This window comes from Erythrolamprus reginae, chromosome 4, assembly GCF_031021105.1.
Source record: "Erythrolamprus reginae isolate rEryReg1 chromosome 4, rEryReg1.hap1, whole genome shotgun sequence".
In the NCBI taxonomy this organism is placed as follows: domain Eukaryota; kingdom Metazoa; phylum Chordata; class Lepidosauria; order Squamata; family Dipsadidae; genus Erythrolamprus; species Erythrolamprus reginae.
The window spans coordinates 11649519-11706453 of record NC_091953.1 but is presented as its reverse complement, the minus strand read 5'-3'; the positions used below and the strand labels follow the sequence as shown (position 1 = coordinate 11706453).

Here is a 56935-nt window from a genome sequence, read left to right as displayed (position 1 = left end):
GGTTCGCCTGGTGCACCAGTTGCGGCCCTATCTGGATCGGGACTCACTGCTCACAGTCGCTCATGCCCTCATCACCTTGAGATTCGACTACTATAACGCTCTCTACATGGGGCTACCTTTGAAAAGTGTTCGGAAACTTCAGATCGTGCAGAATGCAGCTGCGAGAGCAATCATGGGCTTCCCAAAGTATGCCCATGTCACATTAACACTCTGCAGTCTGCCTTGGTTGCTGATCAATTTCCGGTCACAATTCAAAGTGTTGGTTTTGACCTATAAAGCCCTTCATGGCATTAGACCAGAATATCTCCGGGACCGCCTTCTGCCTCATGAATCCCAGCGACCGATTAGGTCCCACAGAGTTGGCCTTCTCTGGGTCCCGCCGACTAAACAATGTCATCTGGCGGGTACCGGGGAAGAGCCTTCTCTGTGGCAGCCCTGACTCTCTGGAACCAACTCCCTCCGGAGATTAGAACTGCCCTCACCCTCCTTGCCTTTTGTAAACTTCTTAAAACCCACCTCTGCCGTCAGGCATGGGGGAATTGAGGCACCCCTCCCGGGCCTATACAATTTATGTATGGTATGTTTGTATGAATGTCTGTTTTAATAATGGGGTTTTTAAAAGTTTTTAAAATTTATTAGATTTGTTATGAATTGTTTCATTGTATGCTGTGAGCCGCCCCGAGTCTACGGAGAGGGGCGGCATACAAATCTAATAAATAAATAAATAAATAAATGAATGAATGAATGAATAAATTAATAGATGAATAGATGAATAGATAAATAGATAAATAAACAAACAAATAGATAAATAAATAAATAAATAAATAGACAAATAGACAAATAAATAAATAAATAAATAAATAAATAAATAGATAAATAGATAAATAGATAAATAAATAAATAAATAAATAGCATGTGGATGTGTGCCCTCACATGCACACAATCCTCCCCTGCTCCTCCCCTGCACATGTGCACAGGCCTGACTAAAGCCTAGAATTAGTCCTAGAATGCAGTCCTAGAATTACAACAATTTGTTGAGTGACTGTGTCGAGGATTAGCTCAATCCTAGGTGATATTTCATTGTATTACCATATAAGGTAAACGAAAGATGTAAGCATGAATGCTGAGTCATAGGGAGTAACCTGCACCCTGATTGGGCCAGAGCATTACAAAATGCAAAGCACCTTTACAATGGGTGTGGTTTGGCTTGGTGGTTGTTTTGTTGGTGGTATTGTTGGTGGTTGTTAGTTGGCTGGCTGGAGCAGTTTGAGCATGAGTTAAGTGACTTAAGTTTTGAGTTAGAGCTGTAGTATTGATATGGCGAAACCTGGATTGGTTTAGTATCTACATGTAAGTAGGCTTTACTGCATACAGTTAAAGTAAAGTTTGCTCCTGTAAAATAGAAGACTAAGACAGAAGATATTTTGCTTGCACAGAAGAGTAAAACTGTTTACTACTATTTTTCTACAAAAGTATTTATCTGCACTGGTTCCTAAATTGCCACACTATAAATTCTGGTACTTGTTGTGGTTAGCTCTGGCCCAGCTCCTGCCCCAAGGACTGTGGATGTGGGGGAGACATCCACATGCTGCAGGCCTGTTTTGCCACCGGTGGAATCTGATGATGAAGGCTCCTCTGACCAAGAAGACATGAGTGACAGGGAGGAGGAGAGTGTGGCAGACAGCTCAGAAGGAGATCAATTATCTAGCTCTTCCTTGGATTCAGAACAAGAGTTAATGATACAGCCACGCATGCGGAGAGAGATGCATAGGCAACAACAACTGAGATATAATTATCAAAGAAAATGAGGCCACCTGTGGTTGGGTGGGGCTGGGGTAATTAGTGAGGCTGCTATAAATAGCAGCCTATGGGTTTGGCCATTGTGGAGGATTATCTGATCCTTGTGTTTCGTGTCTGCATTGCTGACTTTGGCCTTTTGTGTGCTGATTTTTCCCCACTTTGAAACTAAACCAGAGCAAAGTGTGTTTCACTTTGTGAAAGAGGAAGGATTGTGAATTGCCTCACAGCTGCAAGCTAAGTATCACAGAACGGATAAGGGACTTATACAAATTACCAGTTTGTTTGGAGACGAGTGCTCTTTGCTATACAAAAAGAGGGCTTGGTTTAAGTGAATTTTCATTATAAAGAACATTGTTTTGAATTTTCAAATGTGTGTGTGTCTGAAATTTGTACCTGTGAATTTTTGGGAGGAGTGTACCAGAGAGCCCGACAGAACAGTACTTAAACAAGTCCTGCTGCATATCTCAGTATATCCGGACAGGCTGTTACACTGGCACTGAAAAAAGTGACTAACAACCAGTTTTTCACACTCATATCTATTCCAGCATCCCAATGGTCACGCGAGCAAATTTGGAATGCTTGGCAACTGACATGTACATATGACTGTTGCAGTATCTGGGAGTCATGTGATCACCTCTTGTGACCTATTGATAACCAAAGTCAATGGGTAAGCCAGATTCGCTTAACCACAATGTTACTAACTTAATGATGGCAGGGGTTCACTTAACAACTGTGACAAGAAAGGCCATAAAATGGGGCAAAACCTACTTAAGTCTTGCTTAACAATGGAGGTTGTGGGCTCAATTTATTTATTTATTATTTATTATTTGGATTTGTATGCCGCCCCTCTCCGAAAACTCGGGGCGGCTCACAACAAGTGAAAAACAATCCAATACATGATCCAATTAATTAAAATATTATAAATATTGCGGTCGTATGTCGAGGACTACCTGAATAATGATTTCCTACCTATTGATTACAAGGGAAATAGAACGACATACGTATTGGTTATGACCTATAAAGCCCTTCATGGCACCGGACCAGATTATCTCAGGGACCGCCTTCTGCTGCACGAATCCCAGCGACCAGTTAGGTCCCACAGAGTGGGCCTTCTCCGGGTCCCGTCAACTAAACAATGTCGCTTGGCGGGACCCAGGGGAAGAGCCTTCTCTGTGGCGGCCCCGGCCCTCTGGAACTAACTGCCCCCAGAGATCAGAATTGCCCCCACCCTCCTTGCCTTTCGTAAGCTGCTTAAAACCCACCTCTGCTGCCAGGCATGGGGGAATTGAGATACTCTTTCCCTCTAGGCCTTTACAATTTTATGCATGGTATGTCTGTATATATGTATGTTTTTTAAAAAAAATAATAATGGGTTTTTAACTGTTTTTAGTATTGGATTATTGTTATATGCTGTTTCATGTTGCTGTTAGCCGCCCCGAGTCTCTGGAGAGGGGCGGCATACAAATCCAATAAGTCAGTAAGTCAGTAAGTCAGTAAGTCAGTAAGTCAGTAAGTCAGTAAGTCAGTAAGTAAGTAAGTAAGTAAGTAAGTAAGTAAGTAAGTAAGTAAGTAAGTAAGTAAGTAAGTGGGGAAAAAAATTCCAGGATGAAGAAGTGAAAGAAATCAGTGAGATGAAATACGCTGCAGCATTAAGGGCCTTGCTAAAATATATAACACAACCACATTTCAGTTTCCGCAGATATTTTATGATTTATGGTTCATTTTAGTTATGCTTTTATGTTTCATTCCTTTGTGTTAGCCATTTCGAGAATTGATTCAGGTGGAAGTGGAGAATGTCAATAACAATAATAATGGTATAGACACTGATGTCTTATTTATAAGAAATAATGCCAACAGGGGAAATATTCATTGAGGGGGTGGGGGGTGGGAGATCCATCCAAAGGTATAGGCTCTTATAGAATTGTAAATGTCTTTATTAAAAAAAACCCAAGAGCATGCTCAATTTCATGTGGTCACAATGGAATGATGGAATAAGATTTAGGCATACAAAAGTACAAAGAATTCAGTTGGATTCCATGCGATGGGGCACGTTTTATCATTCACATTCCTCCATTTATAATTTGGTGATTATTTCTTAAAGCAGGAGAAAGTTTGCTCTTCTGTATTTCTATCTCCCTCGTTGGAAGTGTTCTGATGAAACAACGTGGGAATCCACAGTGACATTAGAATTCGTTTATATTCCTTCCGGAAATTTTGGTTCAGAAGCCCGTAAATTATTGCATTAAGGCAACTGTTGAAATAAGCCATGAAGTAGCTGACGACAAACAACCACTCGGGGATTTTGGGTGCTACTTCCGAAGGATTAATGGCCACAGCCAAGCCTATTAAGTTCAACGGCGCCCAGCAAAAGGCAAAGATCACAAAGACAACGAACATGGTGAGAAAGTTTCGGATGTCGCTTGGTTTTATCTTCAGCTTCAACTCGGACTTGACTTTCCTCCTTACTCGTATCACCAGAATCCAGATCCTCAAATAGCAGAAGCTCACAATGGCGATCGGAAGGATGAAGTGGATGACGACAACGGCGATGGTGTAACAGGAGCTGGTTGTTTGTGTGAAGGTGCACGAGTAGATCCTTTGATCGTACTTGAGAGAGCCCACGAAAAAGTTTGGCACGATTGCAACCACAGTGAGAACCCAGACGAGGCAGAGGTAGAACATCGTGTTCCACCAACTGTACACTTTGTTGTATACAAAACTGTGGCAAATGTAGCAGTATCTGTTGATTGCAATGGCGGTGATGTTGAAGATGGAACCGATCACGCTCAACCCCATCACAAAGCCGCTTGCTTTACAGTGTGTCTCTCCCAATGACCAGCCGTTGTGAAAAAGGGCAGCGAGGATTAAAGGATAAGGGTACAAGGCCACCACTAGGTCTGCCAGGGCCAAGCTAACCACAAACACATTGCCTGAAAAAGAAGAGAGAGAGAGAGAGAGAAAGAAAGGAACAAAGTCAAGACTTTGGATAGTCAAAACGAGAAACTCTTTCAGATGTGAAAGACAAATTTCAAGACTATGTGCATACAGTGGTACCTCTACCTAAGAACGCCTCTACTTACAAATTTTCTAAATAAGAACTGGGTATTCAAGATTTTTTTGCCTCTTCTCAAGAACCATTTTCCACTTACAAACCTGAGCCTCCGAAACTGTAACTGGAAAGGCAGGGAGAAGCCTCCATGCGGCCTCTCTAGGAATCTCCTGGGATGAAACAGGGCCAGAAAAGGCAGGGAGAAGCCTCCGTGGGGCCTCTTTAGGAATCTCCTGGGAGGAAACAGGGCTGGAAAAGGCAGGGAGAAGCCTCCATGGGGCCTCTTTAGGAATCTCCTGGGAGGAAACAGGGCCGGAAAAGGCAGGGAGAAGCCTCTGTGGGGTCTCTCTAGAAATCTCCTGGGAGGAAACAAGGCTGGAAAAGGCGGTGGAGAAGCCTCCATGGGGCCTCTCTAGGAATCTCCTGGGAGGAAACAGGGCCTCCACCCTACCTGTGCTTTCCCCAATCACATGCTTTACAGTATTTGCTTTTACATTGATTCCTATGGGAAAAATCACTTCTTCTTACAAACCTTTCTACTTAAGAACCTGGTCCCGGAATGAATTAACTTCGTAAGTAGAGGTTCCAATGTAATTCAATTTTATGGGAAAAACATCATTCCAAATTGGGTAACAGTTTTGGATTGGTGTGTGTGTGTGTGTGTCTGTGTGTATGTATGTATGTATGTATGTATGTATGTATGTATGTATGTATGTATGTGTGGTCTAGAGGTTAAAGCTGCTGTCTTGCAAGGCTGACCCCACAGGTTCAAATCCCCAAAAGGGTATGGCTATCTGAATTAATTTAAGTTAAGTTAATTTAATTAATCAACTTCTATGCTGCCCAATCCTCTAGGACTTGGGGTGGCTTACAACAATAAAAAACCCCAATACAATAATACAATAAAAAGAAGTCGAACAATGACAATAATTAAAACTCCATAACCCCAACAACCCATTAAAAAAACCCAAATCAATCTAATACATACCAAACAAACATGAATTCGAGCACCTCTGGTATTAAGTATATGGCCCCCAGGCCTGTCTAGCAAGCCAGGTTTTAACAGCTTTTCAAAATGCCAGTAGAGTGGGAGCAGTGCGAACATTGGTGGTGGTGGGAGTTAGTTCCATAGAGCCGGGGCAGCAAAAGAAAAGGCCCTCCCCCGCAGTCCTGCCAACCTACATTGTTTATCTGACGGGACCTGGAAGAGGCCAATTCTGTGTCGATAGAGCAAAAGAGAATCTATGCCAATCTCCTTTCATTTTCATTATGAGCAAAAATATGTCACACATATAGAATATAGTTTATCTGCATTGGTTGCCGATCAATTTCCGGTCACAATTCAAAGTGTTGGTTAAAACCTATAAAGCCCTTCATGGCATCGGACCAGAATATCTCCGGAACTGCCTTCTGCCGCACGAATCCCAGCGACCGGTTAGGTCCCACAGAGTTAGCCTTCTCCTGGTCCCGTCGACTAAACAATGTCGTTTGGCGGGAGCCAGGAGAAGAGCCTTCTCTGTGGCGGCCCTGACCCTCTGGAACCAGCTCCCCCCGGAGATCAGAACTGCCCCCACCCTCCTTGCCTTTTGTAAAGTTTTTAAGACCCATCTCTGCCGTCAGGCATGGGGGAATTGAGACATCTCCCCCGGGCCTATACAGTTTATACATGGTATGTTTGTGTGTATGCTTGCTTTTAATAATGGGGTTTTTAGTGTTTTTTTTAATTATTAGATTTGTTCTTACATTGTCTTTGTTATTGTTGTGAGCCGCCCCGAGTCTATGGAGAGGGGCAGCATACAAATATAATAATAATAATAATAATAATAATAATAACAACAACAACAACAACAACAACAACAACAGCAATAATAATTATTTGCCTTGTATATGGCCCCTGGAGGGACCGATAGGCAAAAAGGAAGCTGTGTGCTTTCTCCCATATTTGGGTATACGACAAAAAAACTCACACAAACATATGGGTCTTCTCTGGTACAAAGCTGAGTGGAGGAGATCCTGTGGTCTAGAGGTTAAAGCTGCTGCCTTACAAGGCATACCCCACAGCTTTAAACCCTGGTAAGGATATGGCTAACTGAAGAAAGCAAAAGAGCTCGAAATAGATCTATACTAGCCTCCATTCCTTTTATAAGATTTCTCTCTCTCTCTCTCTCTCTCTCTCTCTCTCTCTCTCACACACACACACACACACACACACTTTTTGCAAGTGTTTGCAAAGTCCGCATATTGCTCCCAACAATCGGGGTCCTCATTTTACCCACCTCAAAAGGATGGAAGGCTGAGTCAACCTTGAGCTTGGTGAGACTCGAACTGTCAAATTGCAGTCAGCCAGCAGTCAGGAGAAGCAGCCTGTAATACTGCACTCCAACCACTGCACCACTGAAGCTCTTATGTTATTTTGCACCAGGTCAGAGAGGAGACTAAACTAATCTTATTAGGCCCAGCCCAGGGAACCTGCTCAGTTTTAAAGTTAAATTGTAAAAATGTTATTTGGCATGAAAGAGAGGTTTTCTCTGCCATATCTAACACAGGCTCTGGATTACTAGTCTCTTGGTGTGTGTGTGTGTGTTAGAATGTCTGTTGGCTTATTTGCAAGGCTGCAGGACTATTTTTATCTTAATCGTTTCAAAAAGAATTTTATAGCTGTCCCTATTGTAACCACAACCTGGACAGCTCAAAAAACAATAAAAATTCCACCCACGACAATCAAATAAAAGCTCAATAAAAGCCCAATAAAAAAATTCATGGCACCCTGTGGCAGCACTCTCATGCGCCCACATACCAATCTTGCTCAACCTATCCGAAGAAACTCTGCTTGTATTGAGTAACTCTGAGATTGTTGACCACAGCCTTCCCCAGTGTGATGCCCTTACTTGTGCTGGATTGTGGTTGTGGTTTGAACTGTTCTGGAGGTTTGGGTTAGCCCTCTGTAATGATGACACTTCCCTATCCATAAATCCTTCCAATTTCCGGTCACAATTCAAAGTGTTGGTTATGACCTATAAAGCCCTTCATGGCATCGGACCAGAATATCTCCGGGACCGCCTTCTGCCGCACGAATCCCAGCGACCGGTTAGGTCCCACAGAGTTGGCCTTCTCCGGGTCCCGTCGACTAAACAATGTCATTTGGCGGGACCCAGGAGAAGAGCCTTCTCTGTGGTGGCCCCGACCCCCTGGAACCAGCTCCCCCTGGAGATCAGAACTGCCCCCACCCTCCTTGCCTTTCGTAAAGTTCTTAAGACCCATCTCTGCCGTCAGGCAGGGGGGAATCAAGACATCTTCCCCGGGCCTATACAGTTTATACATGGTATGTTTGTGTGTATGCTTGCTTTTAATAATTTATTTATTTATTTATTTATTATTTAGATTTGTATGCCGCCCCTCTCCGAAGACTCGGAGCTTTTAATAATGGGGTTTTTAGTGTTTTTAAAATTATTAGATTTGTTCTTACATTGTCTTTGTTGTTGTTGTGAGCCGCCCCGAGTCTACGGAGAGGGGCGGCATACAAATCAAATAAATAAATAAATAAATAAATGAATGAATGAATAAATAAATTTCCTGCAGACCAGAAAATGCTCTTTTTCTTCATTCTTCCCCTTCTCTTCATAGAGAAATATAACATTATGGCCTCCACACATAAAGTTACTCAGTTACCATCTCCCTAGCAAGTCTTTCCATTCTGTGTTATTAATACAGATTAAAATGACTTTTGGCTGCCATCTTGTGTTCATTGAAAGAGTAGAATAGAATATAATTCTTTATTGGCCAAGTGTGATTGGAAACACAAGGAATTTGTTTTTGGTGCACCTGCTCTCAGTGTACATAAAAAAACATACATTTGTCAAGAATCATGAGATACAACACTTAGTAATTGTCATGGGGTCAAATACGCAATGAAGGTAAACAGGTTATAATGTACCTACAAGATCTCTTATGATTATATAGAAACATAGATACATAGAAGTCTGACGGCAGAAAAAGACCTCATGGTCCATCTAGTCTGCCCTTATGCTATTTTCTGTATTTTATCTTAGGATGGATAGATATTTATCCCAGGCATGTTTAAATTTAGTTACTGTGGATTTATCTACCACGTCTGCTGGAAGTTTGTTCCAAGGATCTACTACTCTTTCAGTAAAATAATATTTTCTCATGTTGCTTTTGATCTTTCCCCCAACTAACTTCAGATTGTGCCCTCTTGTTCTTGTGTTCACTTTCCTATTAAAAACACTTCCCTCCTGCACCTTATTTAACCCTTTAACATATTTAAATGTTTCGATCCTTCTGTCCTCCAGACTATACAGATTGAGTTCATTAAGTCTTTCCTGATACGTTTTATGCTTAAGACCTTCCACCATTCTTGTAGCCCGTCTTTGGACCCGTTCGATTTTGTCAATATCTTTTTGTAGGTGAGGTCTCCAGAACTGAACAGTCTTCCAAATGTGGTCTCATTATATCACTTTATTGTTTGTATGTACACTGAGAGCTCATTCACAGGAGACAAATTCCTTATGTGTTCAATCACATTTGGCCAGTATTTTTCTTTTTCAAAGACATTATTTGATTCTGACTTCGGGGTTCATATTCTTAAGAGTTTCAGTCTGTGAGTCTGCCAACAAAAGTAATATGGTATAGGGTAGTGGTTCTCAACCTAGGAGTCACGACCTCTTTGGGGGTCAAATGACTATTTCACGGGGGTCACCTAAGACCATGGGGAAAGACAAATTTCCCATGGTATTAGGAACTAAAGCTTCTATTCTGGTACCTTGAAACATATTTTTACAACCTGATCAATCAGGCGTTTACAGTGGGGATGTCCCTCTAACCTTCCTGCTAATCAACTTAAAGCTCTGTTGGGAGAATTGGCGCTAGACTTATGGTTGGAGGCCACCACAACATGACAAACTGTATTAAGGGGTCGTGGCCAGTGTTCCCTCTAATTTTTGGGGTGGGTGGGCGGAAAAGTATAGTGTCTGAGCGGCAGTCCCTTTGGGACTGGGCGGCACAGAAATAATAAACAAACAAACAAACAAATAAAAAACCCACCCTGTTTTGCCTCAGAGAATTTCAAAATAAAATACTGTACTGTGTGTCTATAACAGTGAGCTCATAATAGGGCAACTCTATCAATATCAAAATGCTACTTAAATAGTTGAGCTAGTTTCAAACTAGATTTTGATTTTCTTTCTCTCTTCCTTACTCCCATTCTTTTTCTTTCTCTTTTCCTTCCTCTCTTTTTTCTTTCTGTTTCTCTCTCTTCCTCTCTTCCTCTCTCTCTCCTTCCCTCTCACTCTTTCCCTCTCGGCTTCTGGGCAGGTTTGGAAAACTCTGAGTTGATGATGATTTTAAGTGAGCGATTGCTCACTGCTCAGCTTAGAGGGAACTATGGTCGTGGCATTAGAAAGGTTGAGAACCACTGGTATAGGGTCTCTGCTTAGATTAGAAGATCACCAAGGTCCTTTCTAACTCTGTCATTATGTACAACATGCTTGTTCTCATCATGCTACAGTATGAATTTAGAATTTGATTGATCAGATGGGATTACATTCAGTTCATTTCAAAAAAATTAAACTTAGCTAACATATGAGATTGAATTTATAAGGAGAAGCAAATGTATTTAATTGTTTTTAAAAAATCTGACTTCGGAACGAAACATAGCAAAAACTCCAGAGAATATGTATATGTGTCTTCACTTGCAACCCTTTGCTTCAAAGAATGATGTGGTCTTTCCTAGATTGGTCCTTTCAGTCATGAAATATGTCAAATGTGGTACTTTCCAGGTGTGATAATTTTATCTCTCATTGTTTCTGGTAAAACAATAAAGCTGGCCTGGATTTATGGGAAATGTATTTCAACACATCTGGAGAGCATTAGGCTGGGAAATGATAATGGACAATGAAGATAAGATAACTTCTTTCTTTTTTATTATTTTTGCTCTTATGAATCAGTCTAGTCTTGATTCCTGGCAAGTGCTGGGAGTAATCCCTGCACTTGTTTTAGCAATGTTGACAAAAGTGGTTTGTCACTGCATCACTAAGACAGACAGAATGAATGAATGGTCCAAGGTTATACTGCTGACTTCCTGCCTAAAACAGGACTAGGATTTACAGTCTCCCAGTTTCTAGCTTGGTGCCTTAACTACTACACCAAACTGGATCTCAAGACTGAGAATGTAATTTTCAGCACCATAGACAGCTCCAGGACGGGCAGCTAGTGGCAATGTGAATTTAGTACATTACTGTACTATATGTGGCAATGCTTTAAAAACATAGAATAGAATAGAACAGAATTCTTTATTGGCCAAGTATAATTGGAAACACAACCAATTTGTCTTTGGTGCATATGCTCGCAGTGTACATTAAAAATACATTAATCAAGAAGCCTAAGATGCAAACACTTAGTGATAGTCATAGGATACTAAATAAGCAAACAAATCATAGTACTATGAAACTAAATTAAAAATATAAATCATAAAGATACAAGCAACAAGGTTACAGACATAAGTGGGAGAAGATAAGTAATAGGAAGAATGAGAAGAAGAATAGTAATACAGTCTTAGTAAGTAGTTTGAGAGGGTTGTGGGAATTAGTCGCTTATCAGAATGATGACATTTGGGGAAAAACTGTCCTTGTGTCTAGTTGTTCTGATGTGCAGTGCCATATAATGTCATTATATATATATATAGTTGTTTTCTAAAATATATATATAGTGTTGTTTTCTAAAAAAGAGAGAGATAATTTCTAAATAGCTATGTTTGTGACAATTGTTCTGATTGATATTATCTCTTTTCAATAGCGAAATCAATTTATGTTTCACTGTGATCCTTTTTTCTAAACACTGCAAATACTTATTTTTCATAGCTGTGGTTGCAATCCTCTTTGGCTAAAGCAAGCTATTAATTACTGTCTTTCACCCTTACCAAATTCAGCATCCTGTTCCTGGAAATTATCTTTTTCTGCATGCATTATTTAGGATGTACATCCACCTTCATCTCTTGTTTCAAATTTATCCATCTCCCATTCCCTTGTTTCAAATTTATCTATCCCCCCATTTTTTTTAAGAAAAGCATCTGTACAAAATTGCAACAATTTAACCTTCCCAGCTCAAATACAACAAGTAAATGCTGAGAAAGTAGGTGGCACATCTTTGGGGGATTTTGGTACTTTTATTTGCATTTTTTACAGCTGACTTTCAGACAGCTTAGGATCACAAAATCCTAGATTCATACGAGGTAACTTAGACCTACAGGTCCAACAACCTCCCAGTCTACGTAGGAAACCAAATTACCTTCCTTTCATATGTTCAGATTTTATTTTGGCAAAAAATCACATCCATTCACAAAATTGCATGTAGAGAAATTGGAAAGGGGTAACCAATCCTTTTAGGAGTTAGACTAAAGACATTGGCAATTCAAAGGGAAGAATGATGATTATGTAACTGGCTTTGGATTCTCTGATTGGTCAGTTGGAAGGAGAATACTGATTAGTGTTCCCAATACAGTGTTCCCTCGGTTTTCGCGGGGGATGTGTTCTGAGACCGCCCGCAAAAGTCGAATTTCCGCAAAGTAGAGATGCGGAAGTAAATACACCATTTTTGGCTATGGACAGTATCACAAGCCTTCCCTTAACACTTTAAACCCCTAAATTACCATTTCCCATTCTCTTAACAACCATTTACTCACCATTATTACTGGTACTCACCATTGAATAAGACACTTAGTGATCCTGATATTTATAAACATAATTACCGTATTTTCCGGCGTATAAGACGACTTTTTAACCCCTGAAAATCTTTTCCAAAGTGGGGGGTCGTCTTATAGGCCGGATACTGCGCCCATTCCACAGCCGCGGGCGGGAGGAGGCCGGGAGCGGGATTGAGGGGGGGGGGAGCGGACCCGCGCTCACTTTCGGCTCCGGGGAAAGGAAAAAGCGCTGCTGTTGCTGCTGTCGCTGCCGCCTGAGGCGGCGGCACTCGAATCTGGCGTGGTGGAAAATCTGGAGGCAGGCAAAGATTTTCCACCACGCCAGATTCGAGTGCCGCCGCCTCAGGCGGCAGCGACAGCAGCAACAGCAGCGCGTTGATGAAGCCGGCGAGGGAGCTCCGGAATCGGTTGGCGCTCGCCCGACGCCTTGTTTTTTTATTTCCCCCTTTGGTTTCTCTTCACAGGCGGGAGTTCGGGAGGCAAGGGAGCGCTCGAGGAGACAGCGTCTTGCGGCATCGCTCAGCAACTTCTTTTTCCTTTCGGCGCCATAGCCATCCGCAGTCCCCGGAGCCGAAAGTGAGCGCGGGTCCGCTCCGCCCGCCCGGTTTGCAAGCGGCGGAGATCCCGGGCTGCTTGGCCGAGCGGGGCTTCCATTCAGGACGGGGGCAGGAGGGAGGGAGGGAAGGGAAACGCAGCCCTTTGCCTCAACCCGCGGGCTCCGGGGACTGCGGGTGGCTATGGCGCCGAAAGGAAAAAGAAGTTGCTGAGCGTCCCTTCGTCATAAACCCAACGGGAGGCGATGCCGCAAGACGCTGTCTCCTCGAGCGCTCCCTTGCCTCCCGAACTCCCGCCTCTGAAGAGAAACCAAAGGGGGAAAATAAAAAAACAAGGCGTCGGGCGAGCGCCAACCGATTCCGGAGCTCCCTCGCCAGCTTCATCGAAGCGCTGCTATTGCTGGACGACGCCACTCCCGCCGCCGGCTTTGCTGGGGTGGAGCGCCACTCCCGGCGGCAGGAACTGCGGGGGGTAGCCGGCGTAACGAGCCCTTGCCACAGCTATCCGCTGCTTCTTTGTTCTCCGCCTTGCCTCCGCTACTCCCGCCGCCGCCTTTGCCTCTTGCCCGGCGGGGAGAGCAAAGGCGGCGGCGGGAATAGCGGAGGCGAGGCGGAGAAGAAAGAAGCGGCGGATAGCTGCAGCAAGAGCTTGTTAGCCGGGGCGTACGCCGGCTACCCCCCGCAGTTCCTGCCGCCGGGAAGCAGCCCCTTTACATTAGTGGTGGCTGCAACGGCACTGGCGATGCGGCCGCTAGCCGCTCCGAGCGGTGTGGGAACGCCCACCCCTCTCACAGTCCGGTCCCGGGCTGACAGTAAAGGGGCTGCTTCCCATCCTCCTGCCAGCTTGCTCAGAAGGAAACCTTCTGAGAAGGAGGATGGGAAGCAGCCCCTTTACTGTCAGCCCGGGACCGGACTGTGAGAGGGGTGGGCGTTCCCACAGCGCTCGGAGCGGCTAGCGGCCGGATCGCCAGCGCCGCTGTAGCCACCGTTGTGGGAGGAGCCTCAGAAAGAAAATAAGAGAGAACAAGAGAGAGAGAGAACAAGAGAGAGGGAGAGAGGTGATTCTTGAAGCATATGGTAAAAAGCACCCAAATAATAAGAAACACCCCCCCCAGCCCACACCTGTGTTTGAAAAGAATAAAAGAGAAAAAAAAACCCAGCCCTCAACTGGTTTTGGAAATGGTTCGAGTGTGTATACACACACACACACACACACACGTAAGGGGGGGAGAGAGACAGGGATGGAAAAAGAGGAGAAGTGAGAGGGAGAAGGAATGAGGGAAAAAGGGAGGAAGAGAGAGAAATGAGAAACATGAGAGAGAAAAGGGGGAAAGACAGGAGAATAACCCAGAAATGAGACAGTGGTATAAATTTGAGGAGGGATGATTGATTATTGACTGTATTTATAAGGGGATGTTACATGGGATTGTATATATGAGGGGGTTATTTATGTGTGTGTGTGTGTGTATGTATGTGTGTATGTATGTATTTATTTATTTATTAGATTTGTGTAATTTTGGTTGGTGGTGTGCCCCAGGATTTTGTAAATGTAAAAAATGTGCTGCGGCTCAAAAAAGGTTGAAAATCACTGCTCTAGCAGGTGGTAAATCAGCACTCCTTTTAACTGACAAGGGAGCCATTTCCCAGACTTTGATCATTTCCCCAGGTATTTTTGTACCTACTTGACCAACATTATTAGTGGTTGCAAAATTGAATGTTAAACTGGATGCATTTATTTCTGCCTGTTTGTATTTGTTCTTATGTTTAACCATTGAAAATGTACTTTTCCTCCAAAAAGAATCATCTTTCCATATTTCTTAGGCAACATTTTAAAATAACTTTAAAAGCTGAGGTCATATTATTCACCCTGCTCTGTATCATAGCACACTGCACAGTACTGAAAATTGGCAGGGTCACTAATTAAACCCGACAAGTTAAAATCTGTTTAAGTGACATTGCAAGAGGATAAAGACAGAAAGTGCGGAAAGAGGAAAAAATGGATGGGCTGTTTGGATTGCCATATCATGATATCACATACAGATTCTCATTCCATAATAGATTCTCACATAGGTGTCAGCATGCTGCATGTTAGACTGAAAGATACCTGCAGAATAGATGGTAGGAGAAAGAAAAATAGCCAGGTTCACCTTTTTGTGTTGACAAATTATGATGAGTTATAATAATAAACTTAATTGTGGTGAGGAGAAATATGAGAGGCAGACAAGACAGATAGACAGAGACATATGGAGAGATAGACAGAAGAGTGCTCCCACTTGGCTCTCTCTCTCTAAATAATTCATTCATAATTTTAACAATAAGATCTTCATCATTAGTAATTAAAATATTGTGTTATCATGTTCAGAAATGATTTTTTTCTCAATGCAAGTACATCATAGACCTAGACTCAGTCAGGTCTATGATGTACAGAAGAGGGGTAGTCTTATACGGCGAGTATATCTCAAATTCTATATTTTAACTGGAAAAGTTAGGGGGTCGTCTTATACGCCCAGTCGTCTTATACGCCGGAAAATACGGTATTTATTAACAATTATTATTTTTTTGTTATTTATTTGCAAAAATTATTATTAGTTTGGCGATGACGTATGACGTCATCGGGCGGGAAAAACCTTGGTATAGAAAAAAACCCGCGAAGTATTTTTAAATTAATTTTTTAAAAAAAAACGTGGTATAGGCTATTCGCGAAGTTTGAACCCGCGAAAATCAAGGGAACACTGTACATTTTCTGAGTAACAAAGTTGGCCCAAGTGTTTATGAGTCTCGTTCAGTCTGTTTTATGACGAACAGAAATGCTGGTTGTGTGGAAGTGTACTTGCTAGATTTCTTGGTGGAACCATGTTCTTACAGTAGTACTCTGATTATAGTTTCCTAAACGTGGTAACAGTCTGTATGTAATATGATATCTGCCAAACTTATTAGATGTCTACAGTTGACTCCTAGAATCCCATTTTGCTTTTTAAATGCTCTTTCTATAACATTCTTTCTAATTCTGACATCTTTCTTACTCTCCCTTCAGCAGAGAACTGAGTATAATCAAGATCCCACAAAGTGTTAGTCCCTCTTTATAAAGCCTTGGTAATATTACACCTGAAATCAGTGATGGGCTCCTATGGGTATGGACAGGTATGCAGAACTGATAGAAAGATTTTGGTTAGGTACACAAAACCATTAGTATTTTTTTCTTTTTTCCCTTTTGGTCTCTGGCTATGTTTTTCCTATCGCAGTAAATGAGGTTGAATGTGTATAATTTTACAAGAGCTGTGTGTGGTTGCCTATGTGTGTGTACATACACTTTATATAGTAGTTTCGGCTGTGGCGAGGGGGGCGTTTGCCCAGGTTCACCTGGTGCACCAGTTGCGGCCCTATTTGGACCGGGAGTCACTGCTCACAGTCACTCATGCCCTCATCACCTTGAGGCTCGACTACTGTAATGCTCTCTACATGGGGCTACCTTTGAAAAGTGTTCGGAAACTTCAGGTCGTGCAGAATGGAGCTGCGAGAGCAATCATGAGCTTTCCCAAATATGCCCATGTTACACCAACACTCCGCAGTCTGCACTGGTTGCCGATCAGTTTCCGGTCACAATTCAAAGTGTTGGTTATGACCTATAAAGCCCTTCATGGCACCGGACCAGACTATCTCAGGGACCGCCTTCTGCTGCACGAATCCCAGCGACCAGTTAGGTCCCACAGAGTGGATCTTCTCCGGGTCCCGTCAACTAAACAATGTCACTTGGTGGGACCCGGGGGAAGAGCCTTCTCTGTGGTGGCCCCGACCCTCTGGAACCAACTCCCTCCAGAAATTAGAATTTCTCCCACCCTCCTTGCCTTTCGTAAGCTTCTTAAAATCCACCTCTGCCGCCAGGCATGGGGGAATTGAGATACTCTTTCCCCCTAGGCCTTTATAATTTTATGCATGGTATGTCTGTATGTAGGGGCTTTTAACTGTTTATATTGGATTGTCATATGCTGTTTACTACTGTTGTTAGCCGCCCAGAGTCTACGGAGAGGGGCGGCATACAAATCCAATCCAATTAAATCAAATCAATTAATGTATATTTTTGTGTGCCTTTGTGTAATATGTATGTACACATATGGCATATATACATAGAATTAAAGAGTATATTTTGGATGTTCAATAATAGTAAGGGAAATTGTACCTCTTTGAGGCAAGAAGAGGCCAGGCACTGTAACCCTAACCCAAACCCTTGACATGAGTGGCCACCTTTAAGCCAGTTACATGACCTTTAAACCATCCCCAGTCACATGACCATCAAGCCACTCCCACCTGGTCACATGACCAGCAAACCACACCCACAAATAAGCCATGTCCACAGTGTGGTAGTAAAGTTTTTTTGCAGCCCTTCACTGCTTGGAATATAGCATCCAATATAAAAAAGATGTTGAGACTCTGGAAAGAGTGCAGAGAAAAGCAATAAACATGCTTAGGGAACTGGAGGCTAAAACATATGAACAATGGTGAAAAGGAATGGGTGACACGCTAGCAGTGTTCCAATATCTGAGGGGCTGCCACAAAGAAGTGGGGGGTAATCTATTTTTCAAAGCACCAGAAGGAAAGACAAGAAACAATGGATGGAGATTAATCAAGGAGAGAAGCAACCTAGAACTAAAGAAAAATTTCCTGACAGCTAGAACAATAAAGCAGCTTGCCTTCAGAGGTTGTGACAGCTCCATCACTGGAGGCTTTTAAAAAGAGACTGGAGAGCCATTTATCTGAAATGGTACAGGGTCTCCTTGTTCTGTCTGGGTCACTCCAGAAGCCAAGACCAACCCAAAAAGAGAAGCCAGACACACCGGTAAAAGGCAAAGGCAGTTTATAAAATTCAAGAAAAACACAGGTAACAGAAAATGTCCTTACAAACAGGAAAACGCTGTATCTTCAAATATATCCACGAAGGCAAAAGTCCATGCAGCAATACAGGATTCTTGCTGCCAAGACGAGGCTGTAGACAGCAGACCTACACCTCTCACAGGTCTTCCAAAGCTGCTGGGCCACAAGCCAGGAACAGAGACATCGAGAACAAAGCAGGACACTGTAACTCCAACTGATAACACTCCACATGGCTTCAAGGGCTTGCCTGCCTTTTAAACCCTGCTAAGGAGGACCACACCCAAGCCCAGCTGTTCCTAATTCAGTGCTGATAATACTTCTTTAATTGCTCCTTTCTTTGATCTGAACGTCTCTGTTGCAAGTCAATGACGGCTTGTGCTTCATCACCTAATGACTCCAAGCTACTGGCTGGGGAGAGGGCCCCCCCCGGGTCTCTCATGCTGTGCTCCTTCATCCCATTCCTGACTTTCCTCTCCCCCGTCCGACTGTTCAGCCCCCTCCTCTTCACTGTCATCCTCCTCCGGGCATGGAGCCAGCAGAGACACAGACGGTCCCTGAGCAGCCTCAGGCTGAACCACAACACTCCTATTTGAGCAAGGGGTTGCACTAGAAGACCTCCAAGGTCCCTTCCAACTCTGTCATTCTAATTGTAAGTTCTCTGAGCTCTTTGCTTGCTGAAAAAAAATAAAATACATTACGGATTACATAAAACCAAATGATGCATATAATTTTGGGAGGCTCTCATTTGGTAATCTAGTTCAGTATTTTCCAACCTTGACAAATTTCAGATGGATGGATTTCAGCTCACAGAATTACCCAGCCAATATAGCCTCTGCTTAATATTCCGCAGATTTGAAACTCACTCATCTGTAACTTGCCAAAATTGGGAAGCAATGATCTGGTTCCTAAAAGAGATAGACTACACATCGTTGGATGGATGGTTTCTGCAATGCTATGGCTTCTCGACTGCATATTTACTTACTTTCTTCTGCTTTGCTTCTCCTCGTTCTGGCTTATGGTACTGGCTGGTGCTCCATCCCAATGAGGTTTCCTAGCCTCTGATATAGTTTCTGAATGGCCAGATGGGTCCATAGCATGGATCCCCAAACTTTTTACACAGGGGGCCAGTTCACTGTCCCTCGGACTGTTGGAGGGCCGGACTATTAAAAAAAACTATGAACAGATTCCTATGCACACTGCACATACCTTATTTCTTTGTCTCTCTCTCTCGCTCTCTTTTTCTCTCTCTCTTGCTTTCTTTCTCTCGCTCTCTCTGTCTCTTTCTCTCTTTCTTTCTTTCTTTCTTTCTCTTGCTCTCTGTCTCTTTCTCACTCTCTCTCTTGCTATCTCTCTTCCTCCTTCCCTCCCTCACTTCCCTCCCTCCTTCCTTCCTCTCCACTTCTCTTTCCCTCACTCTTTTTCCATTCTCTTTCCCTTTTCTTTCTTTCTCTCCAGTTCTCTCTCTCTCTTTTCCCTCTTTCCCTCTCCCTCTTCTCTCCCCGTGGAGGACTCGCCCGACAAGCCTTCACCCTCCGACCCCAGACTCCCATTCAATCCCCATTCAGAAAACGGGAGCTAGCAACTCAAAGAGGAGGAGGAGGCGGATGTGTGCGTGTATGTGTGTGTGTTGTGCCCAGCTCGGCTTTCAGCAAGCCTTACTTTACCTCGGGTGAGATGAGATTGAGGGGGATGTTCTCACTGCTTTTCCAGTGCGGCCTTGGAAAAGACCCACGGGCCAGATAAATGGCCTCAGTGGGCCGCATGTGGCCCGCGGGCCGTAGTTTGGGGACCGCTGGTCCATAGCAACCAAAATGAAGCTTTGAAAGGTTTTGAAACTCTAGACCTTTCTTTCACTGCTAAATACAGGAGGCATATATTCAACCAATGTGTGCTTGAAGGGTCAAGCCTCTCTATAAGCCATTGGTGGTCTTCAACATTTTGATCCTATTACAAAGAGAAATTGGAGTCTGCTAGAAACATAGAAACATAGATAGAAGACTGACGGCAGAAAAAGACCTCATGGTCCATCTAGTCTGCCCTTATACTATTTCCTGTATTTTATCTTACAATGGATATGTGTTTATCCCAGGCATGTTTAAATTCAGTTACTGTGGATTTACCAACCACGTCTGCTGGAAGTTTGTTCCAAGCATCTACTACTATTTCAGTAAAATAATGTTTTCTCATGTTGCCTTTGATCTTTCCTCCAGCTAACTTCAGATTGTGTCCCCTTGTTCTTGTGTTCACTTTCCTATTAAAAACACTTCCCTCCTGAACCTTATTTAACCCTCTAACATATTTAAATGTTTTGATCATGTCCCCCCTTTTCCTTCTATCCTCCAGACTATACAGATTGAGTTCATTAAGTCTTTCCTGATACGTTTTATGCTTAAGACCTTCCACCATTCTTGTAGCCTGTCTTTGGACCCGTTCAGTTTTGTCAATATCTTTTTGTAGGTGAGGTCTCCAGAACTGAACACAGTACTCCAAATGTGGTCTCACCAGCGCTCTATATAAGGGGATCGCAATCTCCCTCTTCCTGCTTGTTATACCTCTAGCTATGCAGCCAAGCATCCTACTTGCTTTTCCTACCACCCGACCACACTGCTCACCCATTTTGAGACTGTCAGAAATCACTAACCCTAAATCCTTCTCTTCTGAAGTTTTTGCTAGATTCGTCAACTTTATCACAATGCACGAAGGTTTTTGTAGACAGCAAGCAAACAGAAGGGTGAATAGAATGGTGGACTAGCCTTCACCTAAAGATTGGATGGATTTCTTGAGTGAAGAAGTCTTGCAGAGTGATGGAATTATAGATTCCTACATTCTAAATTGGGGTCACCAACCTTGGCAACTTTAAGACTTGTGGACTTCAACTCTCAGAGTTCCCCAGCAAAAGTCTGACAGTTGAAGTTCACAAGTCTTAAAGTTGCCAAGGTTGGAGAACTCTGTTCTAGATTCCAAATTTCCTTTGTTTCTTCATCACAGACAGCACAATCGTTTTCTCATGACATGCATAGGATCTGATAATCCTTTATCTTATAATATTTTATGTTTATACCATTTCATTTCTTATATGCTGCTCCATTTCTGGAGCTTCACAGAGGCTTTTATCTGGACCGGGACTCACTGCTCACAGTCACTCATGCCCTCATCACCTCAAGGTTCGACTACTGTAATGCTCTCTACATGGGGCTACCTTTGAAAAGTTTTCGGAAACTTCAGATTGTGCAGAATGCAGCTGCAAGAGCAATCATGGGCTTCCCAAGGTATGCCCATATTACACCAACACTCCGCAGTCTGCATTGGTTGCCGATCAATTTCCGGTCACAATTCAAAGTGTTGGTTATGACCTATAAAGCCCTTCATGGCATCGGACCAGAATATCTCCGGGACTGCCTCCTGCCGCACGAATCCCAGCGACCAGTTAGGTCCCACAGAGTTGGCCTTCTCCGGGTCCCGTCGACTAAACAGTGTCGTTTGGCGGGACTCAGGAGAAGAGCCTTCTCTGTGGCGGCCCCGACCCTCTGGAACCAACTCCCCCCTGATATCAGAGTTGTCCCCACCCTCCTTGCCTTTCGCAAGCTCCTTAAAACCCACCTCTGTCGTCAGGCATGGGGGAATTGAAATTTTCCCTTCCCCCTAGGCTTATAGAATTTATACATGGTATGCTTGTATGTATGAGTGGTTCTTTAAATTGAGGTTTTTAAGATTACTTTTAATATTAGATTTGTTCACATTGTCTTTTTTATTGTTGTTAGCCACCCCGAATCTTCGGAGAGGGGCGGCATACAAATCTAATAAATACAAATACGTACAAATATACAAATGTTTTGAATAGGAAACAGCAATAAGAAATAATCAACATACCGGCCACAATTTGAAATTAGCAAAAACCATGCAAAATTATTGGGGGGTATTTCCAAAATTTCAGGGATAGGATATTCCAAAAAATGAGGAGCATTAAAGAGAAAGTTTGATTGCTATTTCCCTGTAGATTGCATTTCCTTTCAAATTCAATATCAGAAACCTACCATTTCTCTTACTAATGCAGTTTACAATGCAGTTAGCAATAGCAATAGCACTTACGGTATATACCACTTCATAGTGCATTTATTTATTTATTTATTATTTTTTATTTGTTTGTTTGTTTATGTATTTATTGGATTTGTATGCCGCCCCTCTCCGTGGACTCGGGGCGGCTAACAACAGTGATAAGAACAGAATGTAAAAATCCAATACTAAAACAGCTAAAAACCCTTGTTATAAAACCAATCATCCATACAAACATACCATGCATAAATTGTAGAAGCCTAGGGGGAAAAGAATATCTTAGTTCCCCTATGCCTGACGGCAGAGGTGGGTTTTGAAGAGCTTACGAAAGGCAAGGAGGGTGGGGGTTGTTCTAATCTCTGGGGGGAGTTGGTTCCAGAGGGCTGGGGCCGCCACAGAGAAGGCTCTTCCCCTGGGCCCCACCAAACGACATTGTTTAGTTGACGGGACCCGGAGAAGGCCCACTCTGTGGGACCTAACTGGTCACTGGGATTCGTGCGGCAGAAGGCGGTCCCTGAGATAATCTGGCCCGGTGCCATGAAGGGCTTTATAGGTCATAACCAACACTTTGAATTGTGACCGGAAACTGATCGGCAACCAATGCAGACTGCGGAGTGTTGGTGTGACATGGGCATATTTAGGGAAGCCCATGATTGCTCTCGCAGCTGCATTCTGCACGATCTGAAGTTTCCGAACACTTTTCAAAGGTAGCCCCAAGTAGAGAGCATTACAGTAGTCAAGCCTCGAGGTGATGAGGGCATAAGTGACTGTGAGCAGTGACTCCCGATCCAGATAGGGCCGCAACTGGTGCACCAGGCGAACCTGGGCAAACGCCCCCCTCGCCACAGCTGAAAGATGTTTCTTTAATGTGAGCTGCGGATCGAGGAGGACGCCCAAGTTGCGGACCCTCTCTGAGGGGGTCAATGACTCCCCCCCCAGGGTAATGGATGGCTTTTACAGCCTTCTCTAAGCATATTGGCCCCCAAAATTTGGGTCCTCATTTTACTGATCTCGGAAGGATAGAAGGCTGAGTCAACTTCGAGCTAGTCAGCAGAAGTAGTACTGCATTCTAACCGCTGCACCACTTAATCATGGTTATTTCCTGAATTCCAGCTCTGATCCATTGTAGCCATGACAGTCAAAGGTAAGGGGTGATAGAAACTGCAGCCTAGCAATACTAAGTGGTTTACAGCTCATCTATGCCTAAGCGAGACATATTTGCAGACATTTTCAAGAGTGCACAAAATCCCCCATCACTTTGTTTGCGGGGTAGGAACGAAGATGGAAATACAGTGTAAACAACTTGCAAATTCAGGGGTCTTTGGGGTGAAGCCACTAATACAGGAAGGATGTGGGCTTCTACCTGCCAGAATGTTAATGCATTGCTCACTTGTTTATTAGACTGCTAATTACAATAATGATAACCATTTTTGAAAAGCAAGGGATGTGGGTGGGCCTGAAGGGATCGACTTGAAACTGAGCAGAATCCACCTACTTCCTGCCTACTCACAGGCTTTGAGTATTGAGTCAAACTAACTAAACTGGAAGAACCTTTATACAGCAAGACAAAGATGAAATCTACACTATTCTTCATCCAGCAAAAAAAAAATCAAGTGCAATTTCCCCAAAACCATTAAGAAATGACAAGGGACTGCCAATAATATGTCTTCTGAGTTGAATTTGGGGTGTATAAAATAAGAATTGTACAGAAAGGTTTCCAATGGCATTCATACAAGGGCAATTATTCACTTACCCCATTTCCATCATTATAATAAATTTGGAGAAGAAAGAAGACAAGAATGACCAGATAACAGAATACGGTACGTGGGTCTGATTGGGAAAGATTGTAGGGCTGATACAGAAATATAATTTTATGTTATTTTATTCTATATTACATAAATATAAATTATAAATTATTCTTCCACATGTGGTGGACTTGGCCAAAAATTAGAACAATATGGATTAAAATTAGAAATTGGATATATGAAATCACTAAAATTAAACTGCAACTCAAACCAGATATTTTTTTACTAGGTATAATATATTTGAGAGTCAAGAAGGAAGAATACCATCTAATACAACACTTAATAACAGCAAGCAGGATCACTATAGCACAAAACTGGAAGAAAGAAGATCCACCAACAGAGAGATAAATGCTTGACTGTGCAGAATACGATACACTAACACAAAAATTGAAAAAATGATAACAAATCACAAGATATAGACACATGGAAAACTTTTATAATTGGGTCAATGATCGGGGAAAAAAATAGATGTACGTAAGGCTGATATAAAAAATGGGAAAAAAACACAATAACAATTTAAATATAGATAAATATCATTTTATTTATTTGTTGACAAATTCTTTGTAACTGAGCTATTATTGTTATTTCTACATAGGTATAGAAATGGAAATGGCTCTGGGTTGGGCCGAGAGGCAAAAAAGGAGCTGTGATGTTCCTTCAATATACCAGGGTGATTCGACACAAAATGTAACCCTTCCCTGGTACAGAGCTGAAGGGATTGGATACTGTAGCCTAGAGGATAATTCTCTGCCTTACAAGGCAAAGGTTGCAGGTTCAAGTCCCAGTGGGTATGGCTAGCTGATGAGGCCAAAATAAGGCCGAAATAGATCTATCCTAGTCTCCCTTAATTTTCAAATTCAGCTTAAACATGTGATATATATATATGTGTGTGTGTGTGTGTGTGTGTGTGTGTGTGTGTGTGTGTGTGTAACTTCGCTGATACTATTATCCGTAAATTTACAATAAGATAAGCTGCAAAGAGGCAGCAGGGATAGAGGGTGGGATGGAATTATATGTTGTATTGTCCTTTAACAGACAATCTATAATTGTACTCACAAACTAAGAATACAACGGTCTGTTTATGTGTGTTTTTTAAATATGTATATAATCCAATAAAAATTATTTTAAAAAAACACAATATTATAGGAAAACAAATCTAATATTAAAAAAGAAGCATATAAACGTTAAAAATAAATAAATTATAAATTATTGTATTTTGTCCCATAATTAATGTATTTTACCCTATTCTTTATTTAAATTGTTTTTATAGGAATTTATTGGTAATACGTGTTTGACTTCTGTGTTAGCAAAAACTTCAGAAGAGAATGATTTAGGGGTAGTGATTTCTGACAGTCTCAAAATGGGTGAGCAGTGTGGTCGGGCAGTAGGAAAAGCAAGTAGGATGCTTGGCTGCATAGCTAGAGGTATAACAAGCAGGAAGAGGGAGCTTCATAGCTAGAGGTATAACAAGCAGGAAGAGGGAGATTGTGATCCCCTTATATAGAGTGCTGGTGAGACCACATTTGGAATACTGTGTTCAGTTCTGGAGACCTCACCTACAAAAAGATGTTGACAAAATTGAACGGGTCCAAAGACGGGCTACAAGAATGGTGGAAGGTCTTAAGCATAAAACGTATCAGGAAAGACTTAATGAACTCAATCTGTATAGTCTGGAGGACAGAAGGAAAAGGGGTGATATGATCGAAACATTTAAATATGTTAAAGGGTTAAATAAGGTTCAGGAGGGAAGTGTTTTTAATAGGAAAGTGAACACAAGAACAAGAGGGCACAATCTGAAGTTAGTTGGGGGAAAGATCAAAAGCAACGTGAGGAAATATTATTTCACTGAAAGAGTAGTAGATCCTTGGAACAACCTTCCAGCAGACGTGGTTGATAAATCCACAGTAACTGAATTTAAACATGCCTGGGATAAACATATATCCATTGTAAGATAAAATACAGGAAATAGTATAAGGGCAGACTAGATGGACCATGAGGTCTTTTTCTGCCGTCAGTCTTCTATGTTTCTATGACTTGTAGTTTGATGCAGCCTATAGGCTTATCAATAAAGCTAATCTAATCGAATCTAGTTGCCCGAGGAGAAAACTCTCCGTGGAACCAATTTTTCCCACCACCCCCTATTCAAAAAAGCAGATGCAGGAACTCCAATCCAGTTCAGGGCTGCATTGCATAACAAAAGATTAAAGACTCTTAAAAATCTCTGAACATTTCTGGCATCTGTTATTTCTCATTAAAAACCATTCATGCAACCGCTAATTGATTTAATACTACGCTTTTGAGCCCTGGGCCTTTTTTTTTTTTGGCCTCCTCTATGCTTAAAAGAAATGCACACAATTGCTAATTGTTAATCCAGTTTGGCCCAGCCTTTTACACTCATAGATGCTAGCAGAGGTAATCTCCAAAGTGCAATTTCCATTCTGTGTTTTTAATTTAACCGAATTAATTACTTCATCATTTTTGTAGGCTAGTCTATCTCCTTCATTGTGTTAACATAAAACACTGGCCTAGTTACAGGATTGGTGTTTACATTTGCCCAACACCCCAGACTTCTAAAAGAGATAGTAGATATCATCTCAGAACGACTGTTCTACATCTTTCAAAATTATATTTGTGAATTATATTTGCAACAGTGAATACATGAAATAATCTATTGTATATGTTTATCAAGAAAAACTAAATTAGTAAACAAGTATACAATGTTCAAAAGTTTAAATTTCTCATTAATTTTGCCTTTAGTTTGTGTCCCTTTTGCTTCTCTTGACTTTTCTTTTGTATTGAAAGAAAGGATTGTCTCTTATAATTGTCCAACAGTAGTCTGAAACATTGATGGGCTCCATTTAACCTGATCCTACGTAGTTTCTGCTCCGGCAATCTCACACTACTCACAAGAGCCTACAAAACTTTTGCCAGACCCATCCTTGAATACAGCTCATCTGTCTGAAACCCATGCCACATCTCGGACATCAACACCCTTGAAAACGTCCAAAGATATTTCACCAGAAGAGCCCTTCACTCCTCCACTTATTTCCTGTAATATGTTCTTACTTGGTCTCTTCTATGCATAATTCTGCGCTTGCCATCATCTGAATCAAGGGAAGATAAGGGAGATTGACTGCCTGGGCTGTGTGCCAAGCCCTCCTCTGCTGAGTCACTCCCACCTTCTTCTTTGTCCGAGGAAACTAAACTCTGAACTGATTCTGTCGGCAATAACACAGGCATGTGACATGTTGAATTTTCCCCTGCATCCACCTCCACATTCCCTGGGGCAGGAGCCGGGTCAGAGCCAACCACAACAGTGACGAAGCAGGTTTGGCTAAGATTACAATGTAAACAGTCCCAGTCCCACATGCTGAATGGGTGTGATGACCTACAACGCTGTTAATCTGAATCTGAACATGTTACATTTGGTGAATGGATAAACCTGAGATTTCACATAGTCTTCTTGGAAGGCGTTCCATCGCTTTCAATGCAACCTAACATAAGTAGGGAGGAAGAAACCCTCCTAGAAATCTACTTCTGATTTCATCATAAAAACCCATTGTTTCCCATGAATTGATGGTTGAGCTTAGCCCTGCCGCCCGCCCACCCCTGCATCTTTGAAAGAGATTCAGAAATGATTCAGAAGATTGTTCATTGCTCATCTATTTCAGTCCAAGATTTCTGTCTTAGAGAGTTTTAGCAGAGATAACGCATCAATTGTCATTTTCATAATATGTTTGAGTTGAATTAAGTACTCATATGTTCAAGCTAATCCCAATTTCTCCTTTTTAGGTCTAATCTTGAACCCACATATGCCACAGGGTGCTAGGTTTTGTGAATAGCAACAACAATAGTAGGGAAAGCAAGTAGGATGCTTGGCTGCATAGCTAGAGATATAACAAGCAGGAAGAGGGAGATTGTGATCCCCTTATATAGAGCGCTGGTGAGACCACATTTGGAATATTGTGTTCAGTTCTGGAGAACTCACCTACAAAAAGATATTGACAAAATTGAACGGGTCCAAAGACGGGCTACAAGAATGGTGGAAGGTCTTAAGCATAAAACATATCAGGAAAGACTTAATGAACTCAATCTGTATAGTCTGGAGGACAGAAGGAAAAGGGGGGACATGATTGAAACATTTAAATATGTTAAAGGGTTAAATAAGGTCCATGAGGGAAGTGTTTTTAATAGGAAAGTGAACACAAGAACAAGGGGACACAATCTGAAGTTAGTTGGGGGAAAGATCAAAAGCAACATGAGAAAATATTATTTTACTGAAAGAGTAGTAGATCCTTGGAACAAACTTCCAGCAGACGTGGTAGATAAATCCACAGTAACTGAATTTAAACCTGCCTGGGATAAACATATATCCATCCTAAGATAAAATACAGAAAATAGTATAAGGGCAGACTAGATGGACCATGAGGTCTTTTTCTGCCGTCAGACTTCTATGTTTCTATGTAATAGCACTTAGACTTATGAACCATTTCACAGTTCTTTTACAGCCCTCTCTAAGCGGTTTTATAGAGTCAGTATCTTGCTCCCAATCTCAGAAGGATGGAAGGCTGACTCAAGGTTGGGTGAATGTTAATGAATGAATTTTTAAATTTTTTTTAGAATTTTTAAATTTTTACAAATTGTATTAATTGGATTTATTGTGTTGTTATGTCTACTATACATGCTGTCCTCAGAGAGGGGCGGCATACAAATCCAATTAAAATAAATAAATAAAAATAAAAAACCTTGAGTAGCAGAATTGTCTACCTGGAATTAGCCAGGGAATCTTGAATGTGTCTGGGATTTCAATCTATTCTAGTTACAGTAGTCAGATGGAGCAGTTCCATAGATGGAGCGGCGATATAGTAGCCATGACACAGGAAGCTTTACACCTGAGTGTTTCCTCTTCCCTCCGTTCCAAAGGAGAGTTTGCAAGACTGAGAACTGCATTGGTTCAAGAATACACAATACAGTTTGGTTGCACCTCTTGCTGCATACTCCTGTCCATCATTTTCCCAGCATCAACCCATGATAACATTCATTCTCAGAAGAGACTTCCAGAATGATGTCAAGTGATGTCATAGAATGAGATCCTTCCCAGGCAGGAATGGAATGGAACAGAACAGAAAAAATATGGAATGGAATGGAGTGGAATGGAATAGAAAATATGGAATGGAGTGGAGTGGAATGGACTAGACTAGACTAGACTAGACTAGACTAGACTAGAATAGAATAGAATAGAATATATAGATTGGAATGAATTTGAATGAAATGGAATGGGATGGAATGGGAATGGGAACGGGAACATAACCATAACCATAACCATAACCATAACATAACATAACATCTTTATTTGGCCAGAGTAATTAGGTGCACAAGGAATTTGTCTCCAGTGCAGAAGCACTTGATGTACATGCAAAGCAACAGAGTAATAACAACAACAACAACAACAATGATACCAATAAGAGTAGGTAGAAGGGAAGGGGATTGGGATAATAACAATACTACAGCATACAACTTGGGTAAGTATACTTAGTCATAATAAAGCAATACTGTGAGGAATAGAGGTTCAGCAGAGTGACCGAACAAAAGAAGAAACTTTTCCTGTACCTAGTTGCTTTGGCATGCACGACTCTATAGCAGTGTTTCCCAACCTTGGCAACTTGAAGATATCTGGACTTCAACTCCCAGAATTCTCCAGCCAGTAAATGCTGGCTGGGGAATTCTGGGAGTTGAAGTCCAGATATCTTCAAGTTGCCAAGGTTGGGAAACACTGCTCTATAGCACTATAGAGCAGGGGGATTGAAACAGTTTATGTCCAGGATGTGAGTGGATCCATAGATATTTTCTCACCCCTCCTTCTGACCTGTGTAATACAGATCCTCAGTGGAAGGGAAGCTGGTTGCAATTGTTTTCCCCCCCTCTAATTCCAACTATTGGTTGGAATCCGTGAGGATGTCAAGAGGCCTCTATTAAAGTAGAGCCTATGAATGCAGTGAAGAATGAAGAGCTGGTAATAGACCTCCAATATAGAAACAGAATGTTCTTAATAGTAATTGCACAACAGTGGGACTGGTCCCTACTGTTGTTGCAGAATAAGACCTTCTCCTAGAACCGGGGTGGGCAGCAGGCAGGACGTGGTGGAACGCAATTCCACCAGCGGAAATAATAATAATTTATAATAATTTATTAGATTTGTATGCCGCCCCTCTCCGAAGATTCGGGGCGGCTCACAACAAGCAATAAAACAATATTGTACAGGCACAAATCTAATATTAAGAAAAAACTAAAACCCCTATCAATTTAAAAAACCAAACAGCACATACATACCAAACATAAATTATAATAAGACTGGGGGAAAGGTGTCTCAAATCCCCCATTCCTGGCGGTATAGATGGGTCTTAAGTAGTTTACGGAAGACAAGGAGGGTGGGAGCAGTTCTAATCTCCGGGGGGAGTTGATTCCAGAGGGCCGCGGCCGCCACAGAGAAGGCTCTTCCCCATGGGGCCCGCCAGATGACATTGTTTAGTCGATGGGACCAGGAGAAGGCCAACTCTGTGGGACCTTATCGGCCGCTGGGATTCGTGCGGTAGTAGGCGGTTCCAGAGGTATTCTGGTCCAATGCCATGTAGGGCTTTAAAGGTCATGACCAACACTTTGAATTGTGACCAGAAACTGATTGGCAGCCAATGCAGGTCACGGAGTGTTGTAGAAACGTGGGCGAATCTGGGAAGCCCCACGATGGCTCTCGCGGCTGCGTTCTGCACGATCTGAAGTTTCCGAACACTTTTCAGAGGTAGCCCCATGTAGGGAGCGTTGCAGTAATCGAACCTCGAGGTGATAAGGGCATGAGGGACTGTGAGCAATGACTCCCTGTCCAAATAGGGCCGCAACTGGTGCACCAGGCGAACCTGGGCAAACGCCCTCCTCACCACAGCCGAAAGATGATGTTCCAATGTCAGCTGTGGGTCGAGGAGGACGCCCAAGTTGCGCACCCTCTCTGAGGGGGTCAGTAGTTCCCCCCCCAGGGTAATGGACGGACAGATGGAATTGTCCTTGGGAGGCAACACCCACAGCCACTCCGTCTTGTCTGGATTGAGTTTGAGTTTGTTGACACCCATCCAGTCCCCAACAGCCTCCAGGCACCGGCACATCACTTCCACTGCTTCGCTGACTGGAAATGAAGCTGTGTGTCCAGCTCCAGCTGACTATCCCTCTCCCATCATCTTCCTCCTCCTCGGAAAGCAGCAGGGAGACCAGCACTGGCAGGAGTTGCAGGGGGCCCATTTCCTTCCCTCTCTTTTCTCAACAGCTGATCGGCACCCATTCACCTAGCTACCCAGCCTGAGGCGGGGGGGGGGGGCGACCCAGGAAGGAGAGCGCGGGAAACGTGAAGCAAATTGTCACCCCAGAAAGCGACACTGGTGAGGCTGTAAGTCGAGGACTTAAAGTTCACTTGAACTGTTAGTACAAGGTACATGGTTGTTAGGGTTTGCCATTGTAAACTACCTATTGTAGTCTCTTGTACTATCACTTTAAATATTTTGGGCTGGTTTGCCATAAGAGGGTGCCAGTACTCCTTCCCTCAATGATGCTTTAACGCTCATTCACTTTTGCTATGCTTTGAGGGGGGAGTGTATTTACTTAGTGCTTGTTATGGATTGTTTTCTATTTTGTATATATGTAAATAGTACTTATTAAGCATAACTAAGTCTGTGTCTTTTTCTTTGGCTTTACCGCACATCCACACTCTGTTAAATTTCTCTGCTCAGTGTATGTCAAAGGTCTCATAGCCTAGCTATACCGAGACATACCAACAAGTTTTATGACCTTCCACCATTTTTGTAGCTTATCTTTGGACCTGTTCAGTTTGATCAATATCTTTTTGTAGGTGAGGTCTCCAGAACTGAACACAGTATTCCAAATGTGGTCTCACCAGCGCTCTATACAGCGGAATCACAATCTCCCTCTTCCTGCTTGTTATACCTCTAGCTATGCAGCCAAGCATTCTACTTGCTTTCCCTACCGCCTGACTGCACTGTTCACCCATTTTGAGACTGCCAATTGTCAGTTTGAGACTATCTATTGTAGAATAGAAGAATTCTTTTATTGGCCAAGTGTGATTGGACACACAAGGAATTTGTCATTGGTGCATATGCTCTCTGTGTACATTAAAAAAAAGATACATTTGTCAAGAATCATGAAGTTCAACACTTAATGATTGTCCAAGGGGGTCACATAACATAAGCAATCAGGAAACAATCAATATTAATAAAAATCTTAAGGATACAAATCTAACCATCATTAGCAAAATTATGGAATGTGCCGAACTAACAAAATTAACAATGTAAATTCAAAACAAAAATGATTCAGAGTTCTACAAGGCCTGGGAGAAATGGTTCAGATGGCTATCCAATTCTAAAGACGATAAAATGAAAAATAATTAAAATCTCTTAATATGAATCAAAATAAAGATATGCATAATAAAAAAATTGGACCAAAATCAATACAACCCCTGTCTGAGTTCAATCCACTTGATAATTACTAGAAACTTACTAATATTACAACCTACGATTATGTCTCACTAACAAAAACAACAAACATAATCAAACTAAGCCGTCACAATCCAAATGCCTGCTAGCTTGCAGGTACTCCTCTCCTCCTCTCTCTCTCTACTCAGTGTATGTCAAAGGTCTCATAGCCTAGCTAAACCACTCCCACCTGGTCACATGGCCGGCAAGCCACTCCTACCCAGTCACATGACCATCAAGCCACGCCCACAGTGTAGCAGTAAAAACTTTGGCTGCCCATTATTGCCCTAGAGGTTTTCAAGAAAAACCTGGTGAATCCACTTCTCGTCTGAAAGCAGCGTCTAAAAGGTACAGCATATTAGTCTTGCCAAAGTAAATCTCAGTACACAGAAATGGAATGGAATGAAAATCAGAAGTGTAATCAGCCAAGGCCGACTGCTGGCTGCGGGAACTGAGCCTAGGAAAGCCACTCGCTAGAATTTAATTCTGCAGCAAAGAGTTCCGAAGCGTTCTTGCAAACCCTAATTTCATGCAGGAAACCTGGCCGCTCGCTTGTTTTTCAGTGCTCCTCACTTAAGTTTTCAATTAGGCCTTATCTCGAAGAAAATTATTCCTTCTGGTAGAGAAAATGGAGCTGCACGCTCTCCGGGTGACCAGTGAGTAGGCAGACGCATGTGTCCGAGCGAGATTTTGCTTCTGCACATGTACAGGAAGCAAAATCGCATGAGAGGATGTGCATGCAAGAGATTTTGGCATGCACAGAAGCAAAATTTGTCTCAGGCACGTGTGAATGCACGCCAGGGTCATGGAGCTGCGCACTGGTACTGGCGGTAAGTGGAATCTGCCCCGGATCAGCAGTGTCAAACTCAAAGCCCAAGGCCAGATCTGGCCTGTGCTTACAGAGTACATAAAAACATAAGAACATAAGAAGAGCCATGCTGAATCAGGCCAAAGCCCATCGAGTTCATCATTCTGTGTCAGACAGTGGCCCACCAATTGTCCATGGACATCTTGAGTAGGAAGAAAAGGCAAAACCCTCCCTTTCCCTTGACCCCCAACAAATGGTACTCAAGGGAATCCTGCCTGCCTCAACCAACATAGAAGCGGCACATGGACATCCGTTTCAATAACCACCAATGATATTTAGCTCAGATTAGGAGCTGTTTTTTTAAGAGATTGCATTAGGGATATATAGTTGGAGATTGCACCCTGGGTAATGTAGTTCATGACACGTGAACCCATCTGTATGTTCTTATTGGCCATCAAGCTATCTAGGCCAGGGGTAGGCAAAGTTGGCTCTTCTATGACATGTGGACTTCAACTCCCAGAATTCCTGAGCTAGCACGATTGGCTCAGGAATTCTGGGAGCTGAAGTCCACAAGCCATAGAAGAGCCAACTTTGCCAACCCCTGATATGGAGATACCAGACAATAAATGTAACCTGTATGATTTACCCATTTGCATGGAGTTTTATCTGTCTGAGAAAAGCATTTCTAAGCTTGGACCTGAACATGGCCTGTGGGGTGCTTAGATCTGGCCTTCAGGGCTGCCCTGGAAACAATGAAGGACTGGCCTGCCATGCCTCTGCCAATTAAAATGGAACTTGGGTGGGCCGTTGATGGCTCTCCCAAGCTCCATTTTCGCTGACAGAGGGTAACAGAACAACATTAGCAACAGCATTTAGACTTATATACCACTTCTCAGTGCTTTACAGCCAGTAATGGGCAGCCAAAAATTTACTGCCACACTGTGGGTGTGGCTTATTTTGTGGGTGTGGCTTAATGGTCATGTGACTGAGTAGGAGTGGCTTGCTGGCCATGTGACTAGGTGGGAGTGGCTGGAACGATCATCATCATTCAAATGAACTGTTAAGTCCTCGACTTACAACCTTACCAGCGTTACTCGCCTTGGAAGCAGGTGAGAGAAGGCAGCGCAGGAGCCCACCACCGATGGAGAGTGAGAGAGAGAGAGAGAAGAAAGGATGAGAGACAGCAAGAGAGAGAGCAAGAGAGAGAGAGAGAGAGCAAGAGAGAGAGAGAAAGCAAGAGAGAGAAAAAGAGATAGAGGGAGGGAGAGAGAAAAAGTGAGAAAGGGAGAGAGAGAATGAGAAAGAGAGAGAGAAAGAGGGGGGAGAGAAAAAGAGAGATAGCAAGAGAGAGAGAGAGAGAAAGCAAGAAAGAGAGAGAGAGAGAGCAAGAGAGAGAAAGGGAGGAAGAGAGAGAGAAAAAGGAGAGGAAGGAAGAGAGAGAGATAAACCCCCCCCCCCCCCCGCTCAATGGTGTCCCTCTTTCCTAGTCTTAAAATCTGGTCACTTGTCTGGTCACAGGTACAAATGTCACGTAGGACGTGCGTCTGGCAGTGGGGCGCAATTTGGAGGGTGGCAGGCTGGGCAGGTCAAGCCGTGATACTATTTACAGTTGTGACGGAGAATTGGGTGTGTGTATGAGAAATGTTTACTTCCTCCTTGGGCTGTGTGTAACAGAAAATAATTGAGAAGCACTGCCTTAAGGTATGATGAGTGGATGGAGCTCTTGCTCCAAACATATACAGTGATACCTTGTCTTAAAACTTAATTGGTTCCGGGACGAGGTTCTTAAGGTGAAAAGTTTGTAAGATGAAACAATGTTTCCCATAGGAATCAATGGAAAAGTGATTAATGCGTGCAAGCCCAAAATTCACCCCTTTTGCCAGCCGAAGCGCCCGTTTTTGTGCTGCTGGGATTCCCCTGAGGCTCCCCTCCATGGGAAACCCCAGCTCCGGACTTCTGTGTTTTTGCCATGCTGCAAGGGAATACCAGCAGGGGAATACCAGCATCGCAAAAATGAGTGCTTTGCTGGCAACGGAAGTCCAGAGGTGGGGTTTCCCAGTGAAGGGAACATCAGTGAAAACACAGCATCGCAAAAACACTGAAGTCCTCGAAACCCCACCTCCGGATCTCTGCGTTTTTGCGATGCTGCGATTTCACTGAGGCTCCCCTCGCTGGGAAACCCCACCTCCAGACTTCCGTTGCCAGCGAAGCGCCCGTTTTTGCGATCCTGGGATTCCCCTGCTGGGATTCCCCTGCAGCATCACAAAAACATGGAAGTCCGGAGGTGGGGTTTCCTATGGAGGGGAGCCTCAGGGGAATCCCACCAGTGCACAAACGGGCACTTCGCTGGCAATGGAAGTCTGGAGGCGATGCATCCCAGTGGGTTTGTAAGGTGAAAATAGTTTGTAAGAAGAGGCAAAAAAATCTTAAACCCCAGGTTTGTATCTCGAAAAGTTTGTATGACGAGGCATTTGTAAGACGAGGTATCACTGTATTAGCTGCTAAAACCAAAATTATTTTCTAACAGCCCACCATTTTCAAATCCCAGTTCCTGGTGTCAGTCTCAGGGACAAAGATAAAGATGATCTCGGTGGCACCATCCATCATTTTGTTCAGCAGCGTAACTTTCTGAGTTGATGGATGCAGCCCTGGAGTAGGAGTTAAGGGCTGCCTTGTCTGGTATGATTAATTTCACATCTTTTCCCCCCCAAAGTTAATCAAATAGAACACGAAGAGGGTGCAAGGGAAACTTGCAGCAGGAATCCCCTATGCACCATTTTCCAGCCAGTTTGCTTTCATGGCAGATCCTGCTATTTTTTTAAAAAAACAAAAACAAATACAAAAACACATTTGTGATTTTTAAAGACATGGGAGTTAGGAAAAAGAATGGATAGGGTGGGAAAATTAACTTATAAAAAAAAAGTAATCACAGATTGTTGCTATGGGCCTCCTTCTTTTATGTTCTAACCTTATTTGCTTTTGCTTTAACCCACAAATCACAGTCTCTGCAGTGAAGGCTCCTGCCATTACCAGCGCACTTCCGGCAGAGGTCTGTGACCCTGGTGCACGCCCCTGCGTTCCTGAGTGAGATTTTACTTCTGTGCATGCGCAGGAAGCAAAGTCTCATGAGGGGATGTGTAAAATAGCGAGATTTCGGCTATTTATTTTGCTTCCGTGCATGTGCGGAAGCAAAAAACCAATGAAATCCCTTTTTTTTTTAAAAAATGTTTATTGGTTATATACATTAAAAACAGGGTACAGAAAAATAAAGGGAATATATATAATGTATATTCTAGCATTATAATTTTCTTATATAGCATGCGTGATTGGGGAAGGAGAGGGAAAGAAAAGGAAAGGGATTTAGAAAGAAGGGAAAGAAATACAAGAGGAGGAAGAATGGAAAAATAGAGCTCAGAGGGGGAGGATGAGGAACAGGGAACGGCTGACCCTCTGCCGGCTCTCTGCTCAGGGGGGGAGGATGAGGAACAGGAGGGAGAGGAGGAGGAGGTTCAGGCAGACGAGGAGGAGGAATCTCAGCCCGAGGGGGAGCTCTCCCCAGCAAGCAGCCTGGATTCTTTAGATGACCAGGCACAAGGAATAATAGATTTCCGGCAGAGAAGGGCAATCCAACGAAGGGGACAATTAGCCAGGTACTTCAAGCACTGAATGGGCAACAGCTGGGTTTGGGTGTGGTGCTCTCCGGAAAGGCTAAAAAGGCAGACCCACCCTTCCTGGTTTGTGGAGAATTATCTTTGGGAGTCGTGAGACCTGGCTGTGATCTTTGGCGTCTTGGAATTCTGGCTTGTGCCTTTGAATACTGAAACCTTGAGGGGAAAAGGTGGGTGTGCCAGCAAGAGGTCTGCTGTGAAGGCTCATAGCCTGCCTGTGGGGAAGAACAGGTTTTCCTCTGTGTTTATTTTCAAATTATAAAGTGCTTTTGTTTCTACCAGCATGTCTGGCTGCTTTTTCCAGTTGGTGTTGAAGTCTGGGGGCACCCAGACAGAACAGGTGATATAGATTTTCCTGAAGTTTTATCCATATGTATTTGACGTAGTTGCTAGTGCCATCATTTATCAGTGATTTATGAGTTTGTTCATTCAGTTTCTTTGTAGTTCAAAATTTGTGTCGATCGATGTTTACATTTTATCGTTTCAATTTGGTATTATGATTCATGTCGTTGTTTACTGGTTTTACACGTTGTTTTAGTTGGACATTTTTCTTGATGTATAATTTTTAAGTAATTTCTTTTTTTTAACCAATGGTACCATTTGTCCCATGCTTTATAGAGATCTGTCTCATCCTTGTTTTGCAGTTCCATTGTTAGCTTGGACATTTCTGCACATTCCATTATTTTAATCAAAAGAGATAAAACGGTTGGGGTTTTTCCCTGTTTCCAGTATTGTGCGTATAGAATGAAATCTCAGTTGCAAGCGTGTTTCCTCCCAATATTTTGTTTCCTGCCCATGCGCAGAAGCAAAATCTCGCTCGTGTGCATGAGCGTGAGCGGCAGGGATGTGGACCTGCATGTGCAGCTTCATTTTCCCTACTGGAGCTACAGTGTGGCCCGTATTGGTAGGAACCCAATACTGAGTCTCCGATACAGAACCTTTAACAATACAGTGGTACCTCTACCTAAGAACGCCTCTACTTACGAACTTTTTAGATAAGAACTGGATGTTCAAGATTTTTTTGCCTCTTCTCAAGAGCAACTTTCCACTTACAACCCGAACTCCCGAAACTGTAACCGAAAAAGGCAGGGAGAAGTCTCTGTGGGGTCTACGGAGAAGGGCGGCATTCAAATCTAAATAATAATAATAATAATAATAATAATAATAATAATAATAATCATCATCATCATCATCATCATCATCATCATCATCTCCTGGGAGGAAACAGGGCTGGAAAAGGCAGGAAGAAGCCTCCGTGGGGCCTCTCTAGGAATCTCCTGGGAGGAAACAGGGCTGGAAAAGGCAGGGAGAAGCCTCCGTGGGGCCTCTCTAGGAATCTCCTGGGAGGAAACAGGGCTTGAAAAGGCAGGGAGAAGCCTCCATGGGATCTCTCAAGGAATCTCCTGGGAGGAAACAGGGCCTCCACTCTCCCTGTGGTTTCCCCAATCGCACGCATTATTTGCTTTTACATTGATTCCTATGGGAAAAATAGCTTCTTCTTACAAACTTTTCTACTTAAGAACCTGGTCACAGGATGAATAAAGTTCGTAAGTAGAGGTGCCACTGTATTCACATGTGGTTCTCATTCCCCACAGGCTCATAAGGTCATCAGCTAACAGAATATATGAGTCAAGAGTCAGAGAGCCATGAGATGAGAATAGATGGAGTTTATGTGTTTGTGAGAGCGCACATGTATGTGTGTCTGTTTTCAGGCCTTTTGTTGTGATGATGAGAGTAAAAAGAAGCAATATTTAGGGTTCTTCAAAGCTGCTGAAATGTGTTCCACCTCAATGATGTTGTGACTGAATTACCCCATTGAAGCAGATTTGTGAACCACCGGCAGCTGTTGCTAACAGTACACCCGAACTGGGGCATCTCCTGTCCTAATATTTCTCTCTTACTGGTATCGTGCATAAAAACATTGTTATATCTTTGTATACTACCAATACGTACTTGACTGACTGATTGATTGATTAATTAATTAATTAAATAGGGTCCCTGCCTAGGTAGAAGTGGGAGGGGGATTTTTTTGGTTCTTCACTAAGATTTCTTTTTCTTTTTAGAAAAAAAATCAATAATAATGTTCATGATCAGCAGAGACATTATTATTATTCAGCTGTGCAATCTATTTGGATAACAGCAGGATGCACTTGGGAATAAACTATTGTTTAGGGAGGGAGGAAGGAACTGAAAATGACAAAACATAGAGCCGATTGGATTGAATATAGCAATAAAAATAAGCTGAGTAAATAAAAGCGAAAGGTTTCATAGCATCTTTAATACATTTATTGTAGCACATACACAAGAAAGTGTATGTATGTATATGTACTGTATATGTGTATATATACATATATAAGTAAAAAGGTAATTTTTTTTTTTGCATTGGCATCCTTCAGTCTTGAAAGACCATGGTGTCATGCTCTGGATTTGCATATTTAAATTGCATATTTACATATTTAAATGTTTACATATATCTGTAAGTAAATATGTAACATATTTTTTGGCTGTTAAATGAAAAGGAAGGGAGAGTAGTATAGATCCATTTCAAGCTCTTTTGCTCTCTTCAGCTAGACATACCCTTGCCGGGATTTGAACCACTAGACTTCTGCCCGCAAGGCAGGATATTAACCTCTAGGTTACAGGCTCGCTTCCAAATCAGCTTGTACAAGGGAAGGGCTATGTTTGTTATTGTTAGTATATAGAACGTGACCTACTTGGGTGTTGACATACAGTAGCTAACTATGTTAGTTTGTATAAAAATAAAGACTGTACCTTTAAGGAAATATTACTGATTGGCCATAAGAGGGCGCCAACACCATTCCCTTTGCAGGGAGTTACTTTGTTAGAGATATATTTTGCCATGACCTGTATTCTTGCTGTGTGCATGGTTTGTAACTATTAGAGTATTACTGTATATTGTTGATTCTGTATATTTGTAAATAATAATATTGTTGTATATACATTGATACTAAGTCTGAGTCATTGTCTGGCTAATCCACATTCCTACACCACAACAATTCTGCTTCATGTTTGTTGAAGGTTTCGTACCGAGAAACAGAACGTTGATTCACCCTGGTATTCCCAAATACTTCCTCCCATATTTGGGAATACTGTACCAGGATGATTCGACAGAGATTCGACAGAGAAACCAATACACACACACACAAACTAGAATGTCAGCATTAAAGGCAAATGTATATTAATATTCAGTAATTATGTCATCTTTACCAAGCAATTCTAAGAAAAACATTAGGGTTATTAAGGATCGAGTTTTATGTTTTGTTATGCTTGCTCATCCCAAAACTTCACAAGGTAAGGCATAATTGCTCATTTCATTTTTAAGATGAAGATAGATTTGCAAAATGATTCCTTTCCTTTGTGTTTTTCGTGCTCTTACATCTTCCCTGTTCATCTTCATTTTACAACTGAGGATGTAATTCTCTTATGCCCCATTAATTTTTGTAAAATATTAACATTCTTTCATGTTTTAATTTTACACCGGTCAGGTTTTAAGAGATTGCAGAAAGTGCTTCATTTCTAAAAAAAGAGACATTGTGAGATTGAAATCAGCCTCCCCATCATCAAATCTGGAAGAATTTCCTTCTAACTATTCTTGAATGAGGGCTCAAAAAATGTTATTCACTGAGTGAGATCGACTCACTTAATCATTATACATTTAATATTCAGCCCTGGAAAAATGGAAACAGATGTCCCAAATCAAGGAAGCTGATTAATATTTTGGATCATGAATCTTAATCACTTTGTATTCTGTCAATTATTTGGGTTGTTTGCCTAATCACAATCAAGGATGCCAAGACATTTTAAATAATATTTTCCCCTTTGCTGCTGTTGTTAGTTGCAAAGTCGTGTCCGATCCATCACGACTCCATGGACATTCCTCCAAGCTTTCCTGTCCTCTACCATCCACCTGGAATCCATTTAAGCTCACGCCAACTGTTTTAGTGACTCCAGCCAGCCAGCCACTTCATGCTGTCATCCCCTTTTGCCCTCAATCGTTCCCAGCATTAGGCTCTTCTCCAGTGAGTCCTTCCTTCTCATTAGGTGGCCAAAGTATTTGAGTTTCATCTTCAGGATCTGGCCCTCTAAAGAGCAGTCAGGTTTGATCTCCTCTAAGACTGACCAGTTGGATCGTCTTGCAGTCCAAGGGACTCAGAGGGGTCTTCTCCAGCACCAGAGTTCAAAGGCCTCCATTCTTTGGTGCTCAACATTCCTTATGGTTCAATTTAACCCTTACACCAACACTACCCATCAGGGCAAACTGAATGATGGAGTTGGACAAAAGTTAGAACCAAGAGCTCTTTAGGCCTGTCCTAATTGCAGCATTTATATTGATTATCTCATGAGATCAAGCTAATATATCTTTCCCCTAATGCCAACGGTCCTTTGAGCAAGACTTGTCAGAGAGACAGTGATTAGGTCAAGCAAACGTCATTCTTCTGAGCCTTCTGAGCCATTCTCATAATTTTGAAAGGCTCACAATGTTGGCATTCCACCGTACACTGCTCAAAATAGCAATGTCACATGGTCCCCCTGGCACTGCTATATGGAGAGGAGGAGAAATACCTTGGAGCACTGGAAGAATTGACCTCCAATTCAATGTCCTCTGCTTGCAACCTTCCTAGCCAGCTTTCCCATTGATTTTCCAAGGAAGCCAGAGAAGTAGATTGCAAATGGAAATTGCAGGGGCCTTGCCAAACTGGTTGCAAATGTGAACAGGTTGCCAAGTGCCTGCAATGCAGTCATAACACTGGCATAAAGTTTTCCAATGAGTTTTAAAGCTTTATGAGCCATAAAGAACCCATTTCGAGATATCATTGAGATCAAGCAGTCATGAAATTACCAGTCATAAGTCAAGGATGTGCATGCACAGCCTTAAGCCATTTATCAAATTTAAGACTAAAATATGGATCAGATAAAAGGCTTCAGATTTTGAAAGTATTTTATGGAGTGGATGGACATGGCTATCTTATGTATTTATTTATGTACTGCAGTTCTACCCATAGCTACAGAGAAGTAATGAGGATTACTCCCAGATACTGTGAGTAAAGAACTACAATCCAAAGTTTAAATTCACATGAGAGTTATCAACTTTGGTGTAATTCACTTATAATTACCGAGTCCGCGGAGAGGGGCGGCATACAAATCTAAATAATAAATAAATAAATTAAATTAAAGTCAAGGCAACGATAAAGCAAAAAATAAAGCAAAATGTTAGTAGAACGTCTAGGAAAGAAAGAAAGAAGGAAGGAAGGAAATGAGGGAGGGAGGAAGGAAGGTGCTCAAGATGAAGGAAGATAAAAAGAAACTAAGGAGAAAGAGAAAAATGCAAAAGGAGCTCTAGCTGAAGAAACAAAAGAGAAAGGGAAAATGAAATTCAAAAAGAAGGAAGGGAGGGAGGAACAAAGGAGCTCAAGACGAAGGATGATAAAAAGAAAGTAAGAGAAAATGAAATGCAAGAAGAAGCGAGGAAGGAAGGAAGGAAGGTTCTCAAGAAGAAGGAAGATAAAAAAACCTAAGGAGAAAGGGGAAAATGCAAAAGGAAGGAAGGAAAGGAAAGGAAAGGAAAGAAGGAAGGAAACCTGCAGAAGGTTAATAGTCTCTTGGGATCCTCTACCAGGATTTTCTCTGGCAACCAACCACAAAAAAATGCATGGTAAATGCGATACATCTTTGATCTAATTGTTTTAGATTATTCAGGTTTGCAACTCACTCTAGAAAACAACCAAGTCAAGGATGGGCTCTACTTACCTTCCCTACCAATTCACATTGCAAAGTTTTGTGCGGGCGCCCTCACTCCCCTTATGCAATTTTGCTTCCACACATGGTCAGTAGCTGGAATCAGCCCTAATCACAGCTGTAGAGCTGATCAGCTGTGCTTCGGATGAAGGGGGTCAGTAAGGGGTGAGTACAAGTGCACTAGAGTGCCTTCCGTCCCCTGTCCTATTGCTCTCCTACTGTATCTCCTATACCTTTCTTCTATTCCTATATCTCTTCTTCTATTCTTTCATTGATATGTTCTATATTACTTTATCTTCTTTTCTATTCTTTCTTAGATATATTTTACTATGAGTATCTCCTCTGTAACCTTCATCATGTATTTTATTATGTGTTTGTGTATATCTATATATATACCCACTAAAACTCTAATTGTGTATATAAATAAGTAAGTAAGTAAGTAAGTAAGTAAGTAAGTAAGTAAGTAGGTAGGTAGGTCGGTAGGTAGGTAAGGAAGGAAGGAAGGAGTAAAGGCTAGTATTAACCCAGGGGCAGGCAGGCAGGCCTTTTTCCAAGAAGCTGAACAGGAGAAACCTTCCGAACAGGAAAAAAATATCACATTTAAAAAAAAAACCATGGTGGCGCACATAGACCGGCACTGCCTAATCCATTTTAGTGATGTCATCAACAGGTTTCAAACAGTTTGGGCGGTCCGGTCCAAACTGGGAGGAACCCACCAGTAATGGCCTGCTTCCCCCATGGGAGGGGGAACGCAGTGGGAGTAGTAAATTTATGCACTATTTATTGAATACTTAATAGCTTTTTTAATTGTCATTCGTTCTCTAGTACATTAGTATGATCCTTAATTACTTTTAAAATAGGAAATAATTAAATGGTATATTTTTATCCATAAATGCTTTAATCATTTAAATCATTATCTAGGACTGAACTTTTATAGCAATTAAAGAAAATTGAGCTACTTGCCTAATCTGTTATCATACTGAACCTGGTGGGTTCAGTACAAAACCTTAAATGTTACTGTGCTCCTCAACAAATCATGCTATCATTTGTCCTTTTTGTGGATATTCAAATAATGTGACTTAATCAACTGAAAAAGAGTCCAAGCAGCTATTTGAAAACGTATCTTGGTCGGTAAGCCACTCCCAACCAGTCACATCACCTTTAAGCCACTCCCCATGGTCACATGATTGTTAAGCCACTCCCACCTGGACAGAAACACCAGCCTGAAGATGACGAGTGGGACCTCGTCGAAACGTCGCCAGAAATTTCCAAATCCTACACGGGAAGAAACCCGAATATACCAAGACCGTCATATATATAAGGCAAAGGTTGCAGGTTCAAGTCCCAGTGGGTATGGCTAGTTGATGAGGCCAAAATAAGGCTGAAATAGATCTATCCTAGTCTCCCTTAATTTTTAAATTCAGCAAAAAAACATGTGACATATATATATATATATGTATATATCGTTGTCTGATGCTGCTTGGTAACTGAACTTTGATGCATCAAACAGGCTGAAGGTTGAACATTATGTCCCATTAAAATCAATGAGCCTTGTAAGCTGAATGAATAGTCCTGCCCTTACTTTAGCAATTACTCCAGGCTGTTGTCCATAACAACTTCTATCATAAGACATTTGCTACTCCTTAATGGTTGGTGATTGCCAACATATGCTCTGTAGAGGGAGAGGTGATGAATCTCCTCATGTTCGCAGCCAAAGCTCACAGCTGTTTTTGTCCACTGAAATCTCAACTAGCAAATGCTCTGTCCTACACATTGGGAAGAAGAATCTGAACTCCAAATACGAACTGAATAATCAAATTATCACAGATAATCCCCACTCGGTTAAAGACCTTCGTATACTAATAACAAAAGATTTAAGTGCCAAAGCCCACTGCAACAATATAGCCAAGAAGGCTTCAAGAGTTGTAAACCTAATCCTACGTAGCTTCTGCTCTGGCAATCTCACACTACTTACCAGAGCTTACAAAACTTTTGCCAGACCCATCCTCGAATACAGCTCATCTGTTTGGAACTCATATTGCATCTCAGACATTAACACCCTTGAAAATGTCCAAAGATACTTCACCAGAAGAGCCCTTCACTCCTCCACTCGAAATAGAATACCCTACGAGACTAGACTTTCAATCCTGGGCCTAGAAAGTTTAGAACTAAAACGCCTTAAACAAGATCTAAGTATTGCCCACAAGATCATATGCTGTAATGTCCTGCCTGTCGGCGACTACTTCAGCTTCAACCACCACAACAAAAGAGCACACAACAGTTTTAAACTTAATATTAACTGCTCCAAACTTGACTGTAAAAAATATGACTTCAGTAACTGAGTTGTCGAAGCGTGGAACTCCATAGTGTCATCCCCAAACCCCCAACACTTTACCCTTAGATTATCTAGGGTTGACCGATCCAGATTCCTAAGAGGTCAGTAAGGGGCGAGTACAAGTGCACTAGAGTGCCTTCCGTCCCCTGTCCTATTGCTCTCCTATATCTCCTATACCTTTCTTCTATTCCTATATCTCTTCTTCTATTCTTTCATTGATATGTTCTATTACTATATCTTCTTTTCTATTCTTTCTTAAATATATTTTACTATGAGTATCTCCTCTATAACCTTCATCATGTATTTTACTATGTGTATATAGATATATACCCACTAAAACCCTCATTGTGTATCGGACAAAATAAATAAATAAAATAAAATAAATCTGCTTGGGATCTCGCTTCAATTCCCTCAATATACTGACAATCAGCAGATTGAGATCTCTTTTCTCATTCTCAACTCTGTCTGATTGTATTTCCTGAGAGCCTGATGAAAGACCACCCACTGCTCTGATTTGCTTTCCCTGGGCTCCCCAGAGGGCTCAGCTAGAGCGCTCGTGTTGCTGAACAAAAAGCCATAAAATTTCCTTAGGAAAAGAGGAATCTGCTAATTAACCATGGTGACAAAATTCCCCCAAGAAAAGGGATGTTCCTGAAGATAAGCCTAGGTCTAGGCAGGCTGCTTGGTGGAGTGAGAAGTGTGACTTCTGGCTCCCCCCAAATTCTGGAGTTGGGAAGCAAAGTTATTGGCCATGTTGATGCTTTGAACCCCAAGGGAACATTGTGCTTTCCTTAAAGATTATATAAAGCTCTGGGAGGTTAGGGGACTGGAGGCTAAAACATTGCTAAAGCAACGTCCTGCCTGTCGGCGACTACTTCAGCTTCAACCACAACAACACAAGAGCACACAGCAGATTTAAACTTAATATTAACCACTCCAAACTTGACTGTAAAAAATATGACTTCAGTAACCAAGTTGTCAAAGCGTGGAACTCATTACCGGACTCCATAGTGTCATCCCCAAACCCCCAACACTTTACCCTTAGATTATCTACAGTTGACCTATCCAGATTCCTAAGAGGTCAGTAAGGGGCGAGTACAAGTGCACTAGAGTGCCTTCCGTCCCCTGTCCTATTGCTCTCCTATATCTCCTATTCCTTTCTTCTATTCTTATATCTCTTCTTCTATTCTTTCATTGATATGTTCTATTACCATATCTTCTTTTCTATTCTTTCATAGATATATTTTACTATGAATATCCCCTGGAAATTTTTTGCCTCTGGTTACGAACTTTTTCCGGCTTACGAACCCACCGCAGATCGCAAAATGGCACTCCGCTGGGCGCCGCTGCCCGGCTGTCACCTTTTAAAACAGCCAGGGGGCTTCTCGGCGTTCTCCTGAACCTGAACCCAAACTTTTCGGGTTCGGGAGGCCGCCAAGAAGCGCCGCTGCCCGGCTGTCACCTTCTGAGAAAGCCGGGGGGCTTCTTGGCGTTTTCCCAAATGCCAAACCCGGAAGTTCGGCAAAGGTTCTGGTTCGGGCTCTGGAGGCCGCTGAGAAGCGCCCGGCTGTTTCAGAAGGTTACATCTGGGTGGCGGCGCCCGGCGGAGTGACATTTTTGCAATCGGCAGTGGCGTTATCGGCCGATCTGGAGGCTGAAATGGCGGTGGGGAATCCCAATAGGGAATTTCATGGGCGGAGCTTTGACGTCACGAAGACGTCCTTTCTGGAGGCCACGTTGCGTTAAATAAGGTTCAGGAGAGAAGTGCTTTTAATAGGAAAGTGAACATAAGAACAAGGGGTCACAATCTGAAGTTAGTTGGGGGAAAGATCAGAAGCAACGTGAGAAAATATTATTTTATTGAAAGAGTAGTAGATCCTTGGAACAAACTTCCAGCAGACGTGGTTGGTAAATCCACAGTAACTGAATTTAAACATGCCTGGGATAAACATAGATCCATCCTAAGATAAAATACAGGAAATAGAATAAGGGCAGACTAGATGGACCATGAGGTCTTTTTCTGCCCTCAATATTCTATGATTCTATGTTTCTACATTTCTAGTAGGTAGATTTCCCCCCTTATTTTACTCCCCCAAAACTAAAGTGCATCTTATACTTCGATGCATCTAATACCCTGAAAGATATGGCAATTCTGCCACCGGTAGTTCCAACTGTCACTGGTGGATCAACTGGGTACACCAGCAAACCATACTGCATAAACTGTTAATAGCTCAGAATCTGTGAGGGTCAGAATGGGTATAATTCAACCAGTGAGTGCAAAGATTAATAGGAAAGATCAAGTGTCAACCTGAACATCATATGAAAGAGCTCTGCGAAATTACAAAATGCCTTCCTCCTTAAAACTCCTGAAGGGCTAAATCCCTTCCTCATAAACCAGACATGGGAGCATTTAAGGCAACAGCTCACCGTAATGTGCAGCACTTAGCTATTGATTCAATGTAAAAACCTCAGCAGTCAACCTTGTGCAGAATGCCTCGAAGGCTCGCAATATGTGAATGGCAAAGAACTTTGCTTTTCTTCAGCAACTGTGGAGCATTACTTGCTGAAAATGGCATGGTAGCAAAGAACAGGCATAGTAGCATTCAAAGACATGGATAAACAAACTAGGGAAGACTTATAGAGGGTTGTTTTGCTCATAGTTAACTGAACATAAGAAACATAGAAACATAGAAGACTGACGGCAGAAAAAAACGTCATGGTCCATCTAGTCTGCCCTTAGACTATTTCCTGTATTTTATCTTACAATGGATCTATGTTTATCCCAGGCATGTTTAAATTCAGTTACTGTGGATTTACCAACCACGTCTGCTGGAAGTTTGTTCCAAGCATCTACTACTCTTTCAGTAAAATAATATTTTCTCATGTTGCTTTTGATCCTTCCCCCAACTAACTTCAGATTGTGTCCCCTTGTTCTTGTGTTCACTTTCCTATTAAAAACACTTCCATCCTGAACCTTATTTAACCCTTTAACATATTTAAATGTTTCGATCATGTCCCCCCTTTTCCTTCTGTCCTCCAGGCTATACAGATTGAGTTCATGAAGTCTTTCCTGATCCATTTTATGCTTAAGACCTTTCACCATTCTTGTAGCCCGTCTTTGGGCCCGTTCAATTTTGTCAATATCTTTTTGTAGGTGAGGTCTCCAGAACTGAACACAATATTCCAAATGTGGTCTCACCAGCGCTCTATATAAGGGGATCACAATCTCCCTCTTCCTGCTTGCTATACCTCTAGCTATGCAGCCAAGCATCCTACTTGGTTTTCCTACTGCCCGACCACACTGCTCACCCATAAGAACCTAAGAAGAGCCATGCTGAATCAGGCCAACGCCCATTGAGTCCAGCATTCTGTGTCCTACAGTGGCCCACCAATTGTCCATGGGGATCTTGAGCAGAAAGAGAAGGCAAGACCCTCCCTTTCGCCTGACCCGCAACAAATGGTACTCAAGGGAACCCTGCCTGCCTCAACCAACATAGAGGTGGCACATAGACATCTGTTTCAATAACCACCAATACACTTGGCATCCATGAATCTGCAGAAAGATGGGAAGACTCTGAGACAAAGATACAGAAATTGATTTCAATGCATTGGCTCCTGTGTGGGACAATGTACTTCCCTATTTAGAGTCGGTTTTCACCAGTTGGTGCCAATATGACATATCCAATAAATCTGTTCTTCTGAGGAATCCAACTGCCTCGAAGTTTTAATTGCTATGGGTGTGTTACTAGGATCGTCGGTAGTGCAGTGGTTAAGAGTGTAGTACTGCAAGCTACTTCTGCTGATCACCGGCTGCCAGCAGTTTGGCAGATCGAATCTCAGTAGGCTCAAGATTGACTCAGCTTTTCCATAATTCCAAGGTTGGTAAAATGATTGCTGGGGGCAATATGCTGAGTCTGTAAACAGCTTAGAGAGGGCTGTAAAGCATTGTGAAGCAGTATATAAGTCTAAATGCTATTGCGATCTCTGACACCATCCTCATTCTATGTTTCACCTTCAATCACAGCTCTCTTGCAATAGCCATCTGGTTTTAATTTTTCTAACTTTGCCAGAACTTTCAAACGCAGTTCTAAGAAATGATGGGAAGATAATTCACTTCAAAGGTAAAAAAAAAAGTGGGGGAGGAAGATCAAAATACATCTTTATAGGATGAGATAATCACCCTTCCCTTCCCTTGTCTGTCTTTTTCCACCCCAATTCAATCAGTGCGCATGGGAAGGCTATGAAATAGAAGCTGTTCTTTTATGTGTATTTTGAAAAGGGCTCATAAATGTTTATTTATATCCATGCATACAGAAGTCTAAAAATGCCCAGTTGCTGTTTTTTTTTTAACTCAAACTAGTGATGTGAACCCATCCGTCGAATGCATTATAGATGAATGAAGAGTGATGTGATTTACAGACCACGTGTCTAGCAAATGTTCTAACTTACAAAAGTGCTGAGCAGATCGCGCAAGAGGGCTTGGCAACAAGTTCACAATTATGACATTGCAGTGTCCTGCAGTGATGTGATTGCCATTTGTAATCCTCATTGCTGGCTTCCAACAAGCAAAGTCAATAAGGAAGCTGGCAAAGAGATTGCGAATATCTATCATGTGACAGTAGGAAGTTGGAGCTGCATAGGATTTGGCTAACAATGACAACTGGGGCTGCCACAACTGCCACTGTAAGTTGACGCAGTCAGGTGATGCCACATTTTACGGTTATGTTGCATAGCAACAGAGTTGCTGACCCCTATTGCCATTCTTAAGTGAGGACTAATTGCACTAGGCTTCGTAAGGACACTAAAATTGCAGGTGGGGAAGAAGGCACCTCAAATGCTCTGGACTTTAGAATCTATGTTGAGCTCTAGGTAAGGAGCAGTATGGTTTTATGCCCAACTAGGAATGATCTCTAGGAAATTATTTTCAATGAAATCTTGCACAAGGTGCAAAAAAGGGCAACAAGAATGATAAAGGAAATGGAACACCTCCCTTATGATACCAGGTTGCAACGCCTTGGTCTCTTCAGCCTTGAAAGACGGCTTTTAACGGGTGACTTGATCGAAGTGTATAAAATCATGCATGGGATAGAAAAGGTGGATAGAGAAAAATTATTTATTCTATCACACAATACTAGGAGGAGGGGGCACTCGCTAAAGCTCATAGGTAAGAAAGTGAGGACAAATAAAGGGAAATATTTCTTCACCCAGAGAGTCGTTGGTTTACGGAATTCACCTCCAGAAGAGGTCGTGAAAGCTGTCAGCCTGGATAGCTTCAAGGCAGCATTAGACAGATTCATGGATGCCAAGTGTATCGGTGGTTATTGAAACGGATGCCGATGTGTCGCCTCTATGTTGGTTGAGACAGGCAGGATTCCCTTGAGTACCGTTTGTTGGGGGGTCAGGGGAAAGGGAGGGTCTTGCCTTCTCTTTCTGCTCAAGATCTTCATGGACAATTGGTGGGCCACTGTGTGACACAGAATGCTGAACTTGATGGGCTTTGGCCTGATACAGCATGGCTCTTCTTATGTTCTTATGCTCTTAATGCAAAAACTGAGCTACAGAAAGACCTACAAGGAAGTGGTTTGACTGTGTACGCAGAACGACTGAGAAGTGAATGGCAATATAAATATTTGAAGAACAACAAATGGGCGATAGAAAGGGGAAATTAAGAAAGCCACATGTTAGCTTTGTGCGGTCATCCAAACAAGACACTTCCCCAGAAGTAACTACTGTAGTTCTAACTTTTATTCATTCATTCATTCATTCATTCATTCATTCATTCATTCATTCATTCTTAGAGTTGGAAGGGACCATGCAGGTCATCAAGTCCAACCCCCTGCCTAAGCAGGAACTCTATAGTATCCCAGCCAAATGGCAGTCCAATTTCCTCTTAAAAATGTCCAGAGTATTGGAGTTCACAACATCCGCTGGTAGGTTGTTCCACTGGTTGATTGTTCTGACCGTCAGGAAGTTCTTCCTTATTTCCAGGTTGAATCTCTCTTTGGTCAGCTTCCAGCCGTTGTTCCTCGTCCGGCCCTCCGGTGCCCTGGAGAATAAAGTGATCCCCTCCTCTTTGTGGCAACCCCTCGTATACCTGTAGACTGCTATCATGTCCGCTCTGGCCCTCCTTTTCTCTAGGCTATTCATGCCCAGTTCCCACAGTCTCTCTTCGTAAGTCTTGGTTTCTGGACCCCTGATCATTTTGGTTGCTCTTTTCTGCACCTTCTCCAGAGTTTTAATGTCTTTTTTGAAGTGTGGTGACCAGAACTGAACACAGTACTCCAGGTGTGGTCTGACCAGGGTGTAATAGAGTGGTATTAAAACTTTATGGGGTTACTAGCCAGTACTCGCCACATTGCATATGCACCCCAGTGAGATTTTGCTTCTGCGCATGTGTAGGAAGCAATATCTCATGAGATGATGCACATGTGAGATTTTGGCAATTTTTTGCTTCTGTGCATGCATGGAAGCAAAACCCCCCACCAGAAATCTCTCTCTCGCCTCCTCTCGCAAGATTTTCCTTCCTGTGTATGGAGGATGAAAAACAAGCCTATCAGAAGTTCAAGGAGGCCAGAAACAGGCTTGCTTCTGGCCTTCAGAGAGCCTCCGGAGCCCGGGGAAGCCATTTTCACCCACCTGAAGGCTCGAGGAACGCCTCCGGAGGCTGGGGAGGGCAAAAATGGCCTCCTATGATGCAGGAAGCCAGCTAGGCCACGCCCACCATGGCCACACCCACCCAGCAACCGAGTAGAGAACAATAACAACAAAAAAGATGACAGGACCCACAGACTAGCATCGACAGAACTGGGTCGGTGACTTCATTGTAACATTACCAGCGGGTTGCTACCAGTTCGGGTGAACTGGTCCAAACTGGGAGGAACCCACTCCTCATACAGGTAGACCTCACTCAACCACTGCAGCAGCAACGTCATTGTTAAGAAATGCACTCATATGGTGAAACATGGCAGTGGACCAGAGTACCTTCGGAACCGTCTGATACCGCACGAATCCCAGCGACCGATAAGGTCCCACAGAGTTGGCTTTCTCCGGGTCCCGTCGACTAAACAATGTTGTTTGGCGGGCCCCAGGGGAAGAGCCTTCTCTGTGGTGGCCCTGGCCCTCTGGAACCAACTCCCCCTGGAGATTAGAACTGCCCCCACCCTTCTTGTCTTCCGTAAATTACTCAAGACCCATCTATACCGCCAGGCATGGGGGAGCTGAGACACCTTTTCCCCCAGGCTTTTTTATATTTTTATGTTTATGTTTGGTATGTATGTGCTGTTTTCTTTTTAATATTATAAGGTTTTATATGCTTCTTTTAATATTAGATTTGTTTCGCTATAATATTGTTTTATTACTGTTGTGAGCCGCCCCGAGTCTTCAGACAGGGGCTGCATACAAATCTAATACATTGAATTGAATTGAAACATCCTGTGATCTTGCTATGATCTTACAGCATCAGTTCTTTTGAAGATACTAAGATAATCACCAATGACCGTCCAATGTGACATTGTGTCTCCATGAGTCGTCACTTCTTGCCAACTTCTCCATTCACCTTGCTGGTCAGAAGTTGGCTATGAAGCTCACAAATGGGAATCACCTGACTGCAGGGAGATGTTGGACAGCTGCAACTAATAGTCCTGAGCATAAAGTTCACATCCCTTGTCCCTCACCCACAAACTTGTCACGTTGCCCGCTCTGATTGTGTCAGTGTGGCAAGTCCTTCCTCTGCTTCCACCCAGGTGGGTGGCATAGGATGTCCTTGAACCATTGGGCTGCATCTGTTCCCTCGTGAAAATCACTCCTCCCAAGTTCCCATAAACATCAAGACTTTTATAGATAGTGTGGTAAGCCATTAATTTTTCACCAAGGTCTGCACTGGCTTGACAATCTCCAGTGATGTCCAACCTACAGCATGAAAACTAGAGTCAACTAACAAATTTCATTGTTATATTTGAATTCAGCATGTGAAATTCATTAAGAAATGGCACGTTTCATTTCTAAAACTAAAATAAATTGAAAATATACTTTTTAAAATTTTGGATTCTAAATGAGTAATTAAGGAAATGATAAATGAATCATAGACATAAAGATAGATGAGAGCCTTCCCACTTATGACTTACAGGTATAACCATATTGCTTGTATCTTTAAATTTATACTGTTTTTATTTGTTTCCTAGTACGATTTGATAGTTTATTAGTAATCTTGACTATCAGTAAGTGTTGTATCTTTTAATTTTTGATGAATGTATTTTATTCTCATTATGTATATTGAGAGCACATATACATGTAAGGGTCTCCTGCTTGGGCAGGGGGTTGGACTAGATGACCTGCAAGATCCCTTCCCACTCTTAATATCTCCGGGACCGCCTTCTGCCGCACGAATACCAGCGACCGATTAGGTCCCACAGAGTTGGCCTTCTCCGGGTCCCGTCGACTAAACAATGTCGTTTGGCGGGTCCCAGGGGAAGACCCTTCTCTGTGGCGGCCCCCACACTCTGGAACCAGCTCCCCCCTGAGATTAGAACTGCCCCCACCCTCCTTGCCTTCCGCAAACTCCTTAAAACCCACCTCTGCCGTCAGGCATGGGGGAACTGAAATATCTTCCCCAGGCCTATACTGTTTATGTATGGTATGTTGTGTGCATGGTTTTTAAATTATGGGTTTTTAGCTTTCTAATAATTGAATTTGTATTATATATTGTTTTCTGTTGCTGTTGTGAGCCGCCCCAAGTCTGCGGAGAGGGACGGCATACAAATTTAATAAATAAATAAATAAATAAATAAATAAATAAATAAATAAATAAATAAATAAACAAACTAAAAACAAATTCCTTGTGTGTCCAATCATACTTGGCCAATGAAGAAGTCTAGTCTTTTTTTGTGTGTGTAGTGATAAGAGTTGGCCTAGAAACCATGTTAGAGGCATTGTAACCCAAAGGTACTTTTTCAAGAGGCAACTGGACTTTCTGGGTTTTTTTTCCCCTTTGAAGATGTTTCACTTCTCACTCAAGAAGCTGCTTTAGCTCAGAGTTGAGGAAGCTTCTTAGCTGAGAAGCGAAACGTCTTCAAAGAAAAAAACCCACAAGAAAGTCCAGTTACCTCCTGAAAAAACACCTTTAAGGCAACCGTGACCTGGATGACTGAGAATCTCCATAGACATTCAGGCATGGGGGAGTTGAGATATTCCTTCCCCCTAGGCCATTACAAGTTATGCATGGTATGTCTGTGTGTATGTTTGGTTTTATAATAAGGGTTTTTAGTTGTTTTATTATTGCATTGTCACATGCTGTTTTTATCATTGTTGTTAGCCGCCCCGAGTTTACGGAGAGGGGCGGCATACAAATCCAATAAATAATAATAATAATAATAATAATAATAATAATAATTATTATTATTATTATTATTATTATTATTATTATTATTATTATCTATCATCTATCTATCCATCTATTTAACAAATATAGGATAGTAGTAAGTTTGTATAAACATAACATAGGACAATAGGACAGTAGAATATATGTGTGTGTGTGTGTGTGTGTCTCTCTCTGTCTCTGTGTATGTGTGCATATACTACTATTACTACTAATTTTTCTCATCTTTCCTATCACCCGTCTCCTCCCACTTATGACTGTAACTTATTGCTTGTATCCTTAAGATTTATATTAATATTGTTTCCTGATTGCTTATTTGTACCCTATGGCAATCATCGTGTTGTACCTCGTGATTCTTGACAGATGCACCTTTTTTATATATACACTGAGAGCATATGCACCAAAGACAAATTCTTTGTGTGTCCAATCACACTTGGCCAATAAAATTCTATTCTATTCTATTCTGTTCTATTCTCTATATATGGTTACATTTTTATAGAAAGCAAACATATATGTTTGTGTATGTGTGTGTGTTTCTATTGTATTCTATATATATGGTTACTTTTTTTTTTACAGAAAGCAAATATTGTATATGTGTTTCTATTCTATTCTATCTTTCTATCAATGTCTTTCTTTCTTTCTTTCTATCTATCTATCTATCTATCTATCTATCTATCTATTTCCATCCATCCATCTTTCTTAGAATTTTTATATGTAAAAATATAGTAACAAAAATGTCAGGAACGAATGAAATACCACCTTTCCTTTCTTTCTCCTCGCAGGAAAGATGCCCGAGATTTCTGCACCCAACCTTAAACTCCACCGCTCTCCGAGCCTCAGTTTCCCCTTTTAGAAGGGGACCGACCTCTCACCACCAAGAGGGAGAGCCACCAAACCAAAGAAGAAGAGACCCGGCCTCTTCTTCCCCACTCCACCTCCCTCCACTTTCTGGCCCCGGTGGAACTCCGCGCCACATGATTCATCCTGGGGGAGCGAAGGATGCGCGCGCCTCTCCCCTCACCTGCGTTCCTGAGCTTGCGGTTCTTGAAAACCGAGACGACCACCAGCAGGTTGCCCACCACGTCGACGACGGTGGTGAAGATCAGCACTCCGGACAGCACCGTCACCACCCAGCGGGGTCTCGGCTCCGCCGACGCCTCGCCGACGCCTTCTTCCCCGCGCTGGGGCCAAGCCGGGAAGGCGAAGGGTCCTCCTCGTCCCGCCAGCCCGCTGCAGTTCCTCAGGGAGCCATTCTCCAGCATGTCGGTTGAAGCACCCCTCGGCGCTTCCTCAGCCCCGCTCCTCCTCTTCTTCCTCCTCTTCCTCTCATTGGAAGGAGCGACCGGCTCTCTCCCTTCTCGTTCTCCCCTCAGAAGCGCTACTCCGCCGCTCGCCGCCCCGTGAGGGGTTTTAATAAGCCGTTGCTTCCCTCCTCCCACCCCTCACAACGTACCCAATCCGGGACCCGCCTCCCTTTTTTTCCCTCCAAAAGAGGCGCGAAAGGAAGAGGAGGGGGAGGGGAGAAAGAAGGCGGGGTTTAGGTGGAGGGCCAGTGGAATGCTCTCCCCCCCCCAAACTCCGCCCTCTTCTTCTTTTTGAATTTTTTTTTTAAAAAATAATTTAATGTTTTCTCCACAAACTCCATCCATCCATCCATAGAATAGAATAGAATTCTTTATTGGCCAAGTGTGATTGGACACACAAGGAATTTGTCTTTGGTGCAGATGCTCTCAGTGTACATAAAAGAAAAGATACATTTGTCAAGAATCATGAGGTACAACACTTAATGATTGTCATAGGGGTCAAATAAGCAATGAGGAAACAATCAATATTAATAAAAATCTTAAGGATACACGCAACAAGTTACAGTCATACAGTCCTAAGAGGGAGAATATTCTATTCTATTCTGTTCTATTCTATTCCTACCGCCCGTGGTCGGGCGGTAGGAAAAGGAAGTAGGATGCTTGGCTGCATAGCTAGAGGTATAGCAAGCAGGAAGAAAGAGATTGTGATCCCGCTATATAAAGCGCTGGTGAGACCACATTTGGAATACTGTGTCCAGTTCTGGAGACCTCACCTACAAAAAGATATTGATAAAATTGAACGGGTCCAAAGACGGGCTACAAGAATGGTGGAAGGTCTTAAGCATAAAACGTATCAGGAAAGACTTAATGAACTCAATCTGTATAGTCTGGAGGACAGAAGGAAAAGGGGGGACATGATCGAAACATTTAAATATGTTAAAGGGTTAAATAAGGTTCAGGAGGGAAGTGTTTTTAATAGGAAAGTGAACACAAGAACAAGGGGACACAATCTGAAGTTAGTTGGGGGAAAGATCAAAAGCGACATGAGAAAATATTATTTTACTGAAAGAGTAGTAGATCCTTGGAACAAACTTCAAGCAAACGTGGTTGATAAATTCACAGTCAATTTAAACATGCCTGGGATAAACAGATATATGCGGAGAGGGGCGGCATACAAATCTAAATAATAAATAAATAAAATACAGAAAATAGTATAAGGGCAGACGAGATGGATCATGAGGTCTTTTTCTGCCGTCAGTCTTCTCTATGTTTCTATGTTTCTATTGTATTGTATTGTATTCCACTACACTAC

At 42.4% G+C, this 56935-nt stretch overlaps 1 protein-coding gene across 1 annotated transcript; it reads right to left on the bottom strand.

The window, feature by feature from the left end:
• Nucleotides 1-3718: 3718 nt before the first annotated feature.
• On the bottom strand, nt 3719-55695 carry MTNR1B (melatonin receptor 1B). The gene is made up of 2 exons (XM_070751648.1): nt 55341-55695; nt 3719-4730 (listed from the first exon to the last, which is right to left on the bottom strand). The coding sequence occupies exons 1-2, from the start codon at nt 55579-55581 to the stop codon at nt 3889-3891; spliced, it is 1083 nt and encodes a 360-aa protein (XP_070607749.1). The 5' UTR covers nt 55582-55695; the 3' UTR covers nt 3719-3888.
• Between the last annotated feature and the right edge of the window lie 1240 nt (nt 55696-56935).

Excerpts from the sequence above, each read along its gene's own strand:
- MTNR1B (XM_070751648.1), bottom strand. The coding sequence starts at position 55,581 with ATGCTGGAGAATGGCTCCCTGAGGAACTGCAGCGGGCTGGCGGGACGA. Across the intron at positions 4,731-55,340 it reads CCGCAAGCTCAGGAACGCAG|GCAATGTGTTTGTGGTTAGC; the intron begins GTGAGGGGAGAG and ends CTTCTTTTTCAG.